Source organism: Cryptomeria japonica, chromosome 4, assembly GCF_030272615.1.
Source record: "Cryptomeria japonica chromosome 4, Sugi_1.0, whole genome shotgun sequence".
Classification (NCBI taxonomy): domain Eukaryota; kingdom Viridiplantae; phylum Streptophyta; class Pinopsida; order Cupressales; family Cupressaceae; genus Cryptomeria; species Cryptomeria japonica.
In genome coordinates, this window is record NC_081408.1 from 313,792,728 (window position 1) to 313,864,816 (window position 72,089).

Sequence of the window (72,089 nt, forward strand, 5' to 3'; positions counted from 1 at the left end):
TTCTTTTCCTTCATTATCCTATTGTGCGAGAAGAACTTTCCTTGAATTGCTGACATTAGAACTAGTGGTTGCATGAGATATTCCTTGATTTTGTTGAATTCTTATTCATATTGATTGTTCCATTTGAAATGAACATTCTTGTGCAATATATGTGTAAATAGTTGACACTTATCTGCTAACTGAGAAACACATCATTTAATTGACTGCAATCTTCCTTGAAGTGATCTAATTTGACTGATATTCTTGGGAGATGCCATTTCCATGATTGCTTTAACATTATCCAGATCAAATTCTATACCTCTAGCTGAAATAATGTATCCAAATAGCTTACTTGAAGTGACACCAAGGGCACATTTCCTAGGATTGAGCCTTAGCTTGTATTGTTGTAATCGATCAAAGATCTTTTCTAGTATTTCTAGATGTTCCTCTATGTTGTATGATTTTGAAAATGTGTCATCCACATAGTCTTCCATGAATGTATGCATCATGTCATGGAATATTGTTGTCATGGCTCTCTGATATGTAGCACCTACATTCTTTAGTACAAATGGCATGATGTTCCAGCAGAAAGTACCCCATGGACATGTGAAAGTTGCCTTTTCTTGATCTTTCAGAGCTAATTTAATCTAATTATATCCTGAGAAACTGTCCATTAGAGAAAACATGGAATGTCCAATAGTTAAATCGATAATGATGTCAATATTAGGAAAAGAAAAGTCTATTGGATTGTTGGCATTGACAAAACTGGTCAATCTAGAGAATTGGTATATGTGCTAAGGTTTTCCATTGATGTCCAACACTTACCAATGAAGACACTAACCGATGAAGTGGTATAGGTAGAGTGGTGTTTCTTTTTAGTAAGAAAAAGTGATGAATTACAACACATGGAAACATTGGTATTGAATGATCAAAGGTTTAGTCAGCTCAAGGAAAGGTAAACCAAGCCAACCAGTTTATCATTCAGGAAGATTGACCACTTTGGTGATGGTGAAGTCACAAAAGGTGACTCAAGCAAGATAACTTGTTTGTTTAAACAAACCGGTAGCTCATTGGTAAATAGTAGAAGAGACTTGGTGCTAGCACAACAAACCATAAATCAAAGGAAGAACTGGTAATATAAAAGTGTAGTGGCATACTAGTATACAGGTATAATAGAAGGAAGGCAGGTGATCACCATAAATCTCAGAGTGGTGATTGGTTATTCAGTTGCGATGGCAAAGGATGAGTTGTTGAGCTTTTGTCTATGCCAAATCATATGTTGGTAAGGTCAACTTTTAGTTATCATGCAGTCAAGCATGATTACATGTGGATATTATGGTTCACGCGACTCATAAATTTCTATCTTTGGGAGATGTGGTGGCAGAATTGGGTGAACACTTCACAAAATTTCTATAAGGCGTGCAAAGAAAGAGTGGGAGATTTTGAATTTGAAATCTTATGAGATCCATGATTGGTTTGATTAAGGGAATGCCTGAAGGTTTTGGCAAAAAATGTATAAAGTGTTCTTGAAGTTCATTCATAATTTTTTGATCGTGAAAATTGCAACAAGGAGAATTTGTTGAAGGTGATCCAAAGTGAAGAGTAGAGAGAGAGGAAGTGTTAAAAGGTATTAGCATAGTAGAGTGTGTTTGAGGTAGATCAATCAAGTGCAAAGTTGAGAGATAGTGAACCGGCAGAAGGTAGAGCCAAAGATCAAAGGATAGGCAGAGTGCAGTGCCGAAGTTCAGGGGACCAGCAGAGTGTAGAGCCAAAGGTCTGAGGATTGGTAGAGTGCAGTGCCGAGAGATAGGTGACCGACTAAGTGAAGAGTAGAAGGTGTAAGAAGGATACCAGTGTTGTCTAGAGAAGACACAACCAATGTGTATTGAGTGTGATGCATATTGAGATCTGATCAAGCTATTAGTAGCTAATTCAACATATCATCCATCTATTGCTTTCTAACAACTGTAACATAAATCCCTTAACTAGGTGGAATTTAATAGGTCCCTATTGTAAAATCCCTTTACTGAGTGACATCTTAACCAATGTTCTAATTCCTCTAACTAGGCTACCTTTAATAGGGTAAAGGCACTTATTGACCTTGATCAAAATTCCTTAATCAGGTGGCACCTAACAATGTCTTTGTAATCTCCTAACAAGGATGGTTCCTAATAGGACATACTTTAGAAGAGTACAAATTTTGTGAGCTCCTACTCACACCGTGGTTTTCTCCCTTTTTGGGTTTCCATGAGATAACTCGTTGGTGTCACTATCAACTTTTCATGCTTCATATTTTACTTTAGTGATTAAGTATATTGTTGGATTTTAGATGAGTGTAGTTTTAAGATAAAAGTTAAATTGTGAAAATTTGATTAAGTGTTGATTCACCCCTCTCCTCTTAGCACTGTTGGGACTAACAATTGGTATCAGAGCATCAGGTCCCTAGAATCAAAAAAAGCTTAACCTGCTTAGGGAGAGATCCAAGATGATGCGTAAGGAGGGTCTTAAGTTCTCTAAGGATAATTACACCTTATGGTGTGGAAGAATAAAACTCTATCTAAGATCCCTAGGTGAACACTATTGGAATTATTTGATCACTGAGTATAATGAACCTTCATGGACTTTTACTCATGACCAAATCAAGGAAAGACAAGTTAATACTGCTACTATGAATCTGATTGTTAGCACTCTTTAAGATAATGAATTTGCTGAGGTATAAGATTTGAAATCAGATTTTTAGATATGGAATAAGCTAAAGATAGTCTATGGGGGAGATCCCCATGTTGAAAGGCCAAAGTAGAAAGCTTTAGAGGAAAATACGATAAGATGAGAATGTAGGGAAGTGAAAATTTGGAGCAGTATAGTAAGAGGATAAAGGATGTAGTAAAATCCATTAAAAGTGTAGGAGGAAAGATCAAGGAGGAGGATGTGGTTAGAAAAATCCTGAGAACTATAATACCACAATATGCCATAAGGGTCTCTACTATCCAGGAACTCAGATCCTTGGAACTAGTCAATGTAACTCTTGACTCATTGATCAGTAAGTTGACTACTTTTGAATTGAGCAATTATGACAACAACATACCAAAAATTGATGCTTCTTTCAAAGCATCCATGATGCATGCACCTACAACGAGAAGGAAATAAACCGACAATAGCTCTACTACCAGAACTAGTTATTCCCATGAGAGTGACACTCTACTCTAAGAGGAACAAGAGAAAGATGAAATTAAAGCTCTATTGGCAAGAATATTGCCAAGAGGTAAAGGAAAATACAAAGGTAAACTACCCTTAAAGTCCTTCTCTTATAATAAGATAGGTCATATTTCTTCAAGATGCCCTGACAATGATAGAGACAAGAAGGATAATTTCAGAAGTTACAAGGACATGAGCAAGAAGGAATTTTATCTTGCAGAAGGAGTCACTGATGAAGAATTAGAGGGATCTGATGGAGATGGCATTGCATTTGTGGTAGTCAAAGAGGACAACACAGAGGAAGGAGATATGGAATTGATTTCTAGCACAAACTAGTGTGGAAAATGCGTGATCAATAGTGGTTGCACTCACCACATGACCGGTGACAAAAACAAATTCCTTAGTATGGAGGATTGCAATGGAGGAACAATGAGGTTTAGAAATGATGCCCCATGTGTAGTAAAAGGTAAGGTGTCTATAGCCTTGAATGATAAGACAAATTATGATGATGTTTGTTGGGTAGAAGGATTGAAATATATCTTATTAAGTGTTGCACAACTTAACAATAAGGGATACCAATTAGAGTTCAATGAAGGGACATGTAAAATAAATGACAAATCTAGAAGTCTAATTGCAACAGGTAAACAGTCAAGAGGCAATTTATTTCATCTAGACACCACCATAGGTAATTGTCTAGTGGCTAAGGTAGAAGACAACTAGTTGTGGCACAAAAGATTGTGTCATGTTAATTTTGATAGCATAGCTAAAGTCAGTAAGGAAAAATCTGTTAGAGGCATGTCTGACATAGTAAAACCTGAAAATGCGATGTGCAAAGAGTGTCAACTAGGAAAGTTGACCAGGTCTAGTTTCAATAGTAAAACTTTCTCATCTAAAAATGTGCTAGACTTAGTTCACATAGACTTGTGGGGTCCCATGAGAACCAAGAGTTTCTATGGAGACCGGTATTTTATGTTATTTGTGGATGACTTCTCAAGAATGATGTGGGTTGTATTCTTGAAGGAAAAATCTGAATCCTTTCACATTTTTAAGGTGTTTAAGGCTTGAGTAGAAAGAGGAACCAATAAGAATATAAAGTGCCTAAGATTAGACAGAGGAGGATAGTTCACCTCTCAAGAGTTTATGAACTACTGCAAGGAATAGGGAAACATGAGACAAATGTCTACACCCAGAACACCTCAGCAGAATGGAATTGTTGAAACAAGAAATATAACTCTTGTTGATTGTGCAAGGACTCTAATGATACAAAAGGACATCCCACATATCTTCTGGAGAGAAGCAATAAGCACTATTTTATACACTTTAAACTAGATATAGATAAAGAAGGGGACAAACAAAACTCTCTATGAATTATGGAGTGGATACTCACCAAATGTTTGTTATTTCAAAGTATTTGGAATTAGGTGCTATATAAAAAGGGAAGAGTACATTGGAAAATTTGATCCCAAGAGTGATGAAGGAACCTTCTTAGGTTAATCAACAAAGAGCAAGGCATACCAGTGCTTAAACAAAAGGACCAGTAAGATTGTGGAAAGTGCAAATGTCAGAGTAGATGAGTACTCTGAGAAAAATGAATAGGACAGTAAGAGTGAACCGGAAGACTATAAAGGGTTTGAGTATAATGTACCGGTGGAACCTACTGAAGAAGATCTTGTTGAAGTGGCTAATGAAGAAGACTATGAAGTAGAACCTACACAACTGGTAGAAGAAGCTCTGAGGAGTGAACTAGTATTGGCTAAATATGTTAGAAATAATCACTCTGCAAAAAATATCATCAGTGACAAGGATGCAGGAGTTCTAACTAGAAGAAGAGAAAGAGAGAATGGGTGTATGCTCTCAATTTTTAAGCCCAAAATAGAAAATGAGGCTCTAAAAGATGATGACTAGGTCAAGGCCATGGAAGAAGAACTCGAGCAAATAGAGAAAAAGGATACATGGACTCTAGTGCCTAGACCGGAAAATAAAAATGTAATAGGCACCAAGTGGATGTTCACAAATAAGATGGATGAAATCGGTAAGGTGATAAGAAACAAGGCAAGATTGGTCTATAAAGGATATGCTCAAGAAGAAGGTTTGGACTATGGAGAAACCTTCATAGTGGTAGCAAAGTTGGAAGGGGTCAGAATTTTGCTGGCCTATACTTCTTATACAAATTTTGAGGTTACCAAATTTTAAATTTTGCATTCGAAGATGGGAGGAATATGGTATGCAAGTTGTAGAAGGCTTTGTATGGGCTGAAACAAGCATCAAGAGCTTGGTATGAGAGGTTAAACTCATATCTGCTAAGCATAGAGTTTAAAAGAACCAGTGATAATAGTAACTTGTATCTGAAGAATGGAGCTGAAGGAAAACACCTAATTGATGAGATCTTTGTAGATGACATCATCTTTGGGGGAGATGGTGAGATGAGAAGAAGCTTTGTAGAACAAATGCAACAAGAATTTGAGATGTCTATGATTGGTGAGATAAAGTTCTTTATTGGCCTGCAAGTCTCTCAATTAAAGAATGACATCTTCATCAGTCAATATAAGTACATAAGAGAAATTCTGAAAACTTTTGGAATGGAAAATTGCAAACCTATTGGAACTCCAATGGTTATAGGTTGCAAGCTATCTAAACATGATGAGGCTGAAGAAGTAAATGAGACACTTTACTAGTCTATGATTAGTATGTTATAGTATGTTGTACATAGTAGACCAGACATAGCACAAGCTGCTTGCTTGGTTGCCAAATTTTTTGAAAACCCAAAAGAGACTCACATGATGGCAGTCAAAGAATATTCAGATACCTAAAGGGGACTAATGAGTATGGTCTCTGGTATCCACACAAGGGAGACTTCAGTTTAAGTGTCTTCACTACTTCAAGTTGGGCTAGAAACATCGATGATAGGATGAGCACCAATCGAGGTGCATTTTTTCTTAGAGATAGGATTGTATCCTAGACAAGTAAGAAACAAAACTACATATCTCAATCCACAACTGAGGCTGAGTATGTAGTTGTTGCAATCAACTGCACATAGATAGTTTGGATCAAGCAAATACTGGAAGGAATACAAGAAAAAGTGGTTAGACTGGTAGTGATTCATTTTGACAACACCAATGCCATTGACATATCCAAGAACCCGGTGATGCACTCCAAAATGAAGTATATAGCCATCAAATGTCACTATTTAAGGGAACAAGCTCAAGAAAAGGAAGTGATGTTGGAGTACATACCAACAAAAGAGCAAGTGGCTGATATCTTCACCAAGACACTAAAGAAGGACACCTTTGACTATCTCAGAGGTAAGTTGGGGGTTATGTCCCTCCATTTAGTAAAGTAAGAAAATAGGGTTCTACATCAATCTGGTATGATTTCAAGTTAAAAAAAACAAAAAAAACTAGAGTGATGAGTGTGGAGTACTCTTGTTAGGGGGAGCAGTCTTGTAAGTGTTTAGAAATGACTCTTTGGAATTGTTTTCAAAGGGGGAGATATGATTAGAGTGCTTCAACATTGGTAGATAGTGATTGAGTTGAAGTTGTTGTCTCAGAGTATGACCAGTGACAGGGGGAGATATTCATCACTTAGGGCAGAATGACTCAACTGGTAGAAAGATGAAGAAACATGCATCTAATTAGCCAGAGTTTGAAGTGTTTTCCATCAATGCCAAAGGTGGAGATTGTTGGATTGTTTGCATTGACAAAACCAGTCAATCTAGAGAACCAGTATATGTGCTAAGGTTTGTCATTGATGTCCAGCACTTACTAGTGAAGACATTAACCAGTGAAGCAGTATAGGTAGAGTGGTGTTGCTTTTCAGTAAGAAAAAGTGATGAGTTACAATACATGGAATCAGTGGTATTGAATGATAAAAGGTTCGATCATCTCAAGGAAAGGTAAACTAAGCCAACTAGTTTATCATTCAAGAAGATTGGTCACTTTGGTGATGGTGAAGTCACAAAAGGTGACTCAAGCAAGAAAAATCATTTGTTTAAACAAACTGGTAACTCATTGATAAATAGGGGAAGAGACTTGGTGCTAGCACAATAAACTGACAATAAAAGGATGAACTATTAATATTAAAGTGCAGTGGCATATCAGTATGCTGGTATGACAAAAGGAAGATAGGTGATCACCATAAATCTCAGAGCGGTGATCGGTTATTGAGTTGCGGTAGCAAAGGATGAGTTGGTGAGCTTGTGTCTATGCCAAATCATATGTTGGTAAGGTCAAACTTCAGTTATCATGTAGTCAAGTATGATTACATGTCAATTTTTTGGTTTGTACTTATTTGGCTGAACACAACTCAAAATTTTTTATCTTTGGGAGATACGGTGGTAGAATTGGGTCAACACTTGATGAAATTGTTGTAAGGTGCACTAAAAAAGAGTGGGAGCTTTTGAATTTTAAATCTTCCAAAATCCATGATTGGTTTGATTGAGGGAATGCTTGAAGGTATTGGCAGAAAATGTATAAAGTGTTCTTGAAGCTCATTCAGAAAGTTTTGATCATGAAAATTGCAACAAGGAGAATTTGTTGAAGGAGATCCAAAGTGAAGAGAAGAGAGAGAGAAAGTGCTAAAAGGTATTAACATAGTAGAGTGTGTTTGAGGTAAATCGACCAAGTGAAAAGTCAAGAGATAGTGAACCAACAAAGTGTAGAGCTGAAGATCAAAGGACAAGCAAAGTTTAGTGTTGAAGGTTAGGGGACTGACAAAGTGTAGAGCTAAAAGTTTGAGGATCGGTAGAGTACAGTGCCGAGAGATAGATGACTGACTGAGTGAAGAGCCGAAGGTGTAAGAAGGATATTAGTGATGTGCAGAGAAGAGACAACTGGTGTGTATTGAGTGTGATGCATACTGAGATCTGATCAAGCTATTAGTAGGTAATTCAACAGATCATCCATTTGTTGCTTTCTAACAACTGCAACATAAATCCCTTAGCTAGGTGGACTTTAATAGGTCTCGTTGTATAAATCCCTTAGCTGGGTGGACTTTAATAGGACCCGTTGTATAAATCCCTTAACCAGGTAACATCTTAACTAATGTTCTAAGTCCTTTAACCATGCTACCTTTAATAGGGTAAAGGCACTAACCGACATTGATCACAATCCTTTAATTGGGTGGCACCTAATAGTGTTGTTATAATCTCCTAATAGGGCTGACTCTTAGCCGGGCATACTCTAGAAGAGTACAAATTTTGTGAATTCCTACTCACACTATAGTTTTCTCCGTATTGGGTTTCCATGAGATAAATCCTTGGTGTCACTGTCAACTTTTCATGCTTGCATATTTTACTCAGTATTTAAGTATATTTTTAGATTTTAGTTGAATGAAGATTTAAGATAAAAGTTAAATTGTGAGAATTTGATTAAGTGTTGATTCACCCTTCCCCTCTCAGCACTGGTTGGGACTAACAATTGGTATCAAAGCACAGGTCGCTAGAATCAGAAGAAGCTTAACTAGATTAGGGAGAGATCCAGGATGACGCATAAGGAGGGCCCTAAGTTCTCTAAGGAGAACTAAATCTTATGGTGTGGAAGAATGAAACTTTATCTAAGATTCTTAGGTGAACATTATTGGAAGCATGTGATCACAAAATACAATGAACCTTTAGGGATTCTTACTCCTGACTAGATTAAGGAAAGGCAACATAATACTGTTACTATGGATTTGATTGTTAGTACTCTTTCAGATAATGAATTTGTTGAGGTGCAAGATTTTAAAACAAATTTCCAGATATTAAATAAGTTGAAGGTAGTCTATAGCGGAGATCCTCATGTTCAAAAGGCCAAAGTAGACAGCTTGAGAGGAAAGTATGATGAGATGAGAATGCAGGAAAGTCAAAACATAGAGTAGTACAACAAGAGGATAAAGGATGTAGTAAATTCTATCAAGAATGCAGGAGGAAAACTTGAGGAGGAGGATGTGGTTAGCAAAATCCTAAGATCTCTACTACCACAATATGCCATAAGGGTCTTTGCTATCTAGGAACTCAGATCCTTAGGAACAGTCAGTGTAACTCTTGACTCATTGATCGGTAAGTTGATCGCTTTTGAATTGAGTAATTATGATAATAATATACCAAAGATTTATGTTGCCTTCAAAGCATCCATGGTGCATACACCCACAAGGAGAAGGAAAGAAACTGGTAGTAGCACTACTACCAGAACTGGTCATTCTCATGAGAATGACAACCCACTCTCTGAGGAACAGGAGAAAGATGAGATTGAAGCTTTACTGGAAAGAAGATTGCTAAGAGGTAAAGGTAAATACAAAGGTAAGTTACCCTTAAAGTGCTTCTCCTGTAATAAGATAGGTCATATTCCTTCAAGGTACCCTGATAATGACTAAGATAGAAAGGACAATTTAAGAAATTACTGGGACAAGAGCAAGAAGGAATGTTATCTTGTAGAAGAAGGAGTCACTGATGAAGAGTCAGAGAGATCTAATGATGATGGCATTTACTTTGTGGTAGTCAAAGAGGACAAAACAGAGGATGGAGATATGGCAATGATTTCTAGCACAAACTTGTGTGGAGAATGGGTGACAGACAGTGGCTACACTCACCACATGACCAGTGATAGAAGTGAATCCCTCAGCATGGAGGATTGCAATTGAGGAACAATGAGGTTCAAAAATGATTCCCCATGTGTAGTAAGAGGTAAGGGGTCTATATCTCTGAATGATAAGACAAATTGTGATGATTTTTTTTGGGTAGAAGGATTAAAGTATAGCTTGTTAAGAGTTGCACAACTTAACAATAAAGGATACTAGTTAGAGTTTAATGAAGGGATATGTAAGATAAATGATAAATCTAGAAGTTTGATTGCCAATGGTAAATAGTCAAGAGGCAATTTATTCCATCTAGACACAACCATAGGTAATTTTCTAGTGGCTAAGGTGGAAGATAGTTGGTTGTGGCACAAAATATTGTGTCATGTTAATTTTGATAGTATAGCTAAAGTGAGTAAGGAAAAATCTATTAGAGGTATGCTTGACATTGTAAAACCTAAAAAATGCTATGTGCAAAGAGTGTAAACTAGCAAAGTTGACTGGGTCCAGTTTCAGCAGTAAAACTTTCTCATCTGAAAGTGTGCTGGACTTAGTTCACATAGACCTGTGTGGTCCCATGAGAACCAATAATTTCTATGGAGACCAATATTTTATGTTATTTATGGATGATTTCTCAAGGATGATGTGGGCTATATTCTTAAAGGAAAAATAACAATCCTTTCACATGTTTAAGATGTTTAAGGCTCGAGTAGAAAGAGGAACCGGTAAGAATCTGAAGTACCTAAGATCAGACAAAGGAGGAGAGTTTGCCTCTCAATATTTCATGAACTACTATGAGGAAGAGGGAATCATGAGACAAATGTTTGCACCTAGAACACCTCAGTAGAATGGAGTTGTTGAAAGAAGAAACATAACTCTTATTGATTGTGCCATAACTCTAATGATATAGAAGGATATCCCACATACCTTCTTCAAAGAAGCCATAAGCATTGTTGTATACACTCTGAATCGGATACAGGTAAAGAAGGGGACAAACAAAACTCCTTATGAGTTATGGAGTGGTTATTCACCTAATGTTTGTTATGTTAAAGTATTTGGAAGAAGGTGCTATATAAAAAGAGATGAGTGCTCTAGAAAATTTGATCCCAAGAGTGATGAGGGAATCTTCCTAGGTTACTCAACAAAGAGAAAGGCATACTAATGTCTAAAAAAAGGACTGGTAAGATTGTGGAAAGTGCAAATGTCAGAGTAGATGGGTACTTTGAGAAAAATGAACATGGTAGTAAAAGTGAACCGAAAGACTATAAAGGGTTCAAGTATAATGTACTAGTAGAACCTATAGAAGAAGATACTATCGAAGTAGAAAATGAAGAAGCTGGTAGAATAGAACCTACATAATTGTTAGAAGAAGCTTCAAGGAATGAACTGGTACTAGCCAAATATGTCAGAAAGAATCACTTTGCAGAAGACATCATTGGTGACAAGGATGCAAGAGTTCTAACTAGAAGAAGAGCAAGAGAGAATGAGTGTATGCTCTCCATTTTTGAGCCCAAAATAACAAAGGAGGCTCTAAAAGGTGATAACTAGGTCAGAGAAATAGAAGAAGAATTGGAACAAATAGAGAAAAATGATACATGGACCCTAGTACCTAGACTGGAAAATAAAAATGTAATAGGCACCAAGTGGGTGTTTATAAATAAGATGGATGAAACCGGCAAGGTAATAATAAACAAAGCAAGATTGGTCTGTAAGGGCTATGCTCAAGAAGAAGACATGGACTATGGAGAAACCTTTGCACTGATAGCTAGACTGGAAGGGGTCAGAATTCTACTGGCCTATAAAAGGTTTAAAGTATACGAAATGGATGTCAAATCGACATTCTTAAATGGTGTGTTAGAGGAAGAGGTATACACAGAGAAACCAAAAGGGTTTGCATTTGAAGATGGGAGAAATATGGTATGTAGGTTTTAGAAGGCTCTGAATGGGCTGAAACAAGCACCGAGAGCTTGGTATGAGAGGTTACACTCATATCTACTAAGAATTGGGTTCAAAAGAACCACTGATAACAGTAACTTGTATCTGAAGAGGGAAACTGAAGGAAAACTCCTAATTGTTGAAATCTTTGTGGATTACATCATCTTTGGGGGAGATGATGAGATGAGAAAGAATTTTGCAAGACAAATGCAACAAGAATTTGAGATGTCCATGATTGGTGAGATTAAGTTCTTTATTGGCCTACAAGTCTTTTAGTTAAAGAATGGCATATTTATCAGTCGGACTAAGTACATAAGAGAAATTCTTAAGACCTTTGGAATGGAGGATTACAAACTTGTTGGAACTCCAATGGTTATAGGTTGCAAGCTATCTAAATATGATGAGGCTTGAAAAGTGAATGAGACACTTTACCGATCCATGATCGGTAAATTACAATATGTGTACATAGCAGATCAGACATAGCACAAGTTGTTGGCTTGGTTGCCATATTTTCTGCAAATCCAAAAGAAACTCACATGATGGTAGTCAAAAGAATATTCAGATACCTAAAAGGGACTGATCAGTATGGTCTCTAGTATCCACACAAAGGATATTTTAGTCTAAGTGTCTTTACTGATTCATATTGGGTTGGAGATATTGATGAAAGGAAGAGAACCAGTGGAGGAGAATTCTTTCTTGGAGAAAGAATTGTATCCTGGAAAAGTAAGAAACAAAACTGCATATCTCAATCTACTGTCAAGGCTGAGTATGTAGGTAATGCAATTAACTAAACACAAATAGTTTGGATCAAACAATTACTGGAAGGAATTCAAGAAAAAGTCATTGGACCAGTAGTTATTCATTGTGACAACAACAGTGCCATTGACATATCTAAGAACCTGATGATGCACTCCAAAACAAATCATATAGCCATCAAATATCACTATCTTGGGGAACAAGTTCAAGAAAAGGAAGTGATGTTGGAGTACATACCAACAAAAAGAGCAAGTGGCTGATATATTCACCAAGCCACTACAAAAGGACACCTTTGACTATCTCAGAGGTAAGTTGGGGGTTATCCCCCTCCATTCAGTAAAGTAAGCAAATAGGGTTCTATATCAATCTGGTATGATTCCAAAAGTTTTTATTTTTATAAACAACTAGATTGATGAGTGTGGACTACTTCAGTTAGGGGGAGAAATCTTGTAAGTGTCCAGCAAGGGCTCTTTGGCATTGTTGTCAAAGGGGGAGATATGTTTGGAGTATTTGAGCATTGGTAGAAATCAGTGACAGGGGGAGATATTATTCACTTAGGGTAGAATGTCTAGATTGTTACTGTCATAGAGATGAAGAACCATGCATCTTATTAGCCAGAGTCTGAAGTGTTGGACATCAATGACAAAGGGGGAGATTGTTGGATTGTTGGCATTGACAAAACCAGTCAATCTAGAAAACTAGTTTATGGGGGAGATTGTTGGATTATTGGCATTGACAAAACTAGTCAATCTAGAAAACCGGTTTATGTACTAAAGTTTGTCATTGATTTCCAATACTTACCAGTGAAGACAATAATTGGTGAAGTAGTATAAGCTAAAGTGGTGTTTGTTTTCAGTAAGCAATACTGAATGGAAACAACATTGATATTGAATGATCAAAGGTTACTTCAGCTCAAGGTAAAATACACTAAGTCAACCGATCTATCATTCAGGAAGATCAGTCACTTTGGTGATGGTAAAGTTACAAAAAGTGACTCAGGCAAGAAAATTTGTTTGCTCTAACTGACTGGTAACTCATTGGCAAATAGGGGAGAGACATCATGCTAGAACAACAAACCGGTAGTCAAAGAATGAATTGGTAAATTAATAAGTGTAGTTACATACCAGTACATAGGTATGACAATAGGAAGACAATTGATCACCATAAATCTTGGAGCAATGATCGGTCATTTAGTTGCGGTGGCAAAGAATGAGTTGGTAAGCTTGTGTCTATGCCAAATCATTTGTTGGTAAAGTTAACTTCTAGTTATCATATAGTCAAGCATGATTACATGTGGATTCTTTGGTTTGCATTTATTTGACTGAACTTGAGTCATAAGTTTCTAGCCTTGGGAGATGCAGTGGCAAAACTGGTTGAATACTTGGCAGAATTGCTGAAAGGTGTGTAGAGAAAGAGCGAGGGAGTTTGAATTTGAAATCTTTTGAAATCCTTGATTGACCTATTTGAGGATATGCCTTAAGGTGTTGATAGAAAATGTATAGAGTTCTGGAGCTCTTTCTAAAATTTTTAATCATGAAATCTTAAACAAGTAAACTTTGCTAAATGCGATCCAAGGTGAAGAATAGAGTGGGAGGAAGAGCTATGTGGTGTTAGCACAGTTGAGTGTGTATAAGAAGTAGATCACCTGAGTGTAGAGTTGACTGATAAAGAACCGATCGAGTACAGAGCCGAAGGACAGACAATCAACTGAGAGTAGAGCCAAAGAATAGTGAATAGGCAGAGTGTAGAGCCAAAGAATAGAAGATCGAGAGAGTGTAGTGTAGAGGGACAAGTGACCAACAAAGTGAATAGCCAAAGGAATTGGTGTTGTGTAGAGAAGTCACAACCACCATATATTGAGTGACATGCATATTGAGATCTGATCAAGCTATCAGTAGATAATTTAGCAGACCATCCAAATATTGCTTTCTAACAACTGCAACATAAATCCCTTAACTGGGTGAACTTTAACAGGTCCCACTATAATTATCCCTTAACTGGGTAACATCTTAACTGATGTTCTAAGTCCTTTAACTAGGCTACCTTTAATAGGGTAAAGGCACTAACTGACCTTGATCAAAATCCCTTAACCGAGTGGCACCTAATAGTGTCGTTGTAATCTCTTAACAGGGATAGCTCTTAGTCGGGCATACTCCAGAAGAGTACAAATTCTGTGAGTTCCTACTCACACCGTGGTTTTCTCCCTATTGGATTTCCACGAGATAACTCCTTGGTGTCACTGTCAACTTTTCATGCTTTCATATTTTACTTCAGCATTTAAGTATATTGTTGGATTTTAGATGAATGAAGATTTAAGATAAAAGTTAAATTGTGAGAATTTGATTAAGTGTTGATTCACCCTGTAGTGCCCCTACCCTAGTCGGCCTTGTAAAACTGGTTTGACCTTGGTTGACTTTTTCTATGTGGCATTCTTGGATGGTTGATTAACCATTATGTAATGTTGTAGATTAGATAATATGAATATTGTGTGTAACTATTATTGTGCTTTCGCATTGATTCTTGTGTAAGTTTAATTATTTCCCTAATTCTTGTTATAAATCTTGAGCTAATGTCTTCATTGAATATATATATATATATATATATATATATATGCTTGTGTGACTCATGGTTGTAGGAGATTGCAGGTATAGTACCGCCTAGGTGCGAGGTTTGTCTCCATCAGGATTCGTAGGGTTGAGTATACCTCTTTCATCCTTAGAATTTGGATTAGGTGGTCGTAAAACCCTCGTCTTGCCTTAGCCATGATCAAGTGAGCGTCGTGTGTGGTCTGTTGGTTTCCCTTTTCATTTGGGTTTGCGTGTTGTGTGATTGGTTGGCTTTCTTGGGTTGTGTGCCTTGCTTGTAGTAAAATGGAGTATTTTATGCTAAGTATTTAATTCAATTTAATGTGTTCATTTACGCATTGGTAATTAAGAAATTTAAAATAAATAAGTTTCTTTTATATGATTAATCATTAATTAAAAAGATCGCTTTATGTGTGTTTGTAGCAAGTTTAAGTATTTAATTTGATTTAATGTGTTCATTTACACATTTGTAATTGAGGAATTAAAATATATAGGTTTCTTTTATTAATCATTAATTAAAAAGATCTCTTTATTTATGTTTGTAGCGAGTTTAATTTAATGGCTAATTTTAAATAACGAATCTAATTTGTTTATGCGTTTTAAAAAGGAAAGATTTAAAGTTATTTGAAATAGAAATAATTTAATCTCTTTTCCATTTTGGGAAAGAAAGGTTAATTTTACTTATTTAGGAAAATCATTTTTTATTAGAAAAACAAGTTTAATTTATATGAATATTTGATATAGTGTGAAAGATTGATTTTGGGAATTAATTTAATTAAAATATTTTATCCTCATCAATATTGTGAAATATAAATGTTAGCTTAGTTAATATTGAGAAAATTAAAATTAAATGAGAGAGAAGCATTTTAATTTTAATTAGAAAAGCAAGTTAGATTATTTGAATAGTTGAAAAGAATGATTATTTTCATTTTTTATTTAAAAAAGTGCTTAAATTTGAAATTAGAAAATTAGGTCAAAATTTTCATTCTTTTAACCTAGGTTGAAAAATATTTTGGGGGTTGTTGATTTTTTTTGGAAAAAAAGGAAAAGAAATATATTTTTGGATGGTGAAATTAGGGATTTTTGAAGGATGGATTTTTCTACAGCTGCAGGTTGGGCTCGTCTTCCAAATCTTTCTAGGAATGCAAAATGAGGTAGGATTCGAATGCATCTCTTGATTTCTTGGGATATTGGGTTTTGTCTCTTCGAAAAATGGTTGTTCTTGAAAATTTCTTGTTGTAAACCTCCATTAATGCTCTTAAAATTTAAGTTTTAGTTTGGTGAATATTGGTTGTTTTGGGTCAAGATTGTTTAAATGGTTTTGTGGTTGAGCAAATCTTGCCTATCTAAAGGTTATTGAGAATTTGGAAAATCATGGTCTTGCAGGGAACATTTTCTCATATTGTTGTTTTTTTGAACAATCTAGAAAAATGAAATAAAATATAAACAACAGTATTGAAACTATGAATAAAGGAAATGGGGGTTTACGTTTTTTTTGAAATATCATTTATTTCTATTCCATTTTTAAAAAAAAAATCGAAATTGTAAAACAAAAAAAATGGGGAGAAAAGAAAAAAAATAGGGTTTTGGAGGGGGGGGGAGCCAAAGCTCAACCCACGCCCCTCCCCTTCCCATCTCCCATAGAGCCGCAGAGTCCTGCGTCCATTGTGTGGAGGTAGAGGGGCTACGTACACGTGAGTGGCTGCAGCTATCCTACTCCACAAGGTGGAGACCGAAGGGACTGCGACCCCCACGACGACTGCAGAGACCCCGGCTCCACTGTGTGGGGGCTGAGGGTCTGCGTCCACCGTGGTGGCCGCAAGCTCGACGGCTAGGGCACAATTGCCCCCACTGTCGTGGATGGGAGGTGGGCCTACAGGTGCCCTAGGGTTTGTCACCCTCCATGTAATTTAAAATTATAAATTTTTTTATAGTTTTAACCAAAAAAAAATAATAATATAAATATATTAAATTTTAAAGTAATATATTTTATTATTATTAAATTCTAATTAATATATATTATTATTATATATTAATTATTAATTATGGATTAATGTATATTTTAGATATATATTAATTTAGATAATTCATATATTAATATATATTATTAATTATATATTAATTATTGGTCCCTTTATAGCGTATATTCCCAATGACTAGACAATTGTTGTTCAATTGTTAATTTCTATTAAGTTAGGTATATATTGGGATATATATGTGCTATTTAATATTTTCAGATGGTGAAATTGTTTTAAATATATGCAAGGGGATTTTATTTCATCAGGAAAGGTTTTCCCATTTCTTTATTTTCTTTTAATGTATATTTCCTTTTTATGAAAAGTAAATTTGTGTTGCTAGGAAAGGGGACTAGAGTATTGTTCTAAACCAGTATGTCAATAATGTTTATCTAAGGATTAAATAACATATTTAGATGATTAATGCTTTACATTCATGTGAACTTAGTTGAAAAACTTGTAGGGATGTATTTATGTTATGTCTTGATGCATATGAACGTAGTGAGTAGAAAACCAAGAATGACTTGGACTTGGATGAGGTAGAAAACCGAAAACAACTTAGATCATTTAGAAAACTTGATCAACCTTTAAATGTTTAAATCAATATGGGAAAAGATTGTATTTTCTTTGGTTATTGCTGTCACAAGTTCTAATTGTTGTATTCGCTTTTGTTTAAAGTAATGGCAAGACCTGGATATGTTTGTTTGGACCTTGTCGTCTGGTTGTTTTGAGGTTGGCCATAGTTGGTTAGGCTCCTAGTTAGAGTACCGTTAGACAATGGACCTTTGTATCAGCTTTTAATATGCTCAGTTGGATCCATTTCTATGTAGGGATCATTTAGGATTTATTGACCGAAGTGGTCGTTTGTATATTGGTTGTGCTCGCCTATAAGGCAGGAATGTAAATGATGTGAACCCTATGTAACTATAACTTAATTAATTATCAAAGGGGTCTTGCAGTTGAGCAGACTCAGAGATGTAGCCCTCTAGGGGTGAACTCTGAGATCATTTATGTGTTATGTGATGCTTTTGTCTCTCATGTTTCAGGGATAATGTTAGCAGGTATAGATGATAACTTGATGGAACGTATAAGTGGGTTAGATGAGAATTATCATAATGCATGTATGTAGTCATCTTTTAAATGCAATAAATGGATCATGAAGGAATGTACTCTAGTAATGTTAATGAAAATAAGTATGCATGAAGAAACCTCATTAGTTATGATGATATTATAGAGCATTTTGGAACAAGATGCATGGTATGGGTTTAATATATAATTGAACGTAATGAATGGATAACTTAATTTAAATGAACTTGTCATATTACCTAAATTGTAACTCTAATGGATGAACTTCATTTAGTTATTTACATTTTAATCTTAATAAATGAACTTCATCATAATAGCTATATTTTAACTAAATTGGATGAACTCATTTAGTTATTTACATTTTACTCCTAATAAATGAACTTCATCATATTAGCTTCATTCTAACTATAATGGATGTACTTATCAAGTTATCTATATTTTAACCTTAATGGATGAATTTCATTATGCTATTTACATTTCAACCTTAATAAATGAACTTCATCTTAATAGCTACATTCTAACTATAATGGATGAACTCAATTGGTTATCTACATTTTAACCTTAATAAATGAACTTCATCTTAATAGCTACATTCTAACTATAATGGATGAACTCAATTGGTTATCTACATTTTAACCTTAATAAATGAACTTCACCTTAGTAGCTATATTCTAACTATAATGGATGAACTCAATTGGTTATTTACATTTTAACCTTAATAAATGAGCTTCGTTATGTTAGCTATTTTGTAATTAAAATGGATGGACTCACCAAATTAACCCCATTTTAACCTTAATGGATGAATTTACATGTGATCTATGTTTTAACTACTATGGGTAAATTTCCTCATGTTAGCCTTATCTTCAACCCTAATAGATGAATGCTTCCAAATTTCTATAATGTTTATTCACTGAACAAATTATATCCATGTTTTGAGTAATAGCATGTAATTAAGATATCTTGCTTAATTGGATCAAATGTCACGAGTTGAGTTAGGCATTAAGTTCCTTAATCACATTGGGAAGCTCGTTAGGTTTGTTTAGTCTTCCGTTGTGTTATCTAAGCAATAGATAACTCCAATGTATCTTAATGTTGTGTATTAAAGTTTAAAAAAAAAAAAATTTGCACTCCATTTGAGTGTTTTAGCTTTAACCATTCGGGGTTTCCTGGCGAGGCATTACACTTGGTATCAGAGCCCATGTTGCAACACTAGGATCTATGGTTTCACTTGTGGCCTTAGTTGGTGTGGGTTGTATTGATCTTATGTTGTATGTTTGTCCTCCTTGTTGTGTGATTATGATTGAGTAGACCTTAACTTGTGTGTAACATGTGTGTTCACACCCTATTTTCACCTTCTTAATGTGGATGCTTTGGGGTGATTATATGAGCTTTGTCTACCTATTGATGTCTTGGTCTATGAATTCTCTTATTCTGAAAGTTAGTCGTATGTACCTTCCTTATTGATTTGTTGTACTCCTTGACTAATCCATTTGGGATGGTTAGTGTTGTCTTGAATCTAAAAGTATGAAATGTGCTTGTTATGGTTATGATCTATCTTAGTGTTGTCCACTTGAAGGACTAGTATGGCAAATATTAAATGCTTATTATGTAGTAAATTGAATGATTATGACCCTTCCCCCTCTCTCTCTAGAGGTTAAAATGTTTTGATATGGGTAATTATCTCTTATTTGAGTTTTCTAATTGCAAAAGAAAGGTTGCGATTTCTTGAGCCCTTGTGTGAGCCTTATTATGCTTACATGTTTTTAGATTATAAAAGGGCTTTGGTTTGAAAGTTAACATTGGTTATTGAGAAAAAAATAAAATTGTATGTTACATTAAAGAATTATCCACATGTCTCATAGGAGTAACATAATTAAATTCTATCTTAAGTAATATGCATTAATATGTGAATTGTTGCTATGTGAAATCATCTTGTTTGTAAGAGGAGTATCAAAAGGGGACATGTTATAGTAGCTTCGAGAGTGTGTTAATGTGTTCCACAAAATATTGCTTTATGTGCTTCTTCAAACCAGTTTGATTTAGGACCTATTTTAACAATGCTCCTTTGAACTTGCCTTTGAGATATAGATAATTGCCTTATTGTTTTTAGCAAGTGTGAATGAAAGACTTGTTTGATGTGTATGCATTAATGTGTATTATTTAGTTGATAGCTCCTCATTTACCTTCTTGTCATATCTTGATTTTAAATGATAGGTTGCAGATTTTGATATGTTTTTGTATTAAATTAGGAATAGTGAGTGTTCTCAAGAGGTCTTGTATTACCAAAAGATTGTCTATCTTGAATTTCTTGTTCGAAAAAACTAAAACATTCTATTGCAACCATAATAATTGGAAATGTCATGTTAGGTTGTTCTGGCATCCTCCTAAAAAGATAGCAATATGAAAACCATGCAACTAAAATGATAGACTCATATCTGAGCATATAGTGTGACCTTGTGGATCTTATGTATTCGTAGGAAATAGTTTGCTTATGAGTATGGGAAACCATACTAATGAGGATATGTTTGCTTATGAGTATGGTGAAGTAATCAACCATGGAGGATATGTTTGCTTATGAGTATGGGAAACCATACTAATTATGTGATGTTGCTTATTTGTTTCCTTACTGAGTGCTAACCCATGGGTTGTTGATAAGTCAATATGTGAAGGGGTAGTAGTAGAAGTCACCATTCCTTGAAAAGTATGGAATGACTTACGAGTAATGTCATTGCAAAGCGACTTTGGCTTCCCTATTTTGAGGAAAAATATAGTTTTGTAATGAAACTATACTATAGGTGTACTCAATACTTCCCCTTGTGATGAACCGATGTATAAGGTTCATGTGTGCTAGCCTAATTCCTATCCTTTATTTGAGCATATAGATGACATTTCTTGAGCATAATGATGGGTTTTAATGGAGGATCTTTTGCCTTGTCTTCATGAAAGGTATGTTATTTTTCACATGAGCTGCCAATTGGCTAGCATTGGTAGACTTGTGGGTGGACCTTAGCCATGTATACCTCTATCTTATGATGAGTATCCTGAGAGGAACGTCGCTATGTGGGGTGTGACCTACGCATGCCCTTTTCTGCAAGGTACACTGCCATGCGGGATATGTCCATTGTGTGCCCTTTCCACTTGGAGTATTGCCATGTCGTGCTGAGACACGATGCAGGATGTAGTAGACATTGCCATGCAGCCTATCGATAGGTTTAGGGTAGAGCCATGCCACGTGATGACATGATGTAGGGTGATGTCGAGGTGCACACTGCCATGCCATGCGGATGTGTGACTAGGCCACACCACATGATGAGCTACTGTGATAGCTAGATGATTGTTCCTTCCTTCCTCGTTGGTGGCTATATGCTAGTCACATAGTGATGTTATGTGCACTTATGATATTTTTTTTATTTATTTCCTTGTGGGCCAGCAATTTATTTTATTTTGACCTTGAAGGTTTAGCCACGATCTTGCAATCTTTTGATTACTTGATTTGATGTTGCAATTCAAGAATTATTTTCTTGCCTTACTATTGGAATTGATGATTATTATCTTTATTCTTCTATACTTTGGTGGCTAAATTGGTTTATCCTTGTTGTTTTTGTATGCTGGTCTTGTGTTGAAATGTGAATTCCTCTCCAAGAATGTAGGAGACGGTCTTGGTTGAGTGTATACAAGGAAGTAGATGTAGGGAACCTTGAGGATGGGGGTATGTGAGGCTGTGAGACAGCTAGGATCCACTACCTACCTATGAGTGGTGACTATCTCTTGGAGGCTAAACACCTTACACAACAAGGGATGTTCATGAGGGTCTTGTATGGAAGGTAGCACCACTATGGTGTACCCTAGCACCATCAAGCCTTGAGTGAGATGTTGGATATTTATGATCATGTTATTTGTTCTAAGATCAGGCATAGAGATGTTGATCATGCATGTTATCTTTAACCTAGCATTATACATGCTCACATGTGGCCCATTTGTGTTGAACAATCCAGTTATGTGGATGGTTCTTATGTGTAATCATGGATTGAATGGTGTTAACTTGTCACTATGTTATGGGACATAGTCATTGGGAAAAGTTCTTATATGCCTGGAAATTGTAAACAATTGAGTTATTTACATTGCTCTTATTTATTGAAATGTTAATTTGGTTGTAGAAATTGATATTTGAAGCTAGTTCTATGTGATAAAGCTTTGTAAAAAGATGAATGGGTAAAAGAAATTGATCAGGAGGCCATATTTTCTTGCTATGTTTGGTAGAATGAGTATGGTAATTGTGGTTATTTATTTTATGCTATAATTGGTGTAATGAAAGGAAGAAAATTCTTGTTTTTCTGCTATGTTTGTGGATAATTCATATAATATTTTAAGAAGTGTATGGTTTTAGATGTAGCTTGCTAATGGATAATGACATTCGTAAAGGATTTAGCAATAATGTTTCATTTATTTATGGAAAGATTCATATGTGCAATTTAATAATTGTTAATTGAGTTTCAGGGCTAATACGTGTTGCATGATTTCTGTCTAGCCTTATGACTTTCAGGAGTAAGTTGGAGCCTAAGGGGGGAGAATGTAGTGCCCCTACCCTAGTCGACCTTGTAAAACCAGTTTGACCTTGGTTGACTTTTTCTATGTGGCATTCTTGGATGGTTGATTAACCATTATGTAAAGTTGTAGATTAGATAATATGAATATTGTGCGTACCTATTATTGTGCTTTCGCATTGATTCTTGTGTAAGTTTAATTGTTTCCCTAATTCTTGTTATAAATCTTGAGGTAACGCCTTCATGGAATATATATATATATATATATATATATATATATATATATATATATATATATATATATATATATGTATGTATGCTTGCATGACTCATGGTTGTAGGAGATTGGAGGTACAATATCGCCTAGATGTGAGGCTCATCTCCATCAGGATTCACAGGGTTGAGTATACCTCTTTCATCCTTAGAATTTGGATTAGGTGGTTGTAAAACCCTCATCTTGCCTTAGCCATGATCAAGTGAGTGTCATGTGTGGTCCATCGGTTTCCCTTTTCATTTGGGTTTGCATGTCATGTGATTGGTTGGCTTTCTTGGGTTGCATGCCTTTCCTATGGAAAAATGGAGTATTTTATCCTAAGTATTTAATTCAATTTAATGTGTTCATTTACGCATTGGTATTTGAGAAATTTAAAATAAATAAGTTTCTTTTATATGATTAATCATTAATTAAAAAGATCACTATATGTATGTTTGTACCAAGTTTAAGTATTTAATTTGATTTAATGTATTCATTTATGCATTTATAATTGACGAATTAAAATATATAGGTTTCTTTTATGTGATTAATCATTAATTAAAAAGATTGCTTTATTTATGTTTGTAGCAAGTTTAATTTAATGGTTAATTTTAAATAATGAATTTAATTATTTTATGTGCTTTAAAAAGGAAAGATTTAAAGTTATTTGAAATAGAAATAATTTAATCTCTTTTGCATTTTGGAAAAGAAAGGTTAATTTTAACTATTTAGGAAAATCAATTTTTATTAGAAAAACAAATTTAATTTATATGAATATTAGATATAGTGTGAAAGATTGATTTTGGGAATTAATTTAATTAAAATATTTAATCCTCATCAATATCGTGAAATATAAATGTTAGCTTAGTTAATATTGAGAAAATTAAAATTAAATGAGAGAGAAGCATTTTAATTTTAATTAGAAAAGCAAGTTAGATTATTTGAGTAGTTGAAAAGAATGATTATTTTCATTTTTTATTTTAAAAAGTTCTTAAATTCAAAATTAGAAAATTAGGTCAAAGTTTTCATTCTTTTAACCTAGGTTGAAAAATATTTTGGGGGTTGTTGATTTTTTTTGGAAAATAAAAGAAAAGAAATAATTTTTGGATGGAGAAATTGGGGATTTTTTAAGGATGGATTTTTCTACAGCTGCAGGTTGGGCTCATCTTCAAAATCTTGCTAGGAATGTGAAATGAGGTAGGATTCGAATGCATCTCTTGATTTCTTGGGATATTGGGTTTTGTCTCTTCAAAAAATGGTTGTTCTTGAAAATTTCTTATTGTAAACCTCCATGAATGCTCTTAAAATTTAAGTTTTAGTTTTGTGAATATTGGTTGTTTTGGGTCAAGATTGTTTAAATGGTTTTGTGGTTGAGCAAATCTTACCTATCTGAAGGTTATTGAGTATTTGGAAAATCATGGTCTTGCTGGGAAAATTTTCTCATATTGTTGTTTTTTTGAACAATCTAGAAAAATGAAATAAATTATAAATAACAGTATTGAAACTGTGAATGAAGGAAGTGGGGTTTACGTATTTTTTGAAATATTGTTTATTTCTATTCAATTTTTTTTTTTTAAATCAAAATTGTACAACAAAAAAAAAAGGGGGGAGAAAAGAAAAAAAAATGGGTTTTTGGAGGGGAGGGAGCCGAAGCTCAATGCATGCCCCTCCCCTTCCCGTCTCCCCTAGAGCCGCAGAGCCCCTGCATCCATGGTGTGGAGGCAGAGGGGCTACATCCACGTGAGTGGCCGCAGCTACCCTGCTCCACAAGGTGGAGGTCGAAGGGTCTGCAACCCCCACAACAGCCGCAGAGACCCCGGCTCCACTATGTGGCGGTCGAGGGTCTGCGTCCACCATGGTGGCCACAAGCCTGACGACTAGGGCACAGCCGCTCCCACTCCCATGGATGGGAGGTGGGCCCACGGCTGCCCTAGGGTTTGCCGCCCTCCATGTAATTTAAAATTATAATTTTTTTTGTAGTTTTAACAAAAAATAAAAAATAATATAAATATATTAAATTTTAAATTAATATATTTTATTATTATTAAATTCTAATTAATATATATTATTATTATGTATTAATTATTAATTATGGATTAATATATATTTTAGATATATATTAATTTAGATAATTCATATATTAATATATATTATTAATTATATATTAATTATTGGTCCCTTTAAAGCGTATATTTCCAATGAATAAACAATTGTTGTCCAGTTGTTAATTTCTATTAAGTTAGGTATATATTGTGATATATATGTGCTATTTAATATTTTCGGATGGCAAATTTTTTTTAAATATATGCAAGGGGATTTTATTTCATTAGGGAAGGTTTTCCCATTTCTTTATTGTCTTTTAATGTATATTTCCTTTTTATAAAAAGTAAATTTGTGTTGCTAGAAAAGGGGACTAGAGTATTGTTCCAAACCAGTATGTCAATGATGTTTATCTAAGGATTAAATAACATATTTACATGATTAATGCTTTACATTCATGTGAACTTGGTTGAAAAACTGGTAGGGATGTATTTATATTATGTCTTGATGCATATGAACGTAGTGAGCAGAAAACCAAGAATGACCTGGACCTGGATGAGGTAGAAAATTGAAAACAACTTAGATCATTTAGAAAACTTGATCAACCTTTAAATGTTTAAATCAATATGGGAAAAGATTGTATTTTCTTTGGTTATTGCTGTCGCAAGTATTAATTGTTGTATTCGCTTTTATTTAAAGTAATGGCAAGACCTGGATATGTTTGTTTGGACCCTGTTGTCTGGTTGTTTTGAGGTTGGCCATAGTTGGGTAGGCTCCTAGTTAGAGTACCGTTAGACAATGGACCTTTGTATCAGTTTTTAATATGCTCAGTTGGATCCATTTCTATGTAGGGATCATTTAGGATTTATTGACCGAAGTGGTCGTTTGTATATTGGTTGTGCTTGCCTATAAGGTAGGAATGTAAATGACGTGAGCCCTATGTAACTATAACTTAATTAATTATCAAAGGGGTCTTGCAGTTGAGCAGACCTGGAGATGTAGCCCTCTAGGGGTGAACTCTGAGATCATTTATGTGTTATGTGATGCTTTTGTCTCTCATGTTTCATGGATAATGCTAGTAGGCATGGATGATAATTTGATAGAATGTATAAGTGGGTTAGATGAGAATTATCGTAATGCATGTATGTAGTTGTCTTTTAAATGCAATAAATGGATCATGAAGGAATGTACTCTAGTAATGTTATGAAAATAAGTATGCATGAAAATACCTCATTAGTTATGATGATATTATGAAGCATTTTGGAACAAGATGCATGGCATGGGTTTAATATATAATTGAACGTAATGAATGGATAACTTAATTGGATGAACTCATCATATTACCTAAATTGTAACTCTAATGGATGAACTTCATTTAGTTATTTACATTTTAATCTTAATAAATGAACTTCATCATAATAGCTATATTCTAACTAAATTGGATGAACTCATTTAGTTGTTTACATTTTACTGCTAATAAATGAACTTCATCATATTAGCTTCATTCTAACTATAATGGATGTACTCATCAAGTTATCTATATTTTAACCCTAATGGATGAACTTCATTATGCTATTTACATTTCAACCTTAATAAATGAACTTCATCTTAATAGCTACATTCTAACTATAATGGATGAACTCAATTGGTTATCTACATTTTAACCTCAATAAATGAACTTCATCTTAATAGCTACATTCTAACTATAATGGATGAACTCAATTGGTTATCTACATTTTAACCTTAATAAATGAACTTCACCTTAATAGCTACATTCTAACTATAATGGATGAACTCAATTGGTTATTTACATTTTAACCTTAATAAATGAGCTTTGTTATGTTAGCTATATTGTAATTAAAATGGATGGACTTGCCAAATTAACCATATTTTAACCTTAATGGATGAATTTACATGTGATCTATGTTTTAACTTCTATGGGTAAATTTCCTCATGTTAGCCTTGTCTTCAACCCTAATAGATGAATGCTTCCAAATTTCTATAATGTTAATTCACTGAACAAATTATATCCATGTTTCGAGTAATAGCATGTAATTAAGATATCTTGGTTAATTGGATCAAATATCATGAATTGAGTTAGGCGTTAAGTTACGTAATCACGTTGGGAAACTCCTTAGGTTCGTTTAGTCTTCCATTGTTTTATCTAAGAATTAGATAACTCCAATGTATCTTAATGTTGTGTATTAAAGTTTTTTAAAAATAAAAAAATAAAAAAATTTGCACTCCATTTGAGTGTTTTAGTTTTAACCCTTTGGGGTTTCTTGGCGGGGCATTACACACCCCTCCCTTCTCAGTATCAGTTGGGACTAATAGTTATAACCTCTCTATAGTCAGTGATACTTCTTTGTAATGAGCAATACGCTCTAGGTAGTATGCCTTCCTACATGTGGAGGCCCCTTATCATATCACACACTTTCTGTAGAAGTATCATTTGACTGTGGGTAGGCTTCCCACCATAGTTTTTTTCTTTACCAGGTTTTCCACATATAAATCATGGTGTTATGTGGTATGGTTTCATTGTGTTAATTTGTTGTTTCATTCTTAAGTTTTATTTATTACCGGTATCTGTTTTTGCTATTTCTGTATTCAATGTTTGTGTGCTTTGATTAAAGGTTATAAAGTGGTTTGATTAATATAATCTATTGACAACTGATTCACTACCCCCCTCTTAGTTGTCCACTGGTTATCCTAATAGTATCATTGTTCTAGACCAGTATTGAGTTAGAATTTGGGCTATTTCAAGCCCTATCATCATATCTTTGAATTCTTAGAGTTGGTCAAAATACAGTTCAGTTAGCTATACTTGTCTTCAAACAATTATTTTCAGATTTTAAAAACAACAAACGTGTCCTACAAACAAAATTACTTGAAACAACATTTACCTTGAAACATCAAACGGTCCTACAAACTCCAAAATTTAACACATTTGTGAGCATTGGCATCCTTGTATAGTCCTCATATATGTCCTTAGATTAAGTCCTTGCATACTCCTCATTTACATCCTCATTATCATCCTTAGAATAATTCCTTGCATACTCCTCATTTACATCCTCATTATCATCTTTACATAGTCCTCATTTATGTCCTCATTATCGTCCTTAGAATAAGTCCTTGCATAGTCATCATTTACATCCTCATATACATCCTTAGAATAAGTCCTTACATTTATGTCCTCATCATAGTCCTCATTTACGTCCTCATTTATATCCTTACTTTGCACATGTCCTTACAAAGTCCACATTATCATCCTCATTATAGTTCTTGAATTATAGTCCTCATATAGTCTTGCATAAGTCCTTGCATAGTATTCATCTATGTCCTCATAAGGTTCCCCTATATGTCCTCATAATCCTCACATAAGTCCTTGCATAGTCATCATAATCTTTGCATAAGTCCTTGCGTAGTCATCATAATCCCTATTTTTAGTCCTTGCATAGTCGTCATAATCCTTGTTTTTAGTCCTTGCATAGTCTTCATCCTCATAACTATACATAGCATCAAATCATTATGTCCATTTTGCATTATCTTCAAAATTAGGGTGTTCCCTAGTTCAAGTTGAAGGTTGCATTGTTGTTCTTTAGGTTTTCATCTTGTCATTCCTTAATCCAATTTTTCAAAAGAAATCCAAAAACATAGGTTGCATTTGTCATCCTCAGTTGCATTTGTCCATTTTCAAAATTCTCAAAATCCAAAAAAATAGGGTTGCACTTTCATCCCTTGGTTACATTGCATTTCATCCCTAAACTTCAAAAATCAAAACAAAATGGCATATAGTACAATGATTGAAAAAATCTCTCAAACTTATAGGAGACAACATTACCCTTATCAAATGTCCAGCTTTTGTGGGATCATATCATTACAACCAAACAATAAATCATCTCAATCCAGCATATACATGTCCCAAAATGTGCATCAAACTTATCAAGAACAAAAAAGTGTTATACCTATTTATCCATCACTTGAAGAGAAAATAGCTCGAGAAATAGAGATCCTAGAACAAAACATTAAAAAAGGTGAAGAGAGTAGATTCCAGATGTTCAAACTATTTCAAAAATTTGGACATCCCATTACAAATCTAGAGCTAGTTGAGGTGCGAGCTCTTATTATGAAATCAGAAATACCAGCTATTCTCACACAAATAAACATGAGAACCAATATCAACAACAAAAACATCTAACAATGCAAATCCAACAACCAATACAACAAACAACATAATTCTCAGCACCACAAATTGTGCAAACAAGTCAACCACTACGAAGGTCACACACAATCACACAATCAATTTTGCCTTCGGTCACATCACATGTCTGTGAATATCCTCATATATCTTCAAATACACCACCAAGGATTCCCCAAATGAATGCAAGTGTATTTACAAACATGTCACCCTTTTGACATCAATTGAACATAGTCAATGTGTCACCTATCATGCAACAAGGTAATCTAGCCATGTCTAGCAATGGTTCTTCCCATCAAGAATTTGTACCTCAAGTAGCCTCCATATCTACCATCATTTCCTCATACCCTGAAGTCACACAAGAGAAGTCTACACCATCTTTATCCAATAACGCAACCTCTCAAGGGCTATCCATAATACAAATCCAATCTAATCCAAGTCATGATGCTAGTCCTTTCCATGCTTCAGAAATTCAAGACCCAATCACATCATATAATCCTATCATAGAGAGTCTTATTCAAAATCCTTTCTCATCAGGCCAATGTGTTGAAACATTCCAAGAATCTCCCCTACATATCCAAACTCCTTCCTCGCGTCAAGAGGATGTTCCAAAATCAAAAGAAATGAGTCTTGAAACAAATAAAGATCAAGAACAACCACTTCCATCCTACCCAGTTTTTGATCAAGATCCCACCGACCAAGAATCTTATGATGATCCCCTCGCTCTTTTCTATTCATTTCATAATGACACCCTTTTATCTCAAGAAAAAAGTGTCCTTTCAAGTCCCATCCAACATCCACCTCCTAAGAAAGATTGGGACATCCCTTCCATCCCTCCTAATAATCTATTCCCAAGTTAAGATCAAAGTATTCCTTCACCTTCATGTCCTAAGAAAGATCCCATTATTTCTCCAGATCTTGATCAAGATCCCTACATTACTTCATTTCCATGTCATAATCCTCCATTTCTCTTAGAATATTCCCTCTCAAATGAATTTAGCATTTCTCCTAGTGATCCTAATCCCTCTACTCAAGTTGTTCATGAACCCCATGTCAATGAAATCACCAATCCTGATAATCCTGCAAAGAGAAACTTGTCAACAATTGTATGTGAGTAATCATCAAATGCCAATGTAGTGAACAAAACAAGTATAATGCTAGCTAATAAGATCAACATCCGGTTGGCTCCATCATACTCTTCAATTACATAAAAAAAAACATGCATAATACCTGCTCATGTCACAACTTCAAAACCAAAATCAATTTGTCTCATACACCCACCTTTGAAAGACTAGGGGCAAGGGAATCTACCACAATTGGATTGCTTTTAAAATGATAAGGCTATAGCTGAAATTATGGGTTCTAGAGCTAGATTTCCCTCTAATGATCGACAAAATCCAAAAACTAAGGAAATCAATATTGGAGATACTGAACATGTACACTTAGTTGAGTCCTTTTATCCTATTGGAAAAGACATCTTTATCTAACTCTTCAAACAAAGACCAATGAACTACCTACACATAACTTCTTGACCCTATGAACAACATGCACCTTAAACGATATGATATCTAAGGGCTGGGTTAGTTTAGGTTTTACTTTTTGTATTGCATCTCATTTTATTCAAAGCACTGCATCACATATAGTTTCTTTTTCAAATGCATCACATTCACAAATTTTTTGCATTAGCATAGATCAGCATCAATAAAACAAGGCAACTATCCAAGTTTATCATTCGTTTACATTCAAGAGAAACAAGGGTCATCTCCTTTCTTAGATATTCAAACATGAACTCTTTGAGGTCCTAAGGTCATTCATTTTCAATATTACCCTATGTTGACACTTTACTTGTGGTTGGGTAGTGATTTCACTATTTGAGACTTGTTAACCCAAAATCTACCAATTTCTATATCTCAAGCACATTAACAAAATCTCTAATTCATTCTAGACACCTAGTTGATCATATGACGAGTGAAAAATCTAAAATTCTACTTCAGCGCCATTATAATTGTCATACCCAAGTAGGTTTCATTACTTACAAGTCAAGGCAAGAAAATAAAAATAAAAAGTGCTATACCAAATATTCATCTCAAAGCAAAAGAGAAATGATATATAACTAAAATATCATGCATACAAAGTGTGACAAAAAGCTTGACTATGAGAACATGGGAGTAACTCCATCAGGGCTATGAACACCTATTGGCAATGGAGCAATATTTGAGAAATTACAGTCTATAACCTCATTGGAGCTCTAAAAGCTTGTTTGCAACGAGGCTCTACTCGAGATACTTTTGAAGTTAGGATAATCCATGTAGCTAGTCATATAGGATGCTAAGGTTCTTTAGTGAACACAAGAGCAATTTTTAACTCATTTGCACATACATGGACAAAATAAGATCAAAGTTTCAAGAACCAATGGGAAAGTTTTCCACATCTCCATTTGTAAATCCTAGTCACTAAGTGTGTTGATTTGGATGTTCCAAGGGACCTTAAGGATCGATTCACCGATTATCTACTAAATGTTTTGTACCTCCAATTCAATTGGTGTATTATGAAATGCTAAACAAACACAATCATCCTTGTTCAAATAGGAAAGGCATCTTCATCATGCATAATGCATTAACATAAGTCATGTAAAAAATTCATTGTCTCCACATGCATTCTGCAGATCATCATGTCATATAGGCGTGCGCACTGGGGGCATAGCTGAAAAATACTAAAAATCATAAAAAGTCTTGAAAAATACCAAAAAAAGAAAGTCAAAAAGCCTTAAAAATTGAAAAACTGAACAATTAATGCAAGAAAGCATAGACCATCCATCAAATCAAATAAAAAATAGACAAACTCTCAAAGTCTACAATCAAACCGATTACATGTATTGTTAATCAATTTATCAATCAAACTCTATCAAACTTCAACATGTCTTATACAGGGAAGGGTACACTTGAAACTAGACAAGATCGGTCTTACATAGGATATTCACTCTCTCAAACCAAACATTCCTATAATCATCAAATGATCAAAACAATGACATAGATCAATATGGTTGTTGGAGTTTGTCCAAGTTAGTCTTATCTTTATCAATTGATGACAGGTCATGTTTCATCAAATCCAAATCATTGGAAAGAACAAAATCCTAAAAATCATAAAAAGTCCTGAAATATTTTAAAAATAGTAAAGAATACAAAAAACATCCATACAATGTATTGAAAAATCAATTAAAAACATTCAAAAATCGATCCACAAAATAAAATAAAATCAAAATCAACCAATCAAAAAAAACTTGCAATAAAATGTCTCACAAGAATCAAACACCCAAGCATATATATAGAAAATGCTTCGCACAAAGTTAACAAAGGATAAAACTATCCAATCAAACATTTGCAATCAATTAATCAAATTATCTTATCAATCATATCAACTATCCATATCAAGTGATCATTATCTTGTCTTAAACATAAGAGGATACACTCAAAATCAGACAAGTCAGTTTTAAACGGGGTCCACAACTTTCTGATATCAAACATTATCAACTATCACATCAAGCAATTAGAACGAAGGCACAAGATCAGTATAGCTGCTGAATTTTGGTCTTGGACAATCTTTATCTTTTATCATTTGATGACAGGTCATGTTCCTATGCTACTCAAGGATGTCCACAAGTGACTAGAGGAGCCATGATGATCATGATCTTTTTCTTTGTTTGCTATTTGTGGTGTGGACCAATGAAGTTCTGGGGCAATAGTTCCAGTGGGTGTCTATGTTGGTATGTTCATTCGGCAAATATCCTATGCAAAAGTCAAGGATAGTTATTCTTGTGATTATCCCACATACCTCAACCCCTGGCACTACAACCAAAATGAAGGATTTCAGTCCTTGTCTATTACATGTTTATTTCTTTAATGAGATATATTTACATCTTAGTTCCTTATGTTGTAATACAATGAACCCAAGGACACTGAGAGGGAGGGTGAATCAGTGTTTTGCCGGTAACACAATATTTTAACCTTTTTATAACATACACATATAAACTGGTAAATGAAGAAACATATAACATGAAGTAAATAAACCAGCCACATGAATGAACACCATAACACACTGAATTTATATGTGGAAAACCTCAAAGAGAAAAAACCATAGTGGGATTTGTGACCCACAATATCAATTCAATGGCCATATGAAAGATATTACATAGCATGGGGGCCTACACATGCAGGAAGGCACACTGCCTAGAGCACACTGCTCAACACAAAAGAGTCTCACTAACTAGAAGCTTCTACTGAAATAAAAAAGTACTGGTGAACTCACAAAATGCATCTGTAATGCCAAAAAGAGTTCTAGTTAAAGCTTTGTTCTGTACCAATTCATAAACCCTAAACCTTCTACTGGTATCTCCTCTTCCTCCAAGGATGATTAAAAAACTATCTACTAATCATAGCATGATATTACATTTACATATAAAATGACCTTCATACATATCCTCTGCATCACACAGTTCTGCTACCATGTCATATACATTGTCTTATATCAAAATGACCTAACAGACTGACTTATATACCCTTTACAAATAATATGCCTTATGTTGGCTTACAATACAAAAGATATTCAATGTTGGCCCAATACAATAATTACAAAATGATTTTACAAATAAAAACCTATCGGATCCAGACTAATGTTGGCTTCACTAAGGTGTTGGATGTTGGTGCTGGTGATGACCTTGAATACTCAATGTTGGTATCCATTGGTGTATGCCTCCAAATGTTGGTATATGCCTTCAATAGAATCTTGTTTCCATCAATGACAACATATGATTCTAATCAGTGTCAATTGCCAACACTTTATACCCTGATGTGAAAAGCTTCATTGTTACATAATAAGGCTCAGTGATGAATATATGTTGCGCTATGAATAAAGGCACAAAAGTTCATGAAAACTATTATCTTCATTTTCAGTCTATCATTTTCAATCAAATCATCATCATATTATTTCAATTTATACCAATTATTTCTGATCTCATCATGCTAATTGTCTCTTCAAATCATTCTCTCATCAAGTATCTTTTTTTTTTAATCAACCTTTTCAATTCTTTTCAATCATTCTTTCATCTAACATGATCTCTCTCATCACTTAATTCCAATCTTTTCATCTATAATTCTATCATTTCCTCATATCAACTATTCTATCAATCAGTCAATTATTCCTCACCTTCATCATTTTTTATTATTCATCCAATTTTGATCTATCATTTGTCTTATACAGGATGTATCCTTCCTGAAACCAGACATTTTGATCATCTTTGTCTTATATAGGATGTATCCTTCCTGAAACTAGACGTTTTGATCATCTTTGTCTTATACAGGTTGTTTCCTTCCTAAAACTAGACCTTATCTTTATCAAATCAATCTGATCAAAAACTATCAATCTCGTCAATCCTATCAATCTTATCATTCAATCAATCGACAAATCACTCTAGTCATTTCTTCTATCCAATAAAGTCCATTCATGTCACCAATTAATCATTCTTCATCTTTTATCTAACATTCTTCTTCTTTCGAGAGATCATTCATGCCTTTAATGCATTAACAATCTCTTGAGGGGGCATTACACCCTAAGCACCGATGGGGCATACTGGGGTAGAAATTTTTCATTTTCTTTGAAACAACATCATTCCAACATTGTCTCAAAGAGAGGCAAATATAGACACCTAAAATTGTCTCATTGATCATTTACTAATTAGTCCTCTAATTGATTAAATAATTCTTTAATTATTTAATTAAGTTAAATAATCTTATTCTTCTAATTTCATATTTCCTCATCATCTTACTAATTATTCTATTTTTAATTCTATCATCATTTAATCATTTAAACCATTTTCTAATGTTAATTAATTATTTATTATTTAATTAATTATGATTATTAATCCTTCAATTTAAATAATCTTTATTATTTAAATAAATTTATTTTCAATTTCTATTTCTAATCAATTTATCATTCAACCCTTTTCTAAATATTCATTTAATATTAATCATTTAATTAATTGTGATGTTAATCTTTTAATTTATATAATCTTTATTATTTAATTAAATTCAATTTCTAAATAATTAAATAGTTTCTTTAAATTATTTAATTAACTAAGTAGTTCTTCTAATTTCATTTAATTTCTAATTCTTCTAATTTCTTCTAATTTCAAATACATGTTCATGATTTCAAAAATCAAATTCAAAATCAAAGTCAAGTTCTAAATATATTCAAATAACAAATTGAATTTAAAATAAATTCAATATTTGAATAAAATCTCATGCAAAAAAATTGAAAATCAAAGTCAAAGTGCAAGCACATAATAAATTAATTAATTCAATCAATTAATTAATTAAATCATTATCTTTCCAATTCCTATTTCTATCTTCCACTTTGCTTTTCTCCAAAAATCATTAAAAATGCTTTCTATCAGTTAACTATTCAATCTATTTTAATTGATCATTTCAATTAATTGATTAATTGCATCATTTCTTTAATTCTCTCCAATCATTCTTTTTCTATCTTCTAGTTATCTTTTTCTAAATAAAGCTTTCTTTGTCATCAATTAATTATCCCCCGATCATCATTTTTCATCTTTCAATCAACTTTTTTTCTCAATCAGTTAACTCATTTAATCTATTCAATCAATTGAGTTCCACCTCCAAATCAGTAGTTCAACTATCAATCAGCATGTGAACTCACATGAGTTCCACCTCTTAGTCATTATGTTCCACCTCTCAATCAATCCTCTCCAATTATCTATAAATTGAGCATTCAATCTCCATTTTCAATAATCATGAACTTCAAATCTTTGTGTCAATTGCAGGTTTCTAGCGCAATATCTGAGAGCCATCATACCACAAAGAAGAGAACACTTGAAGCTACATGCAATCATTTACAGGGAGAATTAATTAATTTATTTTACAATCCTATTTCTTGTTTGCATTATTTCATTGAGTTTGTTTTAGGATTGTTTGATTAGATAGGGATTTATGATTTCCCTCTATTTCTAGTTGATTACATGATGAATTTTAGCATAGATAGTCTCTTTAATGACATGCATAGAGAAGGTATCTGTACTTCTATTGGTAGGATTTCTTCTGATCCATACACAAGGAAATATGTAGTTTCCCCCATTGGTGTACAAATGATAGTGCGATAAGCCCATAGAGAAGGATTCAACTGTACATGCCAGTCTTTACCAGCTTCATTGACTATTTTCTTGATGGTTTTGAGTATAATTTTGTTAGATTCCTTGGCTTGTCCATTTACTTGAGGATAGTATGGTTTTGAGAACCTATGTTGGATTTGGAATTGCTCACATAGTTCTTTCACATCTTGATTTTTGAACTGTCTTCCATTATCAGTGATAATGGAGATGGGAAGACTATAGCGATAGATGGTGTAGTTCCAAATAAAAGATGAGATCTGTTTTCCTATTACTATTGTCAAAGGTACTTCTTCAATCCATTTGGTGAAGTACTCAGTTGTAGTCAAAATGAATTTATGTCCATTTGAAGATGAAGGATTTATCTTTCCCACCAAGTCCAATCCCCATTGAGAAAATGGCTATGATCCTGCCAAAGGATGCAATTCTTGCACCAGTGCATGGATAAGATTTCCATGAATCTAACATTGTTTGTACTTTTCTGTATATGTGAAGGAATCTCTTTCCATAATGGGCCAATAATACCCCAATTGAATGAGTTTCTTGGCCTGCATAAGCCCACTTGAGTGTGTGCCACAAATACCTTCATGGACTTTGTTTAGAGATTTTTCAAATTCTTCACGTTCAAGACACCTTAAGAGAGTGCTATCCAAACCTTGTCTATAGAGGATATGAACAATAATGGTATAACCAGCTGATTGATGAATAAAATTTTGCTTTTGATTTCAAGATAAGTTTGGGGGAAGGATATTGTCTTTTAAGTATAGATAGGTTTGGCTATAAAACGAGGAGTCAGTTCTGGATATGTTGCAGACGATTTGTATATTTGGGGAATCAATGGTAGGATAAAATATTTCTTCCACCAAGAACTCGTAATGGTCTTGATTTTCTTGGGTTTGCAAAAGAGATTCTATTGTTGCTATGGCATCTGCTACTTTATTCTCATTCCTTGGGATCTGTACAAATGTATTTCAGTAAAGTGTTCCTTGAAATCTTCAACCATTTTCTTGTAGGGCATCAGTTTATCATCCTTGGTCTGATATTCATCAGTTATTTGGTTGATAACTAACTGTGAATCTCTATAGACATGTAACTCCTTGATGTTTCATTCAATATCAATTTTGATCCCAATGACTAGCACCTCATACTCTACAATATTTTTTACATGGGAAGCATAGTTTATATGATTTAGGAATGGTGTAGCCTTGAGGTGTTATGAATAAGATTCCTACACTTGATCCATGCTGTGTGTAGGATCCATCAAAATACAACTCCCAAAACTTGGTACTGACAATAAGAACATTTGTATTAGGAAACTCAATATGTAATGGTGCATCATCACGTAGGGGCACTTCAACTAGTTGATCTGCAATTACTTGTCATTTTATGGATTTTCGATCAACATACTCAATGTCAAACTCACTTAACACCATGACCCATTTAGCCAATCAACTAGTTAATGTTTCCTTGCTAAGTAAATAATTCAATGGATCAATCTTTGTAATTAGCTTAACAGATTGGGTAAGTATATAATGTCACAATTTCTAAGTTATGAATACCATTGCTTTTCCACTGCTGTGTAGTTCAACTCATAACCAACCAAGGTTCTACTGATATAATATATTACTCTTTCCTTACCTTCAATGTCATGTTGTTCCATAAGAGCCCCTAATGATACATTTTTTGTCGAGATGTATAGAAATAATGGTTTTCCTTTCATTGGTGTTGTTAGCACTAGTGGATTTACTAGATATTGTTTGATTTTAATGAAATCTTCCTCACATTTGCCATCCTATCTAAATGGAACATTCTTATGTAATAAGTGAGTAAAAGGGTGACATATGTTAGCTAAGTGAGCTATGAACCTCCTAATTGATTGCAATCTCCCTAGTAGAGAATGCAACTAGTTAATATTCGTTGGGGATTCCATCTCCATGATAGCTTTTACTTTCTCTAGATCTACTTCTATTCCATGAGCTGATATGATATAACCTAAAATTTTACCTAATGTAACCCCAAAAGAACACTTCTTTTGATTTAACCTCAAATTGTATTGTTCTAGTCTATCAAAGATCTTGTCTAAGATTTCCAAGAGCTCTTCTCTTGTATGTGATTTTTACAGTATATCATCCACATAATCCTCCATGAAAGTATGCATCATATCATGAAAAATGGTTTTCATAGCTCTTTGTTATGTAGCTCTAGCATTCTTGAGCCTAGATGGCATAACGTTCCAATAGAAAGTACCCCAAGGGCATGTGAAAGCTATTTTCTCTTGATCTTTAGGAGCTATCTTGATTTGGTTATACCCTGAGAAACAATCTATTAAAGAGAACATTTCATGTCTTGCTGATAGATCTACAATGATATCAATGCTTGGTAATGGAAATTCATCCTTTGGGCATGCCTTATTTAGGTCCCTGAAATCCGTGCACACTCTGACATGTTTAACTAGTTTTGATACAAGTATAAAAGTATACACCCATTCTGGATATGCGACTTGTTGTATGAACCCTACATCCAATAATTTCTTCAACTCTTCTTTGACAAGAAGAAATATGAGGATGCATCTTGATGAATTTCTGTTTGACTAGTTTTATTCCTGGAGAAACATTGATATGATGCAAAATGAGATTTGGATCAAGTCTTGGCATATCAGCATATGACAAGGCATAGTTGATTTTCCTCTTCTTACAAAACTTAGTATAATGATATTTCTCTTGTGCCCATAATGATGCAGCAGGATGGAGAGTCTTAGGATTCTCTATTGTACCAATGTTAATTTTTTCTGTTGGTTCTATCAAGATAGATGACCTCTCTTGAAAATATGTTGGAAGAGTGTCAAATCTTCCATCTTCTAGTGCTCGAAGGAGGTCTTCACCATCAAAAACTCCATTTATTTTATCTTTTTATTGATCTAATGTTGCCATAAAATGGTTTTCAACATTAAACATTTTTCCTTGTTTTGGTTGTATTTCATTTTTGCAATTGGAAGATTTGACACCCTTTGGCTTATCAAAAATGTTATTTCATTCACTGATGGAAGCTATTTTGGATGTTACTGGCTCAACAACATTAAGATATATGGATATGATCTGGTCATTTGGAAAGGTATGAAGTTCAGGGATTTTGTCATTTTCCTAGTCAATCAGTTCTGGGTGGAAATACTTTTAATCATAATCTTGATCAATTTCTGTGTTTTAAATCGTCATAACATAACTGTCAAAATTTTCAAGTGTATTAGTCAAGTTAAGGATAGCACTCTCTTCAGGATATTCTCTCTTAATCATTCTCCTATTAGTTCTAGTGAAGTTATAATGTGTAATTTGGGATTCACCTTCGAGTGATCTATCTTCTGATGTTTTCCCCTCAAATGAAAGGATCATATCGACATACATATCTTTTGTGCTAAAATTTTCTTTAGAAGATGTCTCAAAATTTCTATCAAACTCCCACTCATGTGAGTCATTTTCACTACTATCTTGTAATCCACATATTTTTTCATATAGATTATTGGTAGCTTCTATTGATTTCCTTGTCATTTCTTTTCTTCTTTCAAATTCTTCTTCCTCTGGACTAATTGTTTATCCTACTTGGCTTTTCATCAATTCTTCTATAGTTCTACCAAGTTTTGATTCTTGATGACTAGGGATTGATAGAGATCTTACGTCCTTTTGTATTTTGATTGCTGAGTAGTGACCATTTCTATCTTTTGGATTGTGACTTCTTGTTTTCTCTTATTTTCTTCCTCTTGTTTTCTAGCATATGCTTCTTTTATTTGAATTTTGATTTCTTCTTGTCTTTTGTCAAGCTCTTCTTTCTATTTCTTGGAAGATGTGTTATCTTTTGGAGTAGCATCCTTGTCTTCAATTTATCTTGATAAATCAGATAGTGGATCTTGACCCCATTCATATTCATGTGAGTTAGTTTCAGAATCTCTTTCTAGGACTAGACCACTGTATTTGACAGTAATATTGTATGGCAAGAATAGCTCATTGATTGCTGATACAAGTTATGTTGTTGGTTCTATACTAGCTTGATTAGGTTCTATGCTTACTTGCACTTTTTGAACTTCTTTATAAGAAGCCTCCTCTCTTTGAATGGTGAGTTCTTCTTGTTGTTTCTCATATTTCTCTTCTTTTTATTGTCTATTTGTCTTTTTATCTTCTTGTTGTATCACTTTTCTACCACGATTCCTCTTTGCATGCTACTTTTCTTCTACATTAGGGATTTTGATGATGATCTCAATTTTGTATAGGTTGAGTATGCTAGTCATACCCAAGTCCTAATTTATCTTTAACATGTTGAGAGTGAGATGTGATTGACTTTATGATACCTTCTTGATTCTTGCCAATAGGGTCTTTTCCTTGGTATCCCATTCTCTGCATGATTTTGAATTCATTACCATACTGCTCTATGGGGATAATGATATCTAAAGCAACTACTTTGATTTCTTCTTCATCTTTGTATAGCCAATCAAGGATGTCCTTTTCTTTAGTTTCTTTAAATAATGTTCTAGCTCTGACAAATTTTTCATCAAATATTTCAATAGGTTTTTGCTAGATTTGCATTTTTGCATTTGTTGGTGTATACGGTGAAAATGGATAACAACAATGTTGAAAGACTAAATAGATTCAACCACAAAACCCTAGCCTAACAACAACAAAGATCCATTATAACATATGAAGATTACCTAAGACAATGGAAATAAAATGAAATCACAAAGATTATACCAACACATATCCAATAGGGTTTGAATCTCCATTCTTCCTATCTCCATTGATCTTGCTTGATATATTTTCTCTCAGATTTTATATGTGCACAAGAGCTCAACAAAGAACGGAAATGTGGTTTCAAGTAGGCTTGATCACATATGAAAGTTCAAAAGCGAAGTCGAGTATTCAATTGATTAGGATGCATAGTTAGGGTTTGCTAATGAAGGAAGCATCTCCTTATATAGAAGACACTATAAGAAATGGAGGGATAAGATTGAGAGGTGTAAAAGATAAATGGTCGGCTATCATTAAAGGGTAGGTAAAGGAAATAAGAAAATAATAAGAGGGTAGGTAGTGTATGAATTAAGAGATAAATAACATGTGTCATGGGTAGAACAAGCTAATGAATTAATTAAATAAATAAAGATTCATTTAATTAATAGAGGAAGTGGGATCAATTAAATAAATAAAAATTTTATTTAATTTAGGAAAAGGGGAATTTAAATAAATAAATGTATTTATTTAAATGAGAAATCAGGCTAGAAGAGGATAAATGAATTAATTAAATAAATAAAGATTCATTTAATTAATAGAAGAATTAGGCTTAAAGTAATTAAATAAATAAAGATATTTATTTAATTAGACATGACAATTTTAGGTGTCTACAGTTGGTTTTCTATATGACTTTGGAGAAAGTGGTAAAGTTTACAAAGAATACTTTCCCATTCTTGCATCATTTAATTTTAGTTTTTTTTCAAAACATTCTGAAGTGGATGTATATAATGTCTCTTGAGATACTTTGGCAGGAGATAATGCTTCTCTATTATGAGGAACCCTTGCATCTTGATCTGGTTTCAAATTATTGCAATACTAATTGGAATATGCTGATATGGTTATTTATTGTCCATTATGAGGAAATTTAACACATTGATGATATGTTGAGGGAACTGCTTACATATCATGAATCCATGGTCTACCCAAAAGAATGTTGTAAGATAAATTCAAGTCCAAGACTTGACAAACTGTATCTCTCTCAATTGATCCTATTTTGACTGGTAAAACCACTATTCCCCTAGAAGAGCATTCTTGTTCATTATAGACCTTGATTGTTATTTTCTTTTTAGGATCCACTACATTTTATGAATATCCCAAAGCTTTTATCAAACTTAATACACAAATGTTTAAGCCAGTTCCTCCATCTATAAGAACACCTTTGAAGTGGGTTGTATGAATAGTGACTTCAATGTGTAGGGGAGTGTTATGGGGATGTCGCAATGATACATCATTAATTTTTGTGAATGATAAGAAATGAAGAGCTATGAAATGTCCCATCATGTTTTGGAATTGATCAACTTCCAAGTCCTTTGAGACTATTATTTTTGCTAGATCTTTTTCCAATATTTCCTTATGCATTGGTGAGATCTTGAGAAGCTCTAAGATTGATATTTGTGTGGGTATTTTGTATAATTGATCCACTAAGTTATACTATCTTGAAGTGGATTTTATATCATTTGCTACACCCAAAAATGTTACCTTTGCCTTACTTTGAGTAATGACATTCACTGGTTCTGTAGATGCTTTGTCTTTAACAATGATGATATTCACTAAATTGGCATATATGTAGGTGTGGTTTACCTTTTCTTTGCCCTTTTCATCTGGTGGATTGGATGATCCACTCTTTTCATAATTGGGGAGTGGAGTTTTGAATGCCAAGTGTGATTCATTCATTTTATGACCATTCACTATGATAACCTCATTATCAATCAAGTCCTGAATGATATGTTTCAGTCTTTGACAATCATTCATTTGGTGTCCTTTGTTTCTATGAAAATCATAAAAATGATTGTCATTCCACCAACTTGGTTTGACCTTAGGCTCAAAATATCTTGCTTTTGGTAATATGATTAACCTTTTTGCAAGCATATTTTTTAAAGCCAAATCCAATGGTTCCCCAATGGTTTAAAATTTTTTGTGGGGGTTGGAATAAAAAGACTTTGGTTTAGTATTCTCTTGATTTTTTACTGGTGTTCGACATGATAGATTTAAAATGTGCTCTTGTGGTTTAGTATCATTTTTATGAGATACTCCCTCATTGGCAACATTTCTATTCTTCATCCAAAATTTGGTTTATCATTGTTGCTATTATTACCATTATTGTTGTTGTAGTTAGAGGAATTGTAGAGTTTTAATTCTCCTTTCTTAACCATAGCGTTCTCTATTTTTAGACCATTTTCAATCATCATTGCAAAAGTAGGAGGACATTGCATTTTGAGTCTATAACTCATATTATCAGTGAATATGTCCATTTTCTTTTGATCTGGTACCTCTCTAGGGTATCCGTTGAATAAACATCTCCATCTTTGAAAGAAGATCATGAAAGATTCCCCATTCTTTTGCTTAATTTTGCATAGGTCTAGCATTGTTATCTCATTTTTTATGTTGCAGGAGTATTGTGAGATGAATTTGTTTACAAGTTCTTCAAAAGATTTAATCCTAGATGGCAATTTGGAGAACCATTCCATTGATTGCCCACTTAAACTTCTAAGAAATAAACACATCAAATAGGTTTCATTGTGTGAAAATTCCATACTGATAGTGCAAAATTCTCTGATATGATCTTGAGGATCATATTTCTCATCATATTTTGCATCATATTTATCATATTTTGGTATTTCATGATGTAGTGGGAATGACACCATATTCAAATTCTTGTCAAAAGGTTATGGAAAAATGTCCTCCAATGAATATTTCTTGGAACTTGTTCCATTATGCATATCTTGTAGTTGTTATTGCAAAGTTTGCATTTGTTGAGTGAGAATTAAAAGAGGATTATCAACATGGGTTCTCCTTGTATCTCCATGAGTCCTCATATCACCGTAAGTTTTTATTGTTTCCTCTTGGTTCCTTGTATCATCTTGGTTTCTTCTTGTTCTATCTCCTCTTGTTTCTTCTCTATCTCTTCTTGTTTCTTCATGGTTTACTTGATTCAATTCATCGTCATTGTGGTCATCAGTGTTTTGATTATGACTTGTATCAACATTTTTCTTCAAACTTTCCATATTAAAACCTTGTAGCAAATTTAATCCTGAACATGCCAACATTAGGAAATATTTTTGCATTTCTTTTTCCAAGATTATTTGCATTAATTTGTCAAATTTGGAATCTCGTTGAAGGTCTCTAATGGTATTATTGATTGCTTCTTCATAAACATTTGTGTGTCCAAAGCCATGGAACATTGGATTTTCTTCTTCCATTTGTTTTTGTTGTTTTCTCAATTGCTCGTGTTGAGCTTTAGCCCAAACTAGAATATGATCGATTTAAAACTTCACATGCTTTGATCTTCTAGATGTAACTCAATAGGTGATCAACTGTTCAGGCAAATAAGATAAGTTGATTGTACCACCTCTATTGGTACATTGAGATAAAGCATCTCTTTAGTGAAAATCATATTCTTGTAAGGTCTCTTCATCAAACTCAGTTTCGTGACCATGTAGATAGTTATGAAAATGGTGTAGGAATATGCGATGTTTAAACAAAAGTTTGCGGTTTATGTATAGAAACTTTATCTTTTTCAATAGTGATTTATAGCTAAGATTCCTCTTTTTTAGATGACGTAAAATGGTCATACAAGTATGTGATAGTTTGCAAGTTTCTTTGATCCCAATGAGAGTGCAATTTTTTGTGAATTTGATATTACCTAGTTCAAAAAGAAGCGATATATCAAAGATAATGAACAAGGTTAACCTATTCAAAAGTTTGTAGTTTCGTGATAATGGATGATATATCTTGATGATAAACTATGTTTATAAGATTAGATTATCAAAAGATAAGTGTTTGTGTAGTTGAGATATTGGATCTAAGACTTGTTGAAAGTGAATACTTGTAAGGATCCTAAGAGTGATCTATTGTTATGATTAAATTTCTCAAGAAACCTGTTTGTTTGACCAACTACGAAATGTGTGATAGTTGAAATGGAGTCTTCTCGAAAATGGGTATCCAAATTTTTTTTCAAAATTTTGAGTTGATAAGGGGAAGTTCCCTCTGTTGTGAATGTGCAAGAATAAATGTGTGACCAAATTGTGTAATGCACTACCAAATTGTGTAATGTGCTACCAAATTTGACAAATGTGTTGTGTTGTTATGCAAATGCATGACTCTCTAGAGTGTATGCTTGACCCAATTTTACAAAAGAATGATTTCTTGATAAATGTGCTATCAAATACCATATATGCATGACTCTGTTGTTCAAATGCATTGTTATGTTATGTGAATGCATTGCCAAAGTTTGTATATGCATGACTATGTGCTTCAAATGCGCGACTCTATGTTTTATCCAAGCAATTTTTCCAATTTCAAGTTGTTCTTCAAAATGATGATTGTTATCTATTCTTTATTGAGAACGTAATGCAAACACAACAGACACAATGCTCAAAAAATAGAATTGAAAAGATAATCACAATTCTTATGGAAGACCAAGACAATAATTGTTGAATCTCACATGGATTTCCCTGAGGCTACGCTATTCAAAACAGATACTTAGATGCTTGACCCCACTGGCTCCACTCCACGTCACTCACTTATTCAGGGCAGCCAAACATCAGTTCCCATGAAAACTCCTCATGAAAAACTTTGTATCTCTACTAAAAATTGTATGTGTGTGAGTTTCATCAGAGGTCTGACCTCCTGTACCAACAACTAGAAGGATTTTTGCTTCTATACAAGAGAGTTTTTAGTAAGGGCATCTGGTTGAGTGGCCATACATGTGGGGTGTTACACTCTATTAAGGAAGGCCTCCCAGCCTATAGAGGTTGCACTCTATAGGGTTTATGGGGATCTATAACGTTGGTATGGACTAATCAACAGTCGTTGCTTGTAACTTTTTTTACAAACACAGTTTATTTATAGTGGTTTAGAAGAGCTTGTCTTTATCTTGTTACCACTTGGGTTGTTCCCTCTCACTGGCCCTATTGGAAACTTAGGAGGCAGGCCCTTTAAAGGTACACATATTGAAAATGGGTCTAGTTTTTTGATCACCTAATTAAGGTGAGAGCATAATAACCTACCCCTTTGTGCAAACACAGTAAACAAAGGTTAATTTACCCCCTGATTAAATCTAAGTGCAACTATTTACAGAAAACAAGATATGCAAGTTGCATGTTATAGATTTACCTCCTTAGTTAAACTAGGTGAAGAAAGAGATGGTAAGTTACAAAACCCCTAGTTACACTAAATGTGAGAAATGCATGAAAAACAACCTATAAGAGCACAAGTTAGCATTTTTGAAAAAAATTGGTCTTTGACTATCGAATTTGCAAAAAGTATTAGTTAATAGATTGAAAGATTAAAATTTTGTAGACTATTTGAGTGAATGCATGAAAAGAATAGATGCAGAACCAAAAACTATAAATGCACTTCCTAATTGAATAAATGCATGACTCTACGCAATGTATGTGTGATCTCGCAGAGTATATGGATGAAAACTATTTAAATGCACAATCAAAAGAAATAAATGTATTGCTAAACTATACAAATGCGCTGCCGAATTGTGCAATTGCGCTACCAAAAGCCACAAATGCATGAAACAACTTACAAATGCATTGCTAAATTACATGAATGTGTGAAACTACTAACTTATGAGAAAAAGATAGGATAATAGAAAGTGCAAGGCCTCAAGCCCCACGGTGGGTGCCAAAATGTGTCAACTTGGAATTTCACTTCAGAATATACCTGTAACTTATTACTTTTCAACAATAAAAATAGAAAAGCTACAAGAAAACTCCAAATTTAACCAATAAAACAAATAAAGGAGTACAAAACTTGAAAGCTTATACCTCTATCCTACTGTCTCATTGTGTGCTATCACCATTTGAACTTGGTTGCATATGTTTTGCTCTCAGACATGTAGTGTGGTTGCTTCCAAGATGACAATGATTAACATATTGATAACTATATGTTGATATGATAAGCTAAATGATTATACAAAATCTATATGAAAATGATAAGCTAAAAACTCATAGATGCAAGATATCTATTAGATGACTATTAGGTCTAAAATGTTGAGGAAATTTCCTTTTTATAAATTTTCATGAGCAAAAATACCATGTGGTAGAGATCAATGGTTGAGATTAAATCTTGCAAGATTGATGGCTATGAAGAGATTGGTTGGAATGTGAGGAAGATGTTCCTCCTACACCTACAAGATGGAGCAAAAGGTGGAAGGAGAAGCCAAGTGTCAGAAGGCTCACCTTGATTGGAGTTGAAGATGAGGGAATATAGGATGGTTGGAGAAGATTTAGGGATGTTGAGACAAGTGGACTCAACTTAGTCCAAAGATGTAGGAGGTTGGAGAGAATATAGAAGAATTGAAAATGTGTGTATGTACACATTATTTTATTTAGGAGATGAAAGTTGAAGATAAATGTGACTATTTAAATTTGGAAATTAATAATTTGTTGAGCCACAAAATTGTGAGTTGGCAAGATTAAGTGTTGTGGAGATGAGGTGAGTTGGATTTGGAGATTAAATAATTAAGAAATTATTTAATTGATGAGACTATAGAAGAATTGGATAGGGGATGATTAAATATTAGATATTTAATTGAATTGGTTTAGAAGAAAGGGATAATGAATTAATTAATAAAATGTTTTAATTTAATTAATTAATAGAAGAATAAGCATCAAAGTGAATTAAATAAATAAATTTTTTTAATTAAATTATTTTAATAGAAGAATGTACATTAAATAAATAATAAATATTTAATTAATTATTCATAGCCAATTTTATGTGTATCAACAAAAAACTAAAATATCAAAATAGAAGGAGGATCCTTTCTAAAACTTGGAGAAATTGTCAAGGGGATTTTGTGAGTCCAGATGATGTATTGAGTGGCTTGCACATGGTATACTCGGTGAGGACTATTATAGTGGAAACAATCTCCCAAGGTACCCCTTGGTAGTCAAGTGAAACTAACTAATACAATGGTAATATTATTTTCAATATTATCAATGTTGATGTCCCAATTGGTCAACTCTCCCATATTTTGACACTAGTAAGTAGGTATTGTGTTTTTCTTGGTGGACATTTTATGCAAATTTGGTAGATAAAGAAACAAAGAATAATTTGGAGACCATCTAGATCATAATATGAATTATCAAACTTTCTTAATTTTTACAATCTAATTATCAAAGGACAAATACACTTGGACAAATAGAATATTTCAACTACATTAGAACAAATTTAGACATATTCTTGACTTCCCTTATATGCTTTATTAAAGACTTGATGATTAGGATCCTAATTTTGTCTATCTCAAGCTTAGGTCACTTTCCTATCTCCTTAGATATCTTTAGGGACACTACTCTAAAGAAAAATCCTTTCAAATTTGAGTTCATGTAGTTTTAAGACCCAAAATTTGTGTACACAATGAAAGAATGGTGCATGAACTTTCCAAAGATAAAAGGGACAAACTATGTATCCTTGCTAGAATAAATTGCCTACATCATAGGTCACATCAGAGAATGGAATGTTTAGTACTTCAAAAATATTTTAAAAGAAAAATTATGGGTAGAAGAAAAATTATATGCTACAAGGCATCCAAATCAATCTTTCAACCCTTGTTTTTGTAATCCATGAATTAATTTTAAATCTATAGGGGTGGTTTTTATTCCATTAATAGAGGTTGTGTGAGTTATTAAAAAAGCCTCATGAGACATGTTCATGCATATTATTTTGATTAAGGTGTAGACACCTAAATTTAGCTACTTGAAATTATTCAAGTTCACCTTAGCTTTTATCCTTCTTCTCATAATAATTAATTAAATAATATATAATCAACTATATATTCTTTCATTATTATACTTTTTATTTGCTATAATATTTATAAATAAATTTATTAATGTTGATAGTATAAGTATATAATTTAAACATATTGTTTAAAACCTCAAATAATTAATTACAAAATGTATTATATTCACATATCAATGCAAAAACATTGGTCAATAAAAACTGTTTGTACAAGAAAATATAACAAAAATCAATTTATTATTATCTTTTAATTTTATGTTATTTAATCTTCACTTTCACCTTTCAACCATCATTCACTCTTGAGTAATATTGAACAAATATGATATCTTCAACATACTTTACCTATATTCCTCTAAAGATAGGTATGCTAGTGTAAATATGAATTCTAATAGAATAATAAAGTATACTAGTTTAAATTTAAATAATTAGTTCAAATTTCATAATTGAACTATTAATTTTACTGGAATTAAATGTAAAAAAGATTAGGACATTTAGCTTTATGAATAATAATGAAAAGTAACATCGATGAGATAAGAATCAATTTTTATTGTCTAGAAATGAATACTTTTGATATGCTCTTTATCCTAAAACTAAAATAGACTCAAAGTATTTTCTTATTTGAATCCACATCTTGCAAGGTTGAACCTAAGCTTATCTAAAATGATCATACACTTCTACAACCAATTTCACCTTGACAATTAATATAATGGATTGTGTAAGGATTGGTGTAATTTAAAAATACCTTAGAGAAGTCATTTGGATTACAAGAATCACGTTCCCCTTAGTCAAACCCCATGATAGACTACATTTACAAGAAAATATTAAAGAAAACACTTCAAAAGGTATCCTAGATGCATATGATTGTAATTGGATTACTAGGCTTAGGAATAAGAATGAATAATTACATTGATGGGATACAAAATCAATTTGCTATTGTCTAGAAATAAATACTTTTGATTTTAAATTTATCTTAAAACTAGAATAGATTCAAAATCTTTTGTTGATTTGAATCCACATCTTGTAAGGTTGAATCAATGTTCATCTAAAATGATTATACACTTCTACAAATTTTTTCATCTTGGCCATTAACATAATGGGATGTGCAATGATTGGTGTTATTTAATACCATAGGGAATTCATTAGATTACAAGGGGGTATGTGCAGGATCATGGGGGACAAAAAAGAATGATATGAAAAAATTTACCTTTTACACTCACCGAAAAATGCAAGAAATTTGTGTTTACTTTTTACTTGGCTTGGATGTCAATACATGTAGCCATGGATAAAAGCCAAAGAATAATGAATATCCAAAAATATCAGATATCCAATATTATTAATATTATATAATATAATGGCCTATTAGAGGTAGTGGAAGAATCTAGGATGGGAGGTTTTGTCTTAAGACTTTAATAATACTTTTATTGCTCTCATACCAAATAAGGAAGAAGTACAGTCTTTTAGTGATTCTAGACAGATATATTTGTGTAACACAATTTACAAGATCATCTCTAAGGTAATGGTGAACATGCTAAAGGTAATTTTAGACTTGGTCATTTCTATAGAGCAGAGCGATTTCTCACCAAACTATTCAATTTATGAGGGAGTGATTGTAGCTCATGAGGAAATCTGCTCGATCAGAACCTCAAAAACATATAGAATGTTGGTAAATATCATAAATGCTTATGATGAAGTAAAGAGAGATGTTTTATGTACTTAGAAAGTTTGGGTATTGTGCTGGTTGGGTAAATTGGGTGGAGAGTTGTATAAAAAACTCTTCATTTCTTGGTCTTGGTTAATGGCAGCCCACAAGTTTTTTTGAGACAGAAAAAGGATGGAGATAGAGTGATCCTATATCACCTTTTCTTTTCATTATTTTGGCCAAGGTTCTTGGAAGACTGATATCTAAGATGGGGAGAGAGGGGAGTTGGAAGGGTGTAAAGGTTGCAGCGGGCATAGAGCATATTTCTCACTTATAGTTTGCGGATGACACCTTATTGCTAGGAGAGGCATCTTCCAAGGAGGCAATAGTGATGAATTTTGTGTTGGATAATTATAGCCAAGTGTCTGGATAGTGCATAAATTGGAGAAAATTGGAAATCTTCTTTTTTTACATGTGTAGCTAGAAACAAAGGGAAATTTATTCTATTCTTGATATGAAACATGGAACACTACTTGGCAAGTATCTTGGGATCCCACTTCTTTGGGGTGCTAGTAAGTCAACTGTGTAGAAGGATTTAGTTGAGTTATCTAAGAAGATTAGATGGATGGAAGAGAAAGTGGTTAACATTGGCAGGGAGGATTCTAATGTTAAAATCGATATTCTCATCTATTCCATTTTTTTCAGTGATGTATCTTAAGATTCCCAAGAAAATTGTAAAGGTTATTGGTCAAAGGATGAGAAAGTTATTCTGGAATGGAGCGAGTGAATAGAATAAAATCCCTCTGCTTGCATGGGATATAATATATTTGGCAAAGCACAAAGGGGGTGTTGGGCTTAGGGACTAGAACTTGATGAATGAGGCCTTAGGGGATAAACTTGTATGGAGGATCTATTCTCAACCATCTCAGCTATGGTTAAAAATTTTAAAAGAAAATATTTGGATTCTCTAGATGATAGTAGAATATTCACTATTAGCTATCCTCCAAAGGGTTCCGCAATTTGGAATTTTTTCATATCCTATCTAAAAGTTATCATAGAACATATCACTTGGCAGGTAGGTTTCGGTATGAAAGAAAATTTTTGGGATGACTCCTGGAATGGTTTCCCAGTCCTTAAGGAAAATCCAGAATTTGGAGAATTATGGGAGTGGTTCTTACAACATTGGGGGCATAAGGTATGTGACTATCTATATTTAGAAGGTGGACCTTTAGGTGGTGAATGGAAGTGGAAATCAATTCAGGAATTAGAAATTTTAGCTCAAATGAAAGGTCTCATGTAGAGGATTTTCAATTCAACAAGTATACAAAGGGAAAATAGAGAAGACAAAGTGATGTGGTATGGAGCTGTAAATGGGAAGTATCGGTGAAATTGGGTTATCAATTTTTGGAGGCAGGTGTTAAGAGGGAAAATTGGCCAACGGAGCTATTTCGAGAGAAGGAAGTTTTGCCTAATGTAAGAGCTTTTGCATGGCTGACATATAAAGGGTGTATCCTCATGGGTGGCAGAAGAAAATGAATGGGTTTATGTGAGTTGTTGAAGTGTGTAATGTGTGGTGAAGCTGAAGAAACTATAGACCACTTAGTTTTGAACTGTAAAGTGGCTCTCTCTTGTTGGGAGATGATAAAGGGATTTTTGGGGTGGCAAAGTCCAATGCTGAAAACTTTGGAACTAGTTCTTGAGAGTTGGCCCCAGGGGTGGTGAAAATTGACACTTTCCTATGTCTAGAAGGTTAGTCCTTAGTCATTTGAGAGGTATGTAAAGAAATGAATAGACTAATTTTCATGGATAAGGCAAAAAAATTGGATAGGTTTAAATTGAGAATCAATTAAACTATTGAGGAAATGGTAGGTGCATCAACATCTCCATTTTTCAACCCGAGGGTCTCTTTTACATCAAAGGATCGATGGATACAATCTCAGTGGTCTGGTATTCATCTCAGGCCCATTAAGGGGTGTGGTTGGGTTAAATATAGCAATGATTGTATTTACATCAATAATTTGGTGAGACCTTCTGAATATTATAAATATTATATATTATATTATATATTATATATTATTTAATATATAATATATTATTCATATATAATATAATATATATTATTCATATATAATATAATATATATTATATATTATTTATTAATAATACATATTATTATTATATTATACATTATATATTAATAATATATGTATTATTTTAATATATATGCTTATATATTTATTGTACTATGCATCATATTTTCAAAAACATCAAAAGAAATAGGTGTCAGATATTCGATACTTGTATGTATTTTATACACCCATTTGTGACTACCTATGGGTCATTTTAATCCACAGGTTTGACATTTTTAGTGATTCAATATCCGATTATAATTAGATATCCAATTCTTGAAGCAAGTTCTCATCAAATCTAAGCATCATGTATGATTTTTTTATTTCCTTGTCTTCTTATCATTTATTCATATTTTTTATTTGTTTTTCAAATTTTAGAAATAAATTAGTTTTTTTAAAATTTCAAATAAACCATGTTGTTTGAAATTTGTTAATTAAATAAAAAAATTCAGCTTCAAACAAGTAAAATGGCTGATAATAATGAGAATCCACAACCACCAAACCCTCCATTATCAAACCCCCTCAATTCATGAGTTATTTGGTCAAAATTTGAACCACTTAAAGGGCATTGCTAATGTCTATAGAAAATACCTCATCTATCTTGCATGTTAGCTGCACTAAATGTAATAATCTCCATTGTAGAAACCATCACCACTAAGAACAATGGTGTTCTTTTGTGGTGAGAGGAAATGAGGGAAAAATATGTGAATGGATTTTCCTATGATGAGGTGAAGAACCTTGAGATATCTAAAGATGATATTGCCATCATGTTTGTTAATCCATGCACCAGACAACCCGTAGATATGAAAAAAAAAAACTTTCCATCAAATGGTGTCAAAATAATAATATGCAAAATAACTTTTGGGATCGCTGGTGGATGGTTTTTTATAGACCACCCAACAAAAATCTCGATGTACCATTCTACTTCATCAAGAAATTACATGCCGAGTTTGTTTTGGGCAAGCATGTCAACTAGCTACTTTAACATCAAGCATTTTAAGGGCGTGGGGGGAGGTATGCCCGAGGATAGGCCTAGGACAATTTGAGTAATATAGGGCCCATATGTTCCCCCTCCTTGCATTGATTTCCCACCTCCAGTACAACCTCTAGATATTATGGTTGAGGTAGCATCACTAACTATATCAACTATTCACTCTTTTAGTAGCCTTTTGGCTTCTTAGGCTACAAGACTAGCTCAATCACATGAGGGTGATGCTAGTGGTGGATCACATGGCATGGACACATCCTCCTTGCCTACACATATTTGTGTGTCGCATACTTGCACTATGTGTCATGATCATCTATGCTTAGGTCCTCTTGGACAACCTGTTGATCGTGCCATCAACACATCAGATTACGAGGTGCATGATATGATTGGTGCACTAGATGAGATGATAGGGACTAAAGCATACCTTGGGGAGTCCTCACATGCTAGAGATGAGAAGGTACCTTCATTGTACTTTGACAAAGTAGTGGTAAGAATTAACTTGTAATTTAATAGTGCCTTTAATTTTAAATGAATATTTTAAAGAGATAGTATTAAGTACTAATGTTTATATGCATGGTCTATTTAATAGTTGATGTCTAAGGAGGATTTATCACAAGTCCATGACACCACCCTCGCAACCATTTCATTTGGCCTTGAAAAGTAAGAGGTATATATTTTTGCACCTAGTCGTTTACATTTTTTATTGTATACGTGCTTGTCATTTAAATTATCATTAATTAAATTATATATTAACTTACATGTTTATCTTATTTTACTCTTGTAGGATACACCTACTGCAAATGTAGTGTCGTGCAATCCAAACTCTCCAAGCACAATTGGAGACAAGGGAAAGGTAATTGAACACAAATATGATTGAATTGATTATTTAAAGAACTTATAATGATTATACATGTCTACATAGATTGATAGTTTCACATACTTGTCATTGAAAGGAAACATGCAACCAACTTTTTGACAATTTCCACATAACCCAATTCTAATTTTAATCAAATAAACATATAGAATGCACATGCAAAGAATAGACAACATACCTATGAAAATGTGACACAAGATATATCCTAGGAAAACCCTCATGAGGGAAAAACCCAACCTCCAAAAGCATCATCCACCATACATTACCAACAATGTGTCCATTATAACACAACTTTGCAAAGTTTCTGAAACCCAACCAAAACAAACCATCAACAAGCACTCCATGTGAACAAGCATGAATCCACACATCCCATGCCATGCTTCCAAAATCAACAAATTCTAACCAGCTAATTGACCAACCCAAACAACTACCCTTGTTGTTGCTTTTATAAACACAAGCTCCCACAAAACCATGTGCCCAAAACCATGTGACAATAAAAAATAATATTTTTCCTACCTGTCCTTGACCCACATTTAATATTGGGTACTTAATCATAGTTACATTATCCAATATTAAATAAATACAATATAATAATACCAATGTGTCAATACAGCTCATCAAGTGGTTACAATAATATTCTAAGGGAAAATCTCTGCATGTTGCATGTCCATCTAGGTTCTCCTAGGTGCAACAATACAATATGATATTATAATATAATTCCATTTCCACATAACAAAATAATAAAATATTATTATACAAGGTGTACAACATCATTTTCCTAACATTCTCCCACTTGTTGTATACTTTGCACAAGGACCAAGAAGCAATCTATCACACGAACAAAAGATTGATCTCTCCATGCACATATTCCATCATGGTATCCAAGTGCTCCTTGTGCTCCATCAAGATACCTGCAACAAGAAACAAAGTGACCACCATCTCATCCATGAATGATCGAACCCTTCACCATGCCACTTCCACTGGACATGAGAAGACCATCCAAAGAGAAAGCCACACAATTTGTTGCAACAAATGATGTCATGCACCAACTGATATCTGAACACAAACACTAATCCAAAGGTATCCAGTGCAGAGGTAGATGTTTACATATATGAATTAACACCCACAACAACTGCTAACACATCAACTATACATGCCTCCAAGGCATACAAACCAAGTGAATAATATCTCATCAATATATGCAATCTATAGCATGCAACCATTAGCCCCGAGTACAATACCTGCCATGTATGTACATCAAGGAACTCCCATTGCATAGGTAATGTCAATATTAGAAATGAATCCACTAACAACATATCATAGAAGTGTAACCATGTAGTATCAAGAACATCCACATCAATATGAACATCATGCAATCCTATAACCTACAAGTACCACTCTCACATCATGTCTCCAACATTCTCCCATGTTCTCCACACCAACAAAAGAAAGAGATAAAGGGACCACCATGTCATCTTCCACATGACATATCATGAATACAAACTAATAAACATATAGCTCTAGTCAACCTCAAACCAATGTAATGTGAATACAAACATCCAAGAAGATAATTGAAACAAAGAGAGAAACACTGCAAATCAAATCTTGTAGTATGTCCTTCTACACTTCCTTTAAATGCTAACTGTGTCAAGTATGATCTCCTCCATAAAACCCCACATAAAAAGAATAACAACACCCAAACATTATTCAGTCCCTTGGACTAAACCAACATATATAACATGTAATCAACATGGATATTGATAGTTCTGATACTTAATATAAGTACAGATCCAATAGCCAACAAGATGAGAGTGGGGGGGGGGGAATCATACAAACTTAATCATCCATAAAAACATCAGATTCGACCTCGGTAACATATATTTCAGTAATAAAACCAAAATAGTTAAACATGCAAACTCAAAAGCATATAAACATCATAAACCTCATAACACTTGATTTAATGTGGAAACCCAAATAGGGAAAAACCACTGTGGGATTTCAGACCCACTAAGAAATATACTCTTCTAGAGTATGCTCGGTTAAAAGAAAATCCTATTAAAGATTACAAACACATTACTAGATGTGACCCAGTTAATGGATTTCCCTTAGATCTGTTAGGATCTTCACCTTGTTAGAAGTGACCTTGTTAAAGGATTTCAAACACTCAATTAGAATGTCACCTTGCTAGAGGGTTTTACAAATAAGACTCTTAAGTCCACTCGGTTAAGAGATTTTTTGTCACTTTCACAAAATAACAGTAATAAAATCTATCTACAAATTCACATCTAAAATGCTAAAGCAAATTCCTATTTGTTCAATACAATCTAGACATAGAACTAATCTTGTCTATTTGCTGGGCTTCTATACTCTGTTATTCAAATAGGTCTTCAAGCTTCTATGCTCAGTAATCACTATGTAGCATCCCTGTGCATACACTTGCCCGCATACATTTTTTATCAAAAGTTTCCTATTTATAAACAATTAGGTTACTGCTTAATCTCCTTGATCACATTTCCCATGATCAATCATAGCCATCAGCTCTTCGATCTTGTCCAGGTTCAATTCATCTTTCAATCTAAAAACATTTTACCCCACCTAGGAACTTGTGCCAGGGTATTACGGTTCAATCTGAGCGGTAGATCTTCATGCCAACTTTCCATTGCCTTAGATTCGTTAACAAACTTCATCCATGACTCACCAATCATTTAATCAGTTCCAGCTCATCAACTTCCTTCATTAAATAATGCATGCAAACATTTAATGCATTCTATTATAGCTCGGTTACAACTTAGTAACAACTCGGTGAATACTAAACTTCACTCGGTAGACATCCTGCCTTCATTAATCGATAGCGATAACCTTAGGGTTTACGGACTAGGTTCCTTAGGGTTTACTGACTAGGTTCTTTGCTTGATAACATAGTATAGTATTAACCTTTACAATTTACAACATATGTATGATGTTAAAACAATCTAAAACATTATGATTTCATCATTGTCTAACTTGGTACTAGTTTCCCATTGAATACCTTATTCATCCCCTTATTCATCATATTCTTTCCTATGTCTTTTACCGACATCTATATACTCTTTAAATCATATTATCTCAAGATATGGCAACATCATACTGAATTAGAAAATCAATTTCTTGACATCAATGACAAAATAATAATATCAAGACAGTAAACATCCTTAATCAATTATATCCATAACCATCAACAACCTTCTCAATATCATTATTGAAATGCCAACAATCTTTCATTGTCTGTTATAATGCAATATTTCCAACAATCTCCCCCTTTGGCATTGATGGCAAAACCAATTGATTTGACCTTAAAAGATTCAGATTGTTGTGATTCTGAAATGCTGAAATGCTCTCCCCCATACATTAGACTTCTCTTGTTTTCTTCAGTCTTCAATTTGTAGTCTTCTCATTAGTCTTCTCCTTAGTCTTCTCCCCTTTAAAGTAGTCTTCTCCCCCTTTGACAACAATGCCAAAAAGTAAAGAACTAAAACATAATTTCTTTTTGTATGAAGTGAATTCCTACTATTGTGTATCAATTCAGTCTCGGTCAGAGCATTTTGTCTTCAATTCCTGTTTCTTGTATAGTTTCCTATTTTATTTCCTGTACACCTTTAGAAAACATCCTAAAGTGTATAAATCAGCATCAACTCCTAAAAGATATTCGATAGAGTCATCGAATTGATGCTTTCATCAAACTCGGTCAGTGAGTAGAAGATAGGGGTAGGACCCCTAACTTACTTCTAAGATATTCAAAAGTGTCCCTTGGTAGTGGCTTGGTGAAGATATCTGCTATTTGTTCCTTTGTGATAACATACTCCAACACCACTTTCTTCTCTTGAGCTTCTTCTCTAAGATAATGATATTTGATAGAGATGTGCTTTGTCTTAGAGTGCATAACAGGATTCTTTGAAATATTAATGGCACTCGTATTGTCAGAGAATATAGTTACTAGCTCGGTAACTTTCTCATTTATACCTTCCAATAATTGTTTGATCCATGCAATGTTGGTACAATTCAATGCTGCAGCAACGTATTCAGCTTCTGCTATTGACTATGAAACACATCCTTGTTTCTTGCTAAGCCAACTCACTAGTCTTTCTCCTAAAAAGAAAGCTCCTCCACTTGTGCTTTTTCTATCATCAATGTTGCCTGCCCAATCGGCATCAGTATAAACTTTTAAATCAAAATCATTTCCTTTCTAATATACTAAGCCATAATCCTCTATGCCTTTCAAGTATCTAAAAATTCTTTTGATTGTTGTCATGTGTGTTTCCTTAGGATCTATAGAGAATCTTGCAACTATACCTACTGCATGTGCTATATCTGGTCTATTGTGAACAACATATTGTAGCTTTCTAATCATGGATCGATAAAGTGTCTCATCAACAGATGCAGATTCATCATTCTTTGATAATTTATAGTTGGTAGTCATAGGAGTACTTAATGGTTTTGAATCCTCCATTCCAAATTTCTTCAAGATTTCCTTTATGTACTTGGATTGAGTAATGAAAATCTCATTTTTCATTTGCAGTATCTGTAAACCTATAAAATACTTTATCTCACCAATTAATGACATCTCAAAGTCTTTTCTCATTTCATTTCCACAAAATATAATATCATCAACAAATATGGCTGAGATCAGTATTCCATTTTCATCATTCTTCATGTACATGTTGTTGTTCTCACTTGTCCTTATAAAACCAATCTTAATCAAATAAGAGTGCAATCTTTCATACCATGCTCTAGGTGCTTGTTTCAAACCATATAAAGCTTTGTTCAATTTATATACCTGATCTTTATTATTGTCTTCAACAAATCCTTCAGGTTGTTCAATAAAAACTTCTTCTTCTAATATTCCATTCAGAAATGTAGATTTGACATCCATTTGATATACCTTGAAATTTTTGAAAGCAGCATAGGCCAACAATGTTCTTACTCCTTCAAGTCTAGCAACAGGTGCAAAAGTTTCACCATAATCAATTCCTTCTTCCTGAGCATAACCTTTGTAAACTAGTCTTGCTTTGTTTTGAATGACTTTTCCTTTTTCATTTAGCCTATTTCTAAAAATCCACTTTGTATCGATTACATTTTTGTCCTTTGGTTTTGGGATTAGTGTCCATGTGTCATTCTTCTTGATTTGATCAATCTCTTCTGTCATAGCATTTATCCAATCTTCACTGTTAAATGCCTCTTTCACTATTCTCGGTTCAAATTTAGATATTAAACATGTGTTCTATCTCAGTTTGTTCCCTGTCATCACTGGATCGTCCTTATCTCCTATAATTTAACTTGGTGCATGATGTCTTTTGACATACTTGGCTAATACAAGCTTGATAGGCTCTGTATGATCTTCTTCATCACTCGATAACTAGATATTCTCTTCATTTTCTTCAACAGTCTTCTTGGTAAGACTTCTCGGTTGAACATAGACAAATTCATCATAGTCTTCTGGTTCCTTGGAATTTCCTTCATCATTTCTTTCTGAAAATTCATCAATTTTCACATTTGCACTTTCTACTATTTTGTTAGATGATTTGATCAGACATTTAAATTCTTTTCTTCTAGAAGAATAACCTAGAAATGTTCCTTCTTCACTTTTCTGATCAAATTTTCCATTTCTATCATCTTTGTGAACATAGCATCTACTTCCAAAGATTTCAAAATAACTAACATTAGGTTTCTTATCATACCAGATTTCATATGTTGTCTTCAAAGTACCTTTCTTCAATTGAACTCAGTTCAAGGTGTAAACTGTTGTGCTTATTGCTTCTCTCCAAAATGTTTATGGCACATTCTTTTCAATCATTAGTGTTCTAGCACAATCCACAATATATTTGTTTCTTCTCTCAGCTATTCCATTATGTTGTGGAGTTCTCGGTGCAGAGACTTGTCTTTTAATACCATGATCATTGTAAAATAAGTTGAATTCATCAGATGTGAACTCTCCTCCTCTATCTGATCTAAGACATTTCAGTTGTCTTCCTATTTCATTTTCAACTCTTGCCTTGTACCATTTAAACATTTGAAAAGCTTCTAATTTTTCTTTTAAAAACATTACTGACACCATCCTTGTATAGTCATCCACAAATAATATGAAATATTTATCACCATCATAACTTTGAACTTTCATAAGACCACAAAGATTAGTGTGCACTAGATCTAAAATTCCCTTAGAAGTGTAAGACTTACTTGTAAAGCTTGATCTTGTCATCTTACCCATCTGGCATCCTCGGCACATAGCATTCTTAGGTTTTTCAAGACTCGATAGACCTCTTACTCTATGCTTCTTACTTATTTTGATCAGATTATCAAAATTTACATGACAAAACCTTTTATGCCATAACCAAGTATCATCTAACTTTGCATGCAAACACTTATTCCGAGTTGAGTCAAGGTGAAATGTGTTACCTTTTGTTTGTGTCCCAGTAGTAGCTAACTTTCCATTCTTGTCATGAACTTTGACAATTCCTTTCTGAAATTCTATTCGGTAACCTGTGTTGTTTAGCTATGCTACACACAACAAATTGTATTTCAAACCTTCAACCCAATAAACATCATTGCATCTTGCATTATAAAGAAGTGTTATAGATCCTTTACATTTCACTGAACATGGTGCATCATTACCAAATCTAACATAGCCTCCATCATAATCTTCTAATATAACAAACTTGTGTTTATCTCCTATCACATGATGTGAGCATCCACTATCTATAATCCAAGAATCATTAGTGTTTATGTGAGATATTAGGGCTTTTTCTTCATACCTTTCTTCATCTGATCCATCTTTGATAGCCACATAAACTACTTCCTCTGTATTAGTCTTATCTGATTTATGATCGTTAGATTCCTCATCAGCTATTAGGCATGTCTTTCTTCTTCTGAAGTCTCGATGTCCTCTGTAATGATTATCTTTCTGTTTGTCATCTTGGTAATCTCTTCTTTCAGTAGAATCTTTGTTAGGATAGTTAGAAGCCATATGTCCTATCTTATCACAATTGAAACATTTCAAAGGTAGTTTTCCTTTATACTTACCTTTGCCCTTCGGTAACCTTTTGGCTAAATAGTGCTTCAAACTCTTCTTGCTTTTTGATTTCCTCATACAGTTTGTGTACTGCCTCCATGTTCTTATGAAATATTTCACTTGCTCCATTGTGATCTCCTTCAGAGTACTTGTACTTTCTTTCATTGAAATCATTAGATTCATCAAGATGAAAAGAACTAAATGCAGATTCAACTTTATTTACTGAAGATCCACTGTTATCAAAATTACTTAACTCAAATCCATGTAGCTTACCAATAGTAGCATCTAAGGAAACTGGCATATTAGGTACAAACCTCAATTCATTAATTGCAGAGACTTGGATTGTATAAGCCGGTAGAAGGGTTCTTAACAACTTACTTCTTATATCCTTTTCTTCAATAGTTCCACCTGCTCCTTTGATTTGATTGACAATCTCCTTTAGTCTTGTACTGTACTGAGTTATGTTCTCACCTTCATTCATCCTCATAGATTCAAGTTGTCCTCTTAGACTATCTACTTTTTCTCTTTGAACATGTTCATCTCCTCCATATACTGATATGAGCTTATCCCACATTGCCTTTGCATCATTGCAACCTTCTAGATCATTAAACTCTGAGTCGATCAATGCAGATGTTATTCCAATCATTGCTTGAATATGTTCTTGCTTTGCCTTTATCTCTTCCATAGTCAATGGATAGGTGCTCAGTGTGACAAAATCATTCTCCAGATAGTATACATCATATTCTCCAACTCTTGATAGATGTAGCTCCATCCTTTTCTGCCATGTAGAGAAACTTGACTTGTTTAGCTTCGGTGCATCCCTCTTATACATCTTTGGATCTTTAACTCAAGTGCTTTTAAACTTTCCTTCCAGTGTCCAAAGCTTTGATACCAATTGATAGTTCTGATACTTAATATAAGTACAAATCCAATAGCCAACATGTTCATCCATAAAAACATCAGATTCAACCTCGGTAACATATATTTCAGTAATAAAACCAAAATTGTTAAACATGCAAACTCAAAAGCATATAAACATCATAAACCTCATAACACTAGATTTAACATGGAAACCCAAATAGGGAAAAACCACTATGGGATTTCGGACCCACTAAGAAATATACTCTTCTAGAGTATGCTCGGTTAAAAGCAAATCTTGTTAAAGATTACAAACACATTGCTAGATGTGACCCTGTTAAGGGATTTCCCTCAGATCTGTTAGGATCTTCACCTTGTTAGAAGTGACCTTGTTAAAGGATTTCAAACACTCAATCAAAATGTCACCTTGCTAGAGGGTTTTATAAATAAGACTATGAAGTCCACTTGGTTAAGAGATTTTTTGTCACTTTCACAAAATAACAGTAATAAAATCTATCTACAACTTCACATCTAAAATGCTAAAGCAGATTCCTATTTGTTCAATACAATCTAGACATAGAACTAATCTTGTCTATCTGCTGGGCTTCTATACTCTGTTATTCAAATAGGTCTTCAAGCTTCTGTGCTTGGTAATCACTATGTAGCATCCCTGTGCATACACTTTTTATCAATAGTTTCCTATTTATAAACAATTAGGTAACCGCTTAATCTCCTTGATCATATTTCCCATGATTAATCATATCCATCAGATCTTTGATCTTTTCTAGGTTCAATGCATCTTTTGATCTGAAAATGTTTTACCCCACCTAGGAACTTGCATATATTTCTTGGAACTTGTGCCAGGGTATTGCAGTTCAATCTGAGCTGTAGATCTTCATACCAACTTTCCATTGCCTTAGATTCGTTAACAAACTTCATCCACAACTCACCAATCATTTAATCAGTTCCAGCTCATCAGCTTCCTTCATTAAATAATGCATGCAAACATTTAATGCATTCTGTTATAGCTCGATTACAACTCAGTAACAACTCGGTGAATACTAAACTTCACTTGGTAGACATTTTGCCTTCATTAATCGATAGCGATAACCTTAGGATTTACCGACTAGGTTCCTTAGGGTTTACCGACTAGGTTCTTTGCTTGATAACATAGTATAGTATTAACCTTTACAATTTACAACATATGTATGATGTTAAAACAATCTAAAACATCATGATCTCATCATTGTCTGACTCAATACTAGTTGCCCATTGAATACCTTATTCATCCCCTTATTCATCATATTCTTTCCTATGTCTTTTACCGACGTCTATATACTCTTTAAATCATACTTCTCAAGATATGGAAACATCATACTGAATTAAAAAATCAATTTCTTGACATCAATGACAAAATAATAATATCGAGACAGTAAACATCCTTAATCAGTTATATCCATAATCATCAACAACCTTCTCAATATCATTATTGAAATGCCAACAATCTTTCATTGTCTATTATAATGCAATATTGCCAACAGATATATCCTCTCATAACTAAGAATATCAAACTAATATCCATTCCCAAGCCTAGGGAATACACCCAATAAAACATCTCCCAAACTAATATCAGTGATTTCCACCATCATAATAATAACTCAAATGTACAAGGAGATGACCAATGTCATACATCTCTCAACTGAACCATTCAAAACTAAACATCTCCATAGCTCAAGATCCATATCTATGAAAGATAAGCATAAATATAATGCACCTAAAAGGAACAATGGGCAATACCTCTCAAGTAGTAAACCACTGAGTAGAACAAGAGTGGGGAATGAGAATTCTCATCAAGCTATCCAAGCCATCGTGACTCGTCTAAGAACAATCTCTTCTCAAGTCCATAAACTAGGTGAATTCTCATCAGTCTTCCTTCTAAAACCATCAACCATTCCAACAAATATCTCTAATCATAAGAGAATATCAACATCACCTAAGTCTCCATGTATCCTTGAGTACCTGTAACCCATCAATCCATGCCAAATTCCATATGCAACACCGCAATATCATGAAGTATCAAACAAATGATCATGTACCCAATACAAAGAGAAATACCAAGATCAATGTTAAATATCCAACCACAGAATCAGGAACATAACATGACAATATGATCTAACCATCTCCTCTAAAGAGATAACATGCTCCATATAAACATATCCAATAACCATATCATGCCATAACTCTAAACTAGTATCAAGAGTGCACCATGACATAATATCAACCATCCTATCAAACAAGGATAACATGTCAAATGAAAGCATAAACCACACCTCAACCAAGGACTCCTTGAGCCCTCAAGATGTTAGCTTCCAAATATCATGAAGATCACCATCTTCTACAAGTGTACACGCAAATGTGAAATATCCTTTTGCAGCAACTGGATCTAAGGAATCCTCCAAACATATGCACACTACTAAGACCATCCACTAGCCAATGGTGAATACACATCACTACTACAAGCTCCCACTAAACCATGATACCAATCTCTCCATAGCATCATGATAACCATCTCCTTAATGAAGATCATCCAGGTCTACACACAAAGAACTAAAATGTCAACAACATCAAGTAAACCATGAACTCCATCTCAAGAAGATACAAAACCACTAGCAAACAATCAGGAACCAATCCTACACCTCCACATCATCATTGTCAAAAGCTTTCACTAAAAGTGTATACAACATATCCATGACAATATGATAAAACCATCCTCTAACCATGATAATCAACCAAAATAATATAGTAATCAAGGAACTCAAAGTGCACATCATAAGCTCCCTAATAGCCAAATAAACCATGATCCTCAAATAAGAAGATACAATGCCATAACCAATTAGGAATCCAAATCAAATCATAATCAATAAAAGTACTTGCAAATCCAACCATGTCATGCCAAAGTCCCTCGACACAAGGAACAACCATGGCATCATGATCACATCCACAAAGCAAGCATCTAACTCAATGTGTCCAACCTGTCAGCATCACATTGTCAACCATGTAGGTCCCCCATCATGACTATACCCAACATCTCTCCTCCTCACCATGAGAACAAAATCAACAAACCATGTGACTAGACCAAGCCACCAATCTGAGTATGCATAAACAATGAAAGGTCTATGAGCATAGACAACCCATATCCAAGCCATAAATGCAATCCTATAAGTATAGACCACCTACAACTTTGCACAACATGTAGACCTGACAATACAACGTACATAATCAAACCAAAATTGATAACCATATAAACATGCGAAGAATGAAGATACAACATCGAGTGTACAATGATATCAAATCAAAATCTCCAATATGTAACATGCCCTAAAATCATACTATCACCAAATTCAAAAGAACCTATAAACAACTCACATCAAAATATCAAAAACTAAATCATGTCAAACCTACTCCAAATCTGAACCAATGTATAGTGCTCTCTAAGAGCTTTCTGTCAACTATTCAAAGTCCAAAATCCAATTCCATATTCTCAAGTTATGACCTTTCAAATCCATCAAGTTAAATATGATTTTTAGTTGACATTTAACTTCCCAAACAACAAAATATAGAAAAAATAATCATATCAATATGAATTACACTGAATCATCTTTCCAACAAGTATAAAAAGTCAAAAAACAACCATCATATGCCCGATTTATGCTCCATGAAAGAAAAACAACCAATTAGGGTAAATTTGCAATAATATGAATTCCAAAAATAAATATTCTCCAATATGCCCCTAAAAAACTTACAACACCGGGAGGTACCAGATGAGACAATGCCTTTCAGTACCACCAGCATCGGTGGCACTGAGTACCATGATTCGACGCTTGCAGCTACCGATGGTAGCATGGGTCAGGGGCTCTTTGTACCCCCTCCCATCAATTTTTTTTCCTAATGACGACCATGACGCTGGTGGTACTGTTGTATAGTCTAAAAAAATTTCAAACTCATTCCCCAGTCACCAAAATAGGGCAATTTATATATCAAAATTTGTCTCCCAACCTCCTTGATCACAACCATGGGGTCCATTTTATCCCACAAGGTCAAATATGAAACTCCACCCCCAAAATGCAAATCAATGGAAACCCAAATTGAAATAATTTTTTATAGCATCAAATCTACAACAAATGCCCATAAATATGCAACCCACAACCTGCAATAAACCCTCATATCTTGTCTTGTCTTTTAATTCCTTCATACATTCAACCGAGGGTTATAAACACCATTAACCACTAGCTCTGATACCACTTGAAAGGAAACTTACAACAAACTTTATGACAATTTCCAGATAACCCAATTTAGTTTTTAATCAAATCAACACATAGAATCCACATTCAAAGAGTAGACAACATACCCATGAAAATGTGACACAAGATATATACTGAGAAAATCCTTATGAGGGAAAAACCAACCTCCAAAAGCATCATCCACCATGTATTATCAACAATGTGTCCATTACAATACAACTATGGAAAGCCTCTGAAACCTAGCCATAACAAGCCATCAACAAGCACTCCATGTGAACAAGCATGAATCCACATATCCCATGCCATGCTTCCAACATCCACAATTGCTAACTTGGCTAACTGACCAACTCAAACAACTACCCTTGTGGTTGCTTTTATAAACAAGCTCCCAAAAAACCACCAAGTGGTATTACATCAAAACCATGTGCTCAAAACCATGTGACAATGAAATATAATATTTTTCCTACTTACCCTTGACCCACATTTAATATTGGGTACTTAGTCACAATTACATTCCCGAATTTTAAATAAATACAATCTAATAATACCAATGTGTCAATACAACTCATCAAGCAGTTACAAGAATATTCCAAGGGAATCTCTACATGTTGCATATCCATCTAGGTGCTCCTAGGTGCAACAATACAATATGATATTACAATATAATTCCATGTCCACCTCAAAAAATAATAAAATAATACAACAATAAAACATTATTATGCAAGGTGTACAACACCATTTTCCTAACATTCTCCCACTTGTTGTATACATTGCATAAGGGCCAAGAAGTAATTCATCACATAAAAAAGAGACTGATCTCTCCACACACATATTCCGTCACACAAACACGAGACAAATGACAAGTAAACTAAATGATTTAAACTGCACTTTTTGTTAGAAGGGAATCTCTTACTTGAAACAATTTTTGTTTCATAAAAATGACAAGCATTGATATTTTTCAAACACCCAGATCTTCCAAACATATCTCCCATCTTCAAACTATGAACTAAATTAATATTCATTAATGTTGAGTGTTACTAATACCTACACTTACGTGAAGAAAATAGATTGCAATCAACAATAATGTATTTTCACATAATAAGTATGGTTAATTACACCTAGTAATGATGGAGGATAACTAATTAAAAAATATCAAAAGGCATCGTGGGTGTGAATTGTCAGTGCCAATATATCTGGTTAGGCAGTTTTACCCTAGGTATGCTCTTGTTTTGCCTCCCAACTTAGTCGTACGCTCAATGTCGTACCCTAGAAATGTTGTCCCTTGAGCACCCTAAGTGCAAAAAAATCATCAAACTTTGATAGGCTATTTCTTAGAATTTATGGCACTTGTGAATAATCCATTTGAACCTACAGGGTCATGTGAGGGCCATCCACAATAGTATGTCTCATATTTTCTAGATTCAGAGTGATTATGCTAGAGCAATGATTTTTCTTTTGACACAAAAATATTTAGAGGAATTCAACGAATTGTTGCAACAAAACCTAATTCTCTTTCTATTCATTGTGGGTGCATACTGTCAGTTCCAACACATCCAGTTAGGTGGTTTTACCCTAGGCATGCTCTTGTTTTGTCTCCCAAGTTAGTTGAACACTTAGTGTCTGTAGACACTTAAATTTGGTTAATTAATTTCCTTTATTCATTTAATTAATTAAAATATCTTAATTAATTAAGCTCATCCCTTTAATTAATTAATCCAACTAATTAATTCTCTCCTTCCAATCCTTTGAATGAATTAATTCCTAGTTAATTACCTCCAAATCCTATTCTTCTAGTTAATTAATCCCCTTTCCCTCGTTTTGATTAATTATTTTAATTAATCAAATTCAATTCTTCTAAAGACCATGTATTAATTAATTATTTTAATTAATTAAATTCAAATCCTATTTGAGCACATGGCTCCTACTTTTAACCCCCCACTTAACCTTATCCTAACTCTAGGGTCCTAACCAAACCTATCCATCCAAACCTCCCCCAACCTAGTCACCCTCCAAACCTCCTAACCAACCCTATCCTATCCCTCCTAACCTCCATATGTGCACATCCTAACCAACTTTCCTAGTTTTGGGGAAAATATTCTATTTTGGGTGGCTTTTCCCAAAATGGACGTGTCCTTAGGGAAACATGTCACCCTTTTCCTTCCTAGTTGAGCCACTTGTCCTATTTGAGGACAAGTGTCACCTCTTCACCTCCTCTTCCCTTCCTCATCTTGCCTATTTAATCCTCATCATTTTATACCAAATCATCCACCTTTTCATAATCATATCATCATAATGCCGAAATAATGATCCACCTTCATACTATCACACCGTTACTCTACCAAAATTTCTACTCACATCACATCACATATTTCACCAATCATCTTCGCATTTACATTTACCATCATGGAGCATAATCGAACATCCATTGACATCATGATCACACATCCAATCTTGGAATAATCAAATTAAAGAAAGAATTGTGGTTTGTTTTATTTATTGTTTTGTTCTCCATTTTAGTTTTATCATTCTAATCTTGAGGTGTTTGAGTTGAATGGCTTGTTTGGTTGTTTTCTTCATTATTTCAATCATTTATATTAGCTTGCACATTTCCCTCACACATTTTCTCAAACAACCAAGCTAAACTAGACTAAACTAAACTAAACTAAACTCATACAACGAAACAAGCCATTAAACTAAACTAAACTAAACTCAACTAAACTAAACATTTTCCCTTTCATCCCTTCTCGTTAATTAATTAATGATCCCTCTCCAATCCTTTTATTAATGAATTCTTAATTAATTGATTTACCCCTCCTCATTTAAATAATTAAATGATTATTTAAATATGTCACTTTCCTATTATTCTTCTAATTCATCAACCTAGTTAATTAATACCCTTTCCTCGCTTTGATTAATTATTTTAATTAATCAAATTTCATTCTTCCAAAGACCATGTATTAATTAATTATTTTAATTAATTAAAATCAAATCCTATTTGAGCACATGGATCCTACTTTTAACCCCCCACCTAACCATTGTCCTAACCCTAGGGTCCTAACCAACCCTATCCATCCAAACCTGCCAACCAACCATATCCTATCCCTCCTAACCTCCATATGTGCACATCCTAACCAAATTTCCTAGTTTTGGGGAAAGAATCCTATTTTAGGTGGCTTTTCCCAAAATGGACATGTGTCCCTAAGGACATATGTCACTCCTTTCTTTTGTAGTTCAACCAATTGTTCTTTTTGAGGACAAGTGTCTCCTCTTCAGCTCCAAAATCCCATCCTCCATCTTGCCTATTTAATCCCTCCATTTTTAGACCATTTCATCCACCTTCATACTATCACACCATTACTCTGCCAAAATCGCTACTCACATCACATCGCATATTTCACCAATCATCTTCTCATTTGCATTTTACATCATGAAGAATAATTGAACATCTGTTGACATCATGAGAACACATCCAATCTAGGAATAATCAAATTAAAGTGGGAATTGTACTTTATTTTGTTTATCGCTTTTTTTTCCATTTTAGTTTTATCATTTTAATCTTGAGGTGTTTGATTTTAGTAGCTTGTTTGGTTGTTTTATTTGTTATTTCAATCATTTAGTTTAGCTTACACATTTTCCCTCACATAATGCCATACCGTAGGGGCACCATCCCTTGAGTGCCCTAAGTGCAAAAAATTGTCAAACTTTGATAGGTTGTTTCTTGGAATCTGTGGCACTTTCAAATGATCTATTTGAACCTACAAGGTCACATGAGGGCTCTCTACTATAGCCTATCTTGGATTTCAATATTTAGAGTGATTTTCCTAGGGCAACGATGGTTTAGTTGACACAAAAATCATTAGAGGCATTCAATAAAAGTTGCAATAGAGCATACTTCTCACTCTATTTGTCATGAGTGTGAACCATCTATTCCAACACATCTAGTTAGGTGGCTTTACCCTATGCATTCTCCTATTTTGCATCCCACATCAATTAAACTCTTTGTGCTATATCATAGCGACATCATCCCTTGAGTGTCTTAAGTGCAAAAAATTGTCAAACTTTGACAAGCTATTTCTCAAAATTCACCACACTTTCAAATGATTCAATTGAACCTACAGTGTCATGTGAAGGCCCTCTACAATACCTTGTCTCGTATTTTCAAGATTCAGAGTGATTTTCCTAGGGTGATGATTTTTTAGTTGTTGGAAATGTTGGTATTATGGATGTGTTGCATTAGTTTTTTCATTGATGTCAACACTTATCCTTCTAGAGACCTATGGTTATGTTGAACCGGTACATTGTGTTCACTGGCAAGTTTAGTGACTTATGCACAGTCACTGGTATATTGTTCATCAACAAGTTATATGGTTCACAAGCACTGAGGATGACTTGTTATCATCTGGAGATCACTTGATTATATCGAAGACATGGTTGGGATACTTGGTTTTGGTTTTATGGTTATTGGTCTAATTGGGTTGACATATTTGTTGTTACTAGTAGATTGGTCTAGGTTATGGATCGGTATGCATCATCTATTCTAGATCAGCACATGTTATAGAGATGATTCATTGATTGGATATTGTTGTTAGTGTATTGAGCTAACATGATGCATCTCATCAAGACTTATTTGTAATTGATTTTATTGTAATATTCTTAGTGAGCCGACCTACACATTTGGTCTTAGGTTTTGTATATATGTAAGATCTCAATTGATGATAGATGGGATATGGTATGTAAGGTTATGATATTGTAACATGGTATGCGCGAATATTGAAGATCATATGAGCAGACCATAGAGAAGGTTCAAGGAAGGTTTGAAAGTGATTATCAAAGCTTAACCAGTACTAAATCCAGCATTGGAGATGCTATTTTGAGCAGTACATTATTCTAGGATTTAACCATCCTACTGTAGTCATTGTGACTCCCATTTGAGCAATGTGCTCAAGGCATTTGGCCTTTCTGTGTGTGCAGACCCCATTTGTATACACATACTATCTGTAGTAGTATCATATGATTGTGGGTAAGATTTCCCACCATGTTTTTTCCCCTTATAGGTTTTCCACGTATAAATATTTGTATTATGTGTTGTGGATGTTGTTTCTCTTTCTCTTTTATGCATTAAGTTTCACTGGTATTGATATTAACTACTAATCTATTAACCGACATTAAGTTTGGTTTAGTGATATTAAGTATCAAGTTTGATTAAGTTATAATTGGATTGAAATTAATTGACAACTGATTCACCCCCCCTCTCAGTTGCCTTCCGGTTCCTAACAATTGGTATCAAAGCTAAGTCCTCTTTTTGCAGAAGCCTAACAACTTGAGAAGATCCTATGGCAATAAACATTTTTAGGAAGGACATTTCTAAACTTGATGGAACTAAATATGGTATATGGAAGATTAGAATGGAGACACATTT